This window comes from Ambystoma mexicanum, chromosome 3p (genome assembly GCF_040938575.1).
Source record: "Ambystoma mexicanum isolate Mex_15411 chromosome 3p, UKY_AmexF1_1, whole genome shotgun sequence".
In the NCBI taxonomy this organism is placed as follows: domain Eukaryota; kingdom Metazoa; phylum Chordata; class Amphibia; order Caudata; family Ambystomatidae; genus Ambystoma; species Ambystoma mexicanum.
The window spans coordinates 491,026,649-491,098,737 of NC_090925.1; positions in this window are offsets into that span (position 1 = coordinate 491,026,649).

The window sequence follows — 72,089 nt, forward strand, 5'->3', positions numbered from 1 at the left end:
CCGCACAAAGTAACTATGGGCCTACCTGGTGGATGCACAAGAGATTTATGTGTTTTTGGTAGAAAGTAGATTGTAGGTATAGTAAACCCGGATGGAACCAAAAATTTAACAAGGTCATCATCAATGAGCCCGATTTCAACCCACTTAGTACACAAATTTTTGAGTTCAGACTGGATATTGTCAAAAGGATTTTTTACAAGTTGGACATAGCACAGTCGATCTTTAAGTTGGCGATTGGCCTCCAATACATAATGAACACGATCTTGAATAACAATGTTGGAACCCTTATCAGCCGGTTTGATGACGATGTTCGGCAAGCTTTGTAGTTCACTGATGGCCGTGAGTTGAGCACAAGTAAGATTGTACTTACTCTTGATGGTACTGTTTCGTAACTTCCTGAGGTCATTGATGCATAGATCATAAAATGCTTCGATACACCCACCGACGGAGAATTGTGGATTGAATTTGGACTTGTCCTTGAGTTTAGTTCGTACATCCCAATCAGGGTCAATACCGAACTCAGTAAGACAGACATTAGTTGGATCAAAGTCGGAATCTTCAAGGCAAGCCAAGTCCATAAGAGATGGAAGATCAGAAATCAAAAGATCAGTGTGTCCACTACGAGATGTTGATGGTTTTGGCACAGTTGGATTAGAAGAGAAAAATTTCTTGAGTCTGATCTTTCGAATAAATTTATCCAGGTCAATACGTGACTGAACATAATCAAAAGTTTTTGTAGGACAGAAGTTAAGTCCAAGAGAGAGAACAGAAACTTGGGCTTGAGTAAGTATATGTGAGGATAAATTAATAATTTGGCACAACTTCATATTGTCACTAGTTATTTTTTGGTTCCAGAGCGCATTGCTCTGCTCTCTAGGCATACTTCTGGCCCGTTTCCCACGCTGGCCTCGCCGAGTAATTTTCCTCCTTGTGATTTCTGTCCCCTTCCTCTTCCTTTTCCTCTGCCTCGGCCCCTTCCCCGTTGTTTCTGATTCTTGCCATCTTGGCATAACAATCTCATCTCGTCTAAAAAATTCAACTTCACCGACGGTTCCTCATTTTCAAAGGTTGAGACGTCTGATTCGGACGAGATGGAATCAAGGTTGCCACCAGCTATTGGCTGGGCCATCGGTTTTTTCCGTAATGAGTCAAATCTTCTGGCAAACGTGAAAATCCTGCCTGTCTCATAGTCAATTTTGTCCCTGATGAACTTTCGATGCTTTCGTTGTTTAATGTCATCTTCATATGTAAGTAACGATTCGTTGATTTTACCACGGAGTTGTTTCCCCTCCTCAGACTGCGACAATTTAGTAAGTTCTGTTTCCTTTTTCGCAAGCTCTTCCAAAGCCTTCGATCTATCTGTTTTAGCATACTTGACCAGAATAGTAAGGAAGTGTACTGAACACCCCTTACTGGCATCTCCCCATTCTTGGAGCATGGCAGGGTCCTGATCCTCAAAGGACGGCATTGTCAAGATTCGTAGTCCTCGTGGTATGCGTCCAACATCCAAATAATTTTGTAAAGAGTATTCCTCCCACCATTTGGAGATTTCCCTTCTGCGTAATTTTTCTATGTCTTTGAGCAAGGTAATTTCCGGATTAAGACTAGCATTGTTCTTTTTTGTCCCCATAGATGGTACTAAAGTAGGTAACACTTGAGATTCACTAAAAAGATCCTTGGCCTGTGCAAGCCGAGCTGTTACCCAGGCGTCCTGCATGTCTGAAAGCGCTGTGTATCCCCGCACCCCAAATGATGTCCAACGAAAAAAAAGGGTATTTAAAGTTTACTTTGGGAACATCAACTTCCAAATAAATAAAAAACATTCGTCACGTGTGAGCATGAAATTGCATTCATTTAAAGTAAGATTACCACAGCATGCCTAATCCATTGTAACTAACAATATGGAATGGCAAAGAAGAAACTAGGGTGAAATGCTAGAGCTCTATAGTACCGTCATAATGACATAAAGGAAGAAATGCAGAAAACACAAGAAATACTCACCTACCGTGTGGTCACAGTCCGCGCGTCCTCCGGCACGCGTCTGATACTCACAAAGGCAGGTGTTCTCGGGCTGCACTTCCTCTGCAGTACGGCTCAGCATCAGTTTGCAGATAAATCCGCCCCTAATGGCAGCGATACCGCTTGACAAGGCGACTCTAAGCGGCAGACGCGCCGGAGAAAAGGAGAGAAAAAGTTGGTGCAGGTCCAACACGGTACGCTCCGTGTGTCAATAGCAGAGAAACTGAAGGAAGAAAGGCGGACCGCACTCAGCATGGATCCAGAAGGGTCCCACAATCCCAAAAGGGGAGAGGACCCCCAGAAAGAATGCACAATGCTCACACAATATGTGAAGAATGTAAAAATTATTTTAATAATAACAATAACCTGCACGGTGTGTGCAGAGCAAGAAAAAGGGGGGGGAGACTGGGGAAACAGCAAGACAGACAGAGGCAGGACGCCCGGTAAGCGGCCCACCCACAACGCGTTTCACGCTCAACTGAGCGCTTGATCACGTGGTGCAGAGCAGTACAGACACAAATAAATAAACAAAAGCGTGTAGTCCATCATCTATGTTGCCTGAGGTAAAAGTACCATGAAAAGCTGTTGATGCTGGCGGCCATATTGGAATAGCAGGTCAAAGATGAACCAGCATTGTAGCACACATACCGTCTTGCAATACACTAATAAAATGTATATATACTGGTACAGAGACAGAGATGCAATTCTGTACACACTGTCAATATACCATAATATAAATGCCTGATTGTAAAAAAGCAGAATTACACCATGAAAATATACATACATTCTGTACTTTTTAGAATTTCTACCGAATACATAGTCGATCTAAGGGCAGGCTAAAGTGCTAGAAGAGAAAAAAATGTCATTTATGGTCCGAATATGTCCAAGGAATCTTGGCATACATATGCATCAATGGACTTTGACCAAATAGCAAGCACTATAACTCAATAGTCTTGGTAGACGATGTATCGGGCACAGTGCCGCAGGAGGTAGCCATAGAAAAGCCACCAGAAGATCAGACAAATGAAGATATTTACAAATTAGTCAGTTTTTCAAAACATAATTGTACAGTGCAAGACAGCAATCAATGTACCGTTTCTGTTTGAGTTATGTTCAAACCCATGATGGCATAAAGTGCAAGTACAAATCAAACAGGGGCAGCATAAATAGATGTGCAACAAGGCAAGGTCATAAAAGCCAGATCGGCTTAAAGTGCAAGTGCAGATCAACCAATGGGCAGCATAAACATTATACAAGTCAGCAAGATCAAACAGACATGCCAAGATAAAAACTAGTCAACATTGACAATATGATAGTCAAATTGCAAAGCAACAATTAATATGCCATGTCAGTCTCTGGGCATAATGACATGATGACGTAAAGTGCAAGTGCCGGTTGGTCAAAAAGCAGCATATGAAGATGTGCAAAAACGCAGAATCACAATAGTGCAAATGCCGGTCGACCAGTAGATAACATACACAATGTATGGGTCAACAATTGTAATTGACAATGATTCTAAAGGTTAGCTGGCACATATTATCAGAGCTAGAATACATAGGCATTTTTATGGGGTTGACTATATACCTCAGACTAGAACATGTAAACTTGAAATCATCTGGTAAGGCCAACTTAGACAGCATCAAGATTTAAACATATATATATATATATTTAAACAAGATTTAAACATATATATATATATAGTATGGTTAACTATAGTATAGTTATGGTTAAGTTGCTAATCCCATAGGAAGAGCACTTTTTGGGTGGCGTATAATTTTGCTCTCCCTGGACGAATCCTCACCAAACTATGCAAAACAAGTATATGAGCCACTCTGATTTTTTTTGCAGGTTTTGGTGAGGCTTGATCAAGGAGGGTAAAGGGGTTGCAAAGTTATAGGGGGGTCCCAAAATGTCTTTTTTACCCATAGAGTGAATGGGGAAAAAACGTTGCTCATGCCAACAGCCCAAACCGCTGGACGGATGTTCACCAAATTTGCGGCAGGAGAAGCGGCTTGGTCCCGAAAACGTGCTTTTGTTAATTTTGTGAAAATCCCTGTTAGCTCCGTGGACAGGACACCCATTGGCTAAACGGTTTGCATAATGTCCGCGGACATGCGACGTGTTCGCTGATTGGCTGGAATGAAGCGTGAGGTGTTTCACATTGTTTTGATGCGCTCGCCATCTTGGATCTGCAGACAGCACGGCGGCGAACGGGTGCAAAATACAAATGTGGCAAGTGTGTTTGTGTGTAAGAGTGCTTGTGGAGGGTGGGGGAGTAAGAGATGGGTGAAATGCTGTGTTTGTTTAGGTGGCAGGCACCCCTAATGTGTTTGTCATGTCCGTGGACATAAAAAATGCAATGCAGTGGCCCACACAACCAGTTTAAATGTTTGATTCTATGTGTATGATCTATGGGTGTGATATGCTGCGGTGGTTGTGGCCCGGGCCTAAAGTCTTGGGTGCATGGCCAAAGCCCGTAGGCCATAGGCCATGCACCAAAGACTCTAGGCCCATGGCCACAACCACCGCAGCTTATCACACCCATAGATCACACCCATAGAATCAAACATCTATTAATTTGTAAATGTACAGTTCGTGTACTGTTTGATTTGTGTAGTTTGTATGTGAAGTTTTGGCTATGTGATGTCATTAAGATTGTAGAGTTTGGTAATAAGCACTGCAGTATAACATATCCATGTAAGTAAACATTTTGGGTCTCATCACGAGCTGGGCGGTAATGCCGGCGCTAATAGCGCTGGCGCTATCTGCCCTACCGCCAAACCTACCGGCGCTATTAGTGCCGGATCACGGGTTTGGTGGATTTGGAAATCCCCATTCCCCATTGAGCCCATTCGGGAATACCCTATTCCCCATTGGGCTCAATGGGGAAATTTTGCGCTCATACCGGCGGCGGATTTCCCACCGACAGTATGAGCGTGAATTTTTGGCGGATTTCACACCAGCTCAGAGCTAGGGAGAAATCCGCCAAAGCCCTGATTTGGTGGACCCTTAAATCCAGCGGTAACATCGCTACCGCCGGATTTAAGGGTTACCGCCAAACTCGTGATGAGGCCCTTTGTATTGTGGTGTATGGTTAGATGTTTGCTTCAATGGTTGTGTTACGGAGCAGTGTTTATGAGTTGTATTTATTGTAATATACTTACTGTTTGATTTTTTGTGATTGAATATTTTTTTCATGACTTGGTTAACTGGAGCAGATATTCTTTTTAATTTCTGTGTTAAAAGAAAAGATCATGTTAGTGTACGTAGTTTATAAAGATGTATTACATTGCATAATAGACATTTCTGCTTTATTTCGACCCTCATATTTAGTAGTTTACAAACAATTGTACTGTGCAATTTGCTCAGTTTCTGTGTTTGTTGCTTAAATCATTGGGTCTGTGGAAAAAAATCCATTTGGATTTTTTAAAAAAACTTTTTTGCTATGGTACAGTAAATTTCTTTCTTTGTTTTCAGTGTTTACTTGTTGTTTCTGGCTAATGTTCTATCTGTTTGTTTGTTGCAGATTGTTAGATACCTGTTGTTGAATTGTAACTGGTTATCATTTTTTCTTTATATTCTCAAGTTGCTAATCTATCTGTTGAGTTGTTGCAGATTCTTGGGGCAGTTAGATACTTGTTGGCATATTCTAACTGTTTATTTCTTGTTATGTTAAAGTGATATTGATTTATTTGTTTGGTTGTTGCAGAATTTTTGGGAAGTTAGATACCTGTTGGCATATTCTAACTGTTTATAGTTTTCTAATTGAAATTTTATTAATGTTTATGCACAGATTTGTTATAAGTGGTATTGATTTATTTGTTTGGTTGTTGCAAAATCTTGCGGCAGTTGGATACCTGTTGGCATATTCAAACTGTTTATTTCTTATAATTTAGTTGTATTGATTTATTTGTTTGGTTGTTGCAGAATCTTGGGGCAGTTAGATACCTGTTGGAGTATTCTAACTGTTGATAGTTTTCTAATTGAAGTTTTGTTAATGTTTATGTATAGATTAGTTATTAAATTTTGGTTTTAAGAAGATTAAATATGAGTTTATATGATTTGCTGGTAATCTCTGCTTTAGAGTAAAGGTACTATCATTACATTCGAACCATCCACAATTCTTTTTTATATATGCAGTGTAGTGACCTGCATTGGTTGTGGCTACTGCGTGGTAGATTATACCTATTGTTGTTAAGGTTTTCTTACCAAGTGTTACTAGACCATGTGTGAATCCAGTCAGTTTGTAGTTGTTTTTGGTACCATCTGCATTGTAAGGTAAAAACATTAATATTATGTATTTACTATGTGTTTGTATTTATAAGGTGGAGCGATTATCTGAATTGCAGGTAGTACATAATCTACCATGGTTTGCATTTTGTACAAGTTGCTGAAATGGATCAGATTCACAGTTAGGTATGGATACATACACAAAGCGTTTATTAGAGATTTGTTCCTGTGCCATATTGTTGCAGAGAGTGCATGTAGTTTCCACATGTATGAAATCTGGAAGATTTCATTTATAGTTATGTTTTTCAGTACTTGTGATAAGTACATTAGACATTCTTGTGGATCTTCTTGTGAGTTTATAGTGAATTTGACCATTCCAGCACAGTAGTCCAATTATTGTCTTATTCCATGAACACTATGGGCCTCATTACAAGTTTGGAGGCAGCCATGGACCCGGTAAGTCCTCCTTGCAGGAACCATTCCCCATTCCCATTTGAGCCCCAATAGGGCTCAATGGGAATGGGGAGGGAGGTAACAACGTGCACATTACAAGTGTCCCGTTGTTACCTCCCTCTTCCCCTCGCGGGACCCGGAAAAGACGTCTGGTTTTACCAGACATCTGATCGGGTCCCGCAAAGGGAACCTCGTAATCGGCCCTGACGGAATGAAGGGGGCCGGTTTCATACTGGCCCCCTTCATTCCGTCAGCGCTAGGGTCGTAATGTGGCCCAATATGTGTTGTGAGGATTGTTGCTTGCATTTTTATGAAGGACTAACATTTGCAAACACAATTGGTCTGTATTTTGTAAGTAAATGTTGTCAACAATTGGTGGCAATTGAAATAGAATATTTCTTGCTACATTTGCACAGCAATTTAAATCACTTATATTTGAAAATTTTAATGGACTAGATTTTCTGTGTCAAAGTCATTTCTTCGAAGTGTGTGTTGCTTCTTTGAAGAAGTACCTGAATTACTTTGAGTAGTAGATTCGTCTTTGGTTGTAGTAATTGATGAAGTATTACCTTCTTTTAGTCTCTTTGGAGGATTTGGAGTGCATTTCTGTTTGAAGTAGTTTTCTTTTACAACGTTTTGCTTTTTGTGGAACAGGATAGGTTTTTAGATGGGGTGTATAGTGAACGTAGTCTATTGTATTCTAAAATGCAAAGAATATCAGTGTTTACTTTACTTGCATCAAAGTTCATTAGAAATAGACCGTCAAGTGTACGTAAGTGTGATAGTGCTACGTAGTTCATGCCTTCTTTAAAGACTGTGTTCGCAATATCTATCAATGCTTTATCTAGGGTAAGACCTTGTGATTTGTGAATGGTGATTGCGTATGCTAGAGTTAGAGAATATTGTTCTCTGCGAACATACATGTCTTGAAAAGAAGGAATCGGGCTGTTGAGCGTCCTATCCTTTTTAGTTCTGATAGTTTGTCAAAGAGAATATTGACAAACTGAATGTTGTTGTCATGTGGGTACATTTGAAAGCCAACAACTGTACCAAGTGCTCCATTAACTAGTCCTTGCTCCACGTCAAGGTTACTTTTAAGCATTACTCTACAGTTTAAAGATAATTCTAATATTTTCTATAAAGCAGCTGTGTTGGAGATAGAGTTTTCTAAGGTATTTAGTCTTGTTGGGGCTTGTTGACACATGGGTAGTGTCATACCATGTACATCCAGTTTGTCTGTGGAGCAAATTTCAATTATTGGTTGCATTTCTTTTTGTTTCATTGAATTTGGAACAGCTTGCAAGAGTTGGCATCAAGGACATACAATTGACATTTTTGTGTGCTAATTGTTCCATGACATCAGTAGCACATGAGTTATGGCCATAAAGTGCATGGATGTGCCAGGTTTTTAATATTGCTTGTGCTTCTTCAGATAGTACACCAACTCTAATACTTTTTAAAATGTTGCCTTAGGTGAGGTCTGCAGACTGGCACATGTTTTCTGTTAATTCTCTGTATTGGAAATGTTGCCATAGGTTAACATTTCCTATGCTGCCAACAGTTTTATGGCAAAGTTTGTGCCCTAAAGTTTTAAAAATAGGTTCAACTTTCACTGGTGTCAATTGAAGATCTCCAAAAACAATAATGTGTTTTCCTCCAAAGAGGTCTTCGTAGTTTGTTTTGAGTACTTCTTGTAATCTGAGGTGAATCAAAGCTAACATTAGGTTGGAGACCATGCTCACTTCATCTGTTAGTAGCATATTCATTTGTTTCAAAACTCTGCGTAGTTCCATTGCAGCTTCTGTAGAAAGTTTGTAATAGTCTAATTTGTTTTGGTGTTCTACTGGAAGGAGTAGTAATAGATGTAAAGTGACACCGCCTATGTTGTAGGCAGCTAAACCTGTGGGGGCAGTTACAACAGCTGACAGTTTGTTGTTTGTCAATTGTTGAAGGAACTTGCTAATGATTTTGATTAAGAATGTTTTGCTTGAAGCAGCTTGACCACTGACGTATAGTAGTATAGGTTTGTAATTTTGGCAGGTACATTCTTTATTTTCATGTTGTACACCATGTGCAATTTCTTTTGTTACTTCTAGAAAAATGATACGCTGTTCATTGTTCAGTTTTGATTGCTGTACAGTTAAGTCTTCTGTATATTCTTCATAGAGAGACATGGTATTTTCTACTTCTGTCAGAGCTAATGGTTCTTGGCTTCCTGTTACAGAAGGTTGACTATTGTCAGGAGTTTCCTTATCTAGTTGGGCCTGGAGTTCTTCTTCGTGTTGCTCTTCATTGTTTTGTACTGTGTAAAGTTTACATCGGATATAGTGCTTTCATTTGCTTTGAAAGCGTATTCATAGGAGTCATAGATATCTAGTGACTCTTCTTCTTTTGTCCATGGTTTAAAAAGTTGTAGCAGGGATATGTAATATTGTTTTTTATGTTGAGGAGTTTTTAATGACAATTTGATATGATTAATTAAGTTTAATTTGGTAAGTTTCACTAAGCTTCCTTCAAAATTTGTCACTATGTATCTACCTTTATTTTCATCAGGTTTTATATTATTTTTGTATGTGAAGTTTTTGGCTATGTGATATAGATACATGCTTTGCAAAGTGGTACTTCTGTTTGGGTAGTACATGTCCGGTAAATTATTTTTCAAAATGTCTTGGCTGTTAGGATCATTTTTGGCTATTGTTTCTATGTCATTGTAGGATTTGAGAACTCTTTTTCTTGATTTAGCAGGACCAAGACTTAGCCATACTATATTTTCAGATTTTCCATACAAAGCAGTACCGGTTAAACAATCTACAGCTTCATAGTAGCCACATTCTCTATGAGAGAGCATTTTTATGCCTCAGCTGTACAATTTCTGAGACAGTGTTTTCTCCAATGATAGGTCATTCCAGAGGTCTTGAAGCTCTGTTTTTTATGCCTTGGTTAAGTAGGCTGTAACATATCGTGCAACTGCAGTGGAATTGTCTGCAATGTACTGCACATCTATGTTTGCATTCCATAAGAGGATAATGATTACATTTTAATCCTTGATATATTTTGCTTCTTCTGTTCTTTTTATGTAATATGTGTTCTTAGGTGATTTACCTTTAACACTATGTCTAACTGAATGCATGAAGTTGTTTACTTGACTTGTTTCTCTAACGGGTCTAGGGAAACCAAAGCAGCATTTGGTGTAGTATTTGCCTTTGTTTTTGTATTTGCAACGACAATATTTCCGACATTTGTGTCTTTGAAATTGTAAAATGTGTGCATGAAGATCACTATTTGTTGCTTTTATGGAATTTCACAAGTGACATATTTTTCGATAAACTGTAAAACAGTGGCATCACTGTCTTGACCAAATTTAGGAGCATCTTTAATCCATAAAAGCATGTGGAGAAGTGCTGCACTTCTCAGAGGGTAGGAACAGCTAATAAAGTGTAGCATAGCAATGAAGCGATGATGGAAATCTCTTGAAATATAAACAGGATCAAGAGAGCGAATTTCTCCAGGTGTTAGCATATCAATGTATGTTTTTTTTTTGTTGCTATGCGTAGGAAATCAAGTAAATCTTCCCATGCATATTCTGCACAACTTAATGTAACATACCAAGTGGGTGGGCCAAGGTTTCTTATACAACGTACATCTCTGTGATGTCGGAATCAGTACTCTTTAGTACCAAGCATGTTTGCTAACAAATTTGTAATGCTTGATTGTAAAACTTCATCTTTTTCTTTCACCTTTTGTAGTAATTGCACAGCTGCCATATTTTGAAAATGGGTACCTGATTTCAATGTGTGTGCAACTTCATAGCATAGAGTTGCTAGTTCACTTTCAAAGAGTAGGTGGAATATGTATTCCACATTTTGTCTAAATCTGGGATCTTCAGTATACATTCATAACTAGCGGTATTCTGATGCTGATATCTGAGGGGGTCTATCATCGTACCTTCCTCCTTGCCCAGTAGGAAAGAGTAGAGGAACAGCATGTGCTTCTATCATTTTTCCCATATGCTGATTCGTGATCCTTTGGTTTGTCGCATTTGGTACGTTTCTAGTGCATCATCTATGGAGTCTTTAGAGTGTAATGGATTAATTGTATAATGGTCTAAAATATTGGATACTGTAGCAGGATCTAGAAGTTCAAATTGACCAGTTTCTGGTGACTCTTGAATTATTTCAGTTTTTTTCCCTCAGGTTTTCTTCAATATTAATTTATTTGTAGTATTCATTATTGTCTTTAAGGTATTGCAAGGCTTGTCTAACTTTATGTAAGTCTACAAGTTGTTGCCATTTTTTTGTCTTTTGTAGGTACACCATTTACTAAGACAATTAAAGATTGCTTGATTGGACGTTGCATGCTTAGAGTGTGTACATTTTCTTTCAGATCTAATGTCAAATAAACTACTTTGCCACAAATGCCTTTCACTAATTCTAAGGGAGGTCATTTTGCTGTTTTTGGTTGAAGGCATACTATTGCTTGAAATGGATGCACTGTTTGAATTATGAAGCTTTAATATAAATTAACTTGCTTTAAGGGTTTTGGTAGTGGGAATAATTCCAAGTTATTTGTGATAGCACATGAAGGAGTTTGGTTGTTGTCAAGTTTTGCAGTGCAGTAACTGCAAAGTATTGAGGGGTCATTTATTTCATATTTGTTTTCTGCTTTAAGGTCGAGAGCTAATTCAAACCATTTGGAATCTTCATTGTCTTCTATTTTGTATCTTATGTCTACAGTCTTTGTGCTACTTTTATAAAAAAGTTCTGCGACAACACACACACACATGGTTTGGTACTTCAGCAGATGTACTTTTAATATTTCTTTTTTTATCTGTGTAGTAGAAGGTTGCCACTTGTAGAATTGTTCCTAATCTGTTGTAAAGTTATTGCATTTTGTAAGTGGCGTTCACTTCCAAAATGTTTTTTTTTCTGGATATGCCCTATTTCTTCGAGTAGGTCTTTGTACCATGTAGAATATTGTTAAATCGCCTAATGCTAAAGCTGGACTTTTAGCATAGTACAGTTTATGGACTAGTTTTATTATATTTAACTGGGGTTTTGGGTGGTAGAGGCTTAGGTGGAATCCCGAAAGTCTGATGACTGAAGAAAGGAATCATGCAGCATGAACAGTAAGTCATGTACACTCTAGTGAGAAGCAACATAAAAATGTAACAATTTTTCTTTTGGAACTACAGATTCTTAGTTTAAATCGCTTTGCCGCAGCGGCGCAGACGAATTAGGGTCAGGAGTAAATAAGAATGTTTTTTTTTTTTAACTTTATTGTCCCGAATTTATATGCCTAACACTAGCAGACTAGGGAACACTGATAACTAGACTTAATGCTTAACCTCTTGACAAACGCATTAGAATACTTGCTATTTTGGCATTTGTAATTTTAGATATGCTTATAGATTTTTCGTTGCATATTAACATTGTTCTTTATTGAGCTATTAAGACACAATCATCCAGCATTCAGGCACAATAGTATACAAACATGGATGAATCAAAACATGTGAAGGTTTAAACAACCGGGGATGGAATCTACATTATATGGGATCACCGCTATTGGGTCCACTACAAGATGGCCGCCATACAATACGACGCGAGTAACAGTAACAAGGGACTGAGTAGTGAGGTTGCCTTGGCAACCTACAAACATCTATGTATGCGTTAGGCACTGTCTCGAAACAGTTTGCCCGCCGACGCGAGGAATAGCAGCTGGGAGATAACGGTAAGCGAGGACAGGGGATGAGGAGATACATTCAATGTGCGCGGCCCGTAGGGGGTTTCAAGAGTAAGAATATGGCATGAAATAGGGATTAGATATGCGATATATTTTGCTCGAGCGAGGATTAAGTTAAGAAAAGGCGGGGAAATGGTTTCATCCATCCATCACAGAAAGGGAGTGGAATAGAGGTTACGCAATTAGGTTAATTTATATATATTTTTCCCAGATGCACAAACGCGGTAAATTATAACAGTGGTGTGTAAATTATACTACAATACTGCAGGTTAAGGATAATATTATGCAGGTGCACTCTGGTTGATATGATTGGTATTTTCAACAACAACATTTTTGAAATGATGTTAAAAAAGATTGCTTTAAGTTGGATTGCAATTGAATTATGAGGTTTAAACATGTGGAAATGTTTTGAAAGCGCATTTCATAGCACAATCTCTAATTTTCTTTTTTCTGTTATTTTCTCTTTTCTCTCTCCATCCTTCTCTAGTTTTTCCTTGCACTCTTTTACAAATCGTTTTTTGTGAATAACTCATTATATGTGACTATGTTTATTTGTGTGTGGTCATTTTTTTCATGATACGTACATTTGGTGTTATTTTTGTTATTTATAGAAAAGGAAGACATTCTTTTGTTACAATAACCTTGCCCTTGAGATTAATCTTTTGTTTTGAAAAAGGCCCTTGAGAGGCTGAAACATGTGTCAACAATGGTCAAATGGGCAGTTAGAGCTATCAATGAATAAATTGGCTCAAACTTTACTACAGTGTGGGAAAATTATTTTTCAAAACGACAACAGGAGGTGGCTCAGTCTCGAAGTGTGTTTAAACCCCTTCACTATTTTTATTATAGTTGAATTATGTGTTGATATTATTTTGATATGATGGAAGGTGCTTTTGCAATTAGGTCCTGAAATACAGGCTAATGAATGTCCTTGTAGTCCTGTGTGTTTGCGCAGTGGACAGGTATCCATATTTTGTAGAGGTTTCCTTTTGAATTTGTCTTTGTCTTTTACATTTTGGTTGAGGAACTGGCGTAATGATTTGAAAGATTTTTTGGTAATGTTACACATTGACGTGCACGGCCATTTGTACACTGGACGTGTTGGTTCAGTCAGATGGAGAGGTGATACTGAGTTTTCTGGGGATATTTTAGTAGGCAGCATTTCTTGTTCCTTCATGGTATTACTACTTTTTATATACCCTCGTCCACTGGTATGCATGGCAATTGTGTTTGTTTGCTTTTGTTTGTAGCTTCTTCATTGAAATATGGTTCTGTGCTCCCTCCACAGATATTTAACAAGTTATTTTTGTTGACATTCTGTTTATTGAGAAGTCTTTTTGTAATTTAGTCATTACTTTTGTTAGTGGTTTCATTCTGTTTAACACTAAAATAAATAACTTCCTTTTGAGAAGGATTGCACTGTCTATGAGATCTTCTAAGATTAATTTTCTACAGTAAGTTTTAAGGGTACTGCATGATTTCTCTCCTGTTTTTATAAGATTTTGAAGGACTCTGTAGCGGAACATTTTTTGTAAAATACTTTGTTTGGTATTGTTACTTGCCACTACATCAAGATTTATAGGAGCAGTGTTAGCAGTAGTGGTAGCTGAATTCTTCTTAATCACTTTTTGTTTCGTTTCAGATTTTGAAAGAGTAGGCAAAGTTTTTTGTACTGGAAGCCTATTTTGTTTCGCTTAATGACTCTAGTAGATCTTTTGTTTGAATTTTTTGTACAAATTCTGCTAGAGATGGATGCTTATTTTGGACACTTTTATTTTCATTTGCTTTACTTCTGCGTTGCTTTCTACGGCCTTGCTTTTTGGTAGGCATTCTTTGGGGTCTGTTGTAAAAAAAAGAAGTTATGGGCTGGGCTGTTCTGCAATGTATATGTGCTGTGTGCATGAGTGTCTGAGTATGATGGTAAGGATGTATGTGGAGGTGTGTGATTGTACAATGGGCAGCTACAACTAGTTGGGAAGGCTATTCTTGTATTTGTGTGTTAATATAATATACTGGGGTTCAGATGGCAATACAAAGTAAGCTAGTGGTGAGGAGAAGCACATATACTAAATCTAATGTTATAGAATTAAAACATTTCTTTGTTTTGCATTACTAATATTGTAGGGGCTGATTTGTGGAATGTGTGCGCTGAAAAAATGGGATTTGTGTGCCATTCGGCCCGCAAATCCCTGTTTCACAAATGGGGATTTGTTGGCAGATTGGTGCACAAATTCCAGTTTTTTGGAGCACATAGAGTGTTTGAGTAAAAGGTAGAACATTATGGTAGTATTGTTCTTACATTTTTTGTTTGGAATGAGCAGGTTTCTTCTGAGTTGTTGATTGTACTTCAGATGCTGCTGCTTTTCAGGAGAGTGGGTTCACTACAATTGTAAAAGAAAGAAGTTTGTAATTTTGTGTGTTTCTAGCACTGTTGTTAATTTAGACGTTGATTTTTATGTTTTTGTAGTAGTATTGTTGTTTGATAAGTGAACATATTGTGTGCATGCACATTCCTTTGACTATGTGCAGCCTTTATATTTTACTTACAATCTGTTAGTTCAACATGCTTTGCAAATGAGTATAAAACTAAGCGTATGAAACCCATTTGGTTTCTTACGGCTGTGTTATTGAATCTTAGGAGATAGATGAAATAAACATATACTTATTTTCTATTTTTATAGTGTAAAAGGCAGAAACTGTATAGAAAAGCATACAATGTATGTATTTGTAAAGGTGCGGGTAATAAAGTAGAAGGATGTGATATACAGGCAGTGGTGTTATTTCATCTGGGAGCTTTTTAATGATAGTGTCTATCTGTGTGAGCGTATAAAGATGCATGAACTTATACTGGCTCTGTGTAATTTTATAATACACTACTAAGTGTTCTTCTACAATTATACTGTTATTGCTCGCATCTTTTAATATTATAATTGTTTAGATTGCTGTGTGTGTAAAAAAAGAATTTAGATAGCAGACAGGTTTGGAAGTGACAGTTGATTATAGCAGATGGGAAAAATAATAGTAAGTTCATTTTATAGGTTATACAGGTTAAGTGGCAGTTATTCTGTTTATATGCATTTATAAGAGTTGTACATGTACTCTGCATAAAATATGCATACCTGTAGTTTGTATTCATGCATGTGTATATGCATGCAGCTGCAAGTAGACATCTTGGAAACTTGTACAGTAGTTTTTGTAGTAGGTGCTTTCCAATGATATGAGGCTTCTACTCAGAGTGATCAACAGTACATTTGAAGTGCTGAACTCTGATGATGCAGTTAGATGTAGAGTTCTTGGATGTGATTGGTGGATGGTTGTGTGACTGCTTAGCTGTATCCAATGAAGGAATGGCACAGAAAGTGAAGTGGAAAGGGTAGAAGGGCTGTCTAAGAGTTACACGGTCCGCGGACATCGCAGCTGTCCGCGGACAAGGTGTGCTACATCCGGGGTTTTCCAGAAAATCCAGCATGGAAAGGGGACTGTAGGGATTAGCCAATCAGGTATTGATGTTGTGCATTTGTGCTGAAAGAGTCTGTGTGTAGTGAAAATGGCAGAGGTGGAGAAAGTCAGGGTGTTGGTGGTTGGAGATATGTTTGTGCATGGTTTCCAGCAGTATGCTCAATGCAGTCATGTTGCAAACAATCTTGAGGTTAAAGGAGTGGAGGTGGTGTGGAACACTGTGTCTGATTGCAATGTACAGGGAATTGTATAAGTTTGTGAAGATATGGGCAGGATGAATAGTCCCCATGTGGTAGTTTTGCACTGTGGTGCTTTGCATTTGGGCTATGTTAGTGCCCCTACTTTGTTGCAGATTTGGAACACTTGGTTCAAGCAGTAATGAACATCCTTCCAAATACCAAAGGTATTTTTTCTGGATTAGTATATTGGGTAATATGGGACAATAGTTCTGTTTTTTGTCCTCAGCAAAACATTGCTAGGTGTGCAATCAACCGAGCAATGTGTGCTTTCATGCTTAGAGATGGTATGTTCCTCTGTAATAATGAGAATATTGATTCCAGTAATGCTGTTTATTTTAAAGAAGATGGTATTTCTTTATCTTTTATGGGGAATGCCATGCTGTTTTGGAATATAAGGCTTGCTTTGGAGAAGGTTATGTGAAGATTTTAGGTGTATAGTAAGAAAAAAATATATATAAAATAACAGCTGTCTTTCAAAATAAAAAAACAGCTCTTTCCAGAGCCAACTTCAAAGGGGAAATGGGGCACACTATTTAAATTTAAATTCACCATACTCAGATTTTCGATATGTCCGCGGTCAAGGCGGTAGTCCACGGACACTGTTTATTACATGCATGGATTTTGGGGTGGAGAGGTATGCAAATGGGAAAGAGTAGATCAAGGGATTGGTCAATAAAGTTTACTGGGTGTGTTGTGTAAGGAGAGAGTTTGTCAGAAAGTCTTTTTCCTGAGAGAAGAACAGATATCTATGGCTGTGTGTTTTAGAAAACCGATTATCTGGATTTTGGGAGACTCATGGATACATTAGTTGGAGGTGCATGCAGAACGCTGTGGAGTAGCTGCAGATCTTGTATTCCATCATGTGGAAGCACACTGGCATGCAGTGCGTGGAATTAAGTGGCTGGACTTGGTACCTCTCTGTGCTACTTTGGAGACACAGCATCATCCAAACATAATTATAATTCATTGTGGAAGGAACAGTTTAGGACATGTGTCTGGAATTTCTTTGCAATTTGCAATGAAAGAAGGACTTCAGAAGGCGATGGACATGTTTCCAAATTCCCAAGTAATTTTTTCTCGTATTCCGCAGAGACAAATGTGGTTGTGTTGTTCTTCATTTGGTCCACAAATGTAGAAAGTGAGGCGCTGTTTGTGCCTTTTTACGAGATGTTGGCATGTCCTCTTTTCACAATGAAAATATTATGTTTCATAGCACATATATTTTTCGTAGAGGTGGAGTCCATCTTACTTATGCTGGCAATCAGATTTTTCTGCGAAATATTAAAAATGCATTGCAGCCTTTTTTGTAATTACATTAATATATTTTGTAGTAGGTGTTAATCATTGAAGTTTTTGAAATACAAAAAACACCACCAAAAGGCTCTTTTCAGAGCCACTACTTCCTCCCATACAAAAGTGCAATGGTTATGATAGGGCAGCACCCCTAATCATCCAAACATAATTATAATTCATTGTGGAAGGAACAGTTTAGGACATGTGTCTGGAATTTCTTTGCAATTTGCAATGAAAGAAGGACTTCAGAAGGCGATGGACATGTTTCCAAATTCCCAAGTAATTTTTTCTCGTATTCCGCAGAGACAAATGTGGCTGTGTTGTTCTTCATTTGGTCCACAAATGTAGAAAGTGAGGCGCTGTTTGTGCCTTTTTACGAGATGTTGGCATGTCCTCTTTTCACAATGAAAATATTATGTTTCATAGCACATACATTTTTCGTAGAGGTGGAGTCCATCTTACTTATGCTGGCAATCAGATTTGTCTGCGAAATATTAAAAATGCATTGCAGCCTTTTTTGTAATTACATTAATATATTTTGTAGTAGGTGTTAATCATTGAAGTTTTTGAAATACAAAAAACACCACCAAAAGGCTCTTTTCAGAGCCACTACTTCCTCCCATACAAAAGTGCAATGGTTATGATAGGGCAGCACCCCTAAAAAAATAAATGTCTGCGGACTGTCCGCGGACTTCAAAATAAATGCACAGGTCCCTGCACTATTTATTTGTCACTTCTATTTTTAAACTGTGAAAGACAGCTCTGAAAAGAGCCTTTTTTTGTGGTTTTTGTAGTTTTATATTTTGTTTGTTTTTTTACACATGACACACAAGGAAAGGAGGGGAAAGGAGGGTAAGGAAGGGATACCAACCACGGTGATAAGAAAGGGAGGTGGAGAGAGGAAGATGTAGGGTGGGTCTTATTTAGGTAGGTAGCAGACCTTCTCGTGCTCCTTGACCGCAGTCTCGAAAGCCCTCTGAAGATTCTCCCCCTGTAGAGTACTGCGTCGCAGTACATACAAAATATTGTGACCCTCGAAAGGTAAGGGTCGACAGCATCATGAATGGCCTGTGAGGCAGCTGGAGGGTTGTGCTGACCCACAGGAGTGTCTCTTGTGGTGACAGGAGTGGAAACAGAGATTCTTGTAGAGGAACTCAACCTACTATGTTTATCACAAGGTACAACCTTGCAAATAGCCCCACTGTGGAATGACTTTAGGTGTCGCATCATTGATGTTGTACCAAAGCTGTACGAACCAGGCCTCCCACGACTCAGCACCATGTGGCACTGATTGCAGGTGACCTTATTCACATGTGCTTTTGGCACTCCACCAAGAGTGGTACACAACCGCCACACCCAAGTCTCACGGCGAGTGCTGGTAGTAGGGACTTCCACTACCTCATCCTATTCATCCTCCTCCTCTACATCCTCATGCCTGTTCCCCTCTGCAGTCCCTTGGGGAGGTGGTGGTGGTGCAGGGGGTGGGGGTGGTGCTGAGGCAAAAGTAGCACCAGCTGGAACAGCAGCAACCATGGATGCCATCAGGTTTGATATAGCAATCGCAGCAAGAGCAGCAATGGTAGCAAAAGCAGGTCAATCTTCAATAGTAGAAAGACAGAATGAAGATGCGCTCTGGGGTGTAGCCTTTTATAGGGCAGCAGGTGCGCGCTCCACGGACAGACACGCTGTCTGTGGACAGATCAAACACCCAAAAAAGGCTGAAATAGTTCCAAAAAGAATATAGAACGCCAGTGACATTGTCTGGGACATGTGCAGTGGTGATTTTCTACTGTAAAATACTTTGGATTGTCCAAAAAAGTACTTTAAAAATGTTCAGGGACCTTAACAGTGTACGCAAATCAGGACACACGCTCAGCGTGGGTGCGGTCACATGATGACATCGTGAACACCTCCGCGAATGGGAAGGGTGTCTGCAGGACACCAAATGTGCAGGAACGGTCGTGCGCATGCGCGTTGGTGTTCTACGGACAGTGTTCGGGTCCTCAAACTAATTAAAAGTGCAACACACATGAGACGGACAGTTGCAGACAGGCGCAATGTTTGTAGGACCTATGGGTGTGGTGCGCATGTGCATAGATGTTCTACGGACAGTACGGACAGAAATAGTGTCCTTAGGAAACCTCCATTTTGGTTAACTACGGACATTCTAGACACTGAGTGTGTTCTAAGAACAGTTCCATCTTGCTTGCGGACAATACAGACAGATATAGTGTCCTTAGGACACCTCCATTTTGGTTAATAGCAGACATTCCAGATACCGAGTGTGTTCTAAGAACAGTTCCATCTTGCTTGCGGACAATATGGACAGGTATAGTGTTCTTAGGACACCTCCATTTTGGTTAATTGTGGACATTCCGGACACCGAGTGTGTTCTAAGAACAGTTCCATTTTGCTTGCGGACAGTATGGAAAGGGATAGTGTCCTTAGGACACCTCCATTTTGGTTAATTGTGGACATAGCGGACATCAAATGTGTTCTAAGAACAGTTCTGTTTTGCTTGCGGACAGTACGACAGGTATAGTGTTCTTAGGACACCTCCATTTTGGTTAATTGCGGACATTCCGGACAACAAGTGTGTTCTAAGAACAGTTCCATTTTGCTTGTGGACAGTACGGACAGGGATAGTGTCCTTAGGACACCCCCATTTTTGTTTATTGTGGACATAACGGACACCTGTGCTGTCCGCGAACACCCTAACTGCCTTTTTAATAAAAATAAGACATAAGGAACTAAATTAAAAGACACATATTTGTTTTTATTATATACAGATATAACATTTATGAAAGAGATGGGGAAGCAGAAACTGACACAAATACAGGGGAATTAGGGGTTTCGAGAGGATGGATGGGAGGGGATGAAGTGATGGACGTCTCATCTTAACGTTTTCCTAGGTACTGAGGGTTTAGGGATAGTTGACTGAGACATGGAGAGGGGGAACAGGTGCATGTGGGACAATGATATTTAATTTTTTCTTTTATGTAGTCCTCCACAAAATGTTTTAAAAGATTGAAATTTTCCATAAGCATATCCATTTTTGTTCCATATGCTACAGAGTATTTTCTAATGTCTCTTTTGCTATATTATTTTCAATGTTTGTATGGTCTGTAAAAAAAATATATATGTTAAGTACACATAAAGTAATGATTAGTAATTTGCTTATATAGAGAAGTGTCTACCATTAGTATCGCTGTCTTCAGTCATTTCCTCACGTGGGACATTTTCTTCAAGCCAATTCCAAAGTACTGGACATTGCTATGTAAAAAAATATATATTATTTTAGTGTACCTAATACAGAAAGTGTAGAAATATATAAGAAAAATGAAGCTTACTTACTAGTTTCTGGTAAGTTTTGTTGTTACTGGTGTGTAGGTCTGCTGTTGCTCTTGCTGTGCAGTTTCTGTGAGGTAATTATATTGGAGGCATATCTTTTTTGTTTTGGTATTTTCCATTTTAGTACACGTGCTATTTAAATGGACCGTTGATGTGTTATATATATAGGTTCCACTTCTTATTTATTATTACCCATAATGGGCCTCATTACGAGGTGGGCAGTAACGGATTACCGGCACCGGTAAGGGCACCGGTGCCGGTAATCCCTTACCGCCCTACTACGAGTTCCCTTTGAGGGTTTTACCAGGCGTTAAGGACGGGACCCGCAAAGGGATACCGGGGTCAATAACGGTACCGCAATTTGCGGTACCGTTATTGCCACCTTCCCATTGAGCCCTATGGGGGCTCAAATGGGAATGGGGAATGGCTCTGGTGAATGGGGAATTACCGGTCCCGCTGACCTCGGAATGGACCGGTAATTGCTCCATCCAACACACCGGAGTCGGAACGATTTTGGAGGCAGCCATGGTGCTAATAGCGCCATGGCTGCCTCCAACCTCGTAATGAGGCCCAATGTGTTTATGTGCTGCTTTTTGAACTTGTTCAGTGTTTATATGGTATGATAGAACAATTTAAGATACCCCCTGAGTTATTGGGTAGTGTTGATATTGTCCGTGTCTGTCCGCGGACTTACGCATATTCCGCGGACATCAAAATCACTAGCAGGGGGTTCACTATATTCTATGTTACATTTAGATAAAGTAAGGGAATCCTAGTAAACATCTATCAAATTCACACTATGAATATGTACATTCAGTAAAAAAAACTTTGATAAAGGGAGGTTATGGTTAAGTTGCGCTACTAAAAACCTATGAAATTCAGTAAAAAAACTTAAAGGGACGTTATGGTTCCAAGTAAAACCGAAAAACCCCCTGAAATTTGCTAGTTATGGTAAGCTAAGCAACCATAACACGCGCCACCACCATGTATAGCTAAGATTAACACCCAGGACATCAAAGATGACATTACAAATGTCAATGATGACATCACTGATGAAATCACATGTGCATGTACTTTTCATGAACAGTCTGTACAAGGGATTCTTATTATAATGTTGACAAAAAAGTGTCAAGAATCATTGGAATAGATGTCATGAGCTATGTAGTGCATTAAGCAATGCATTGATATTAATAGCATTCTATTATGAAGTTCTTTACAGTATAATAATCTACTCATGTACAAACATAAGCATTGTGTGCAGCATACATGATGGAGGTGCAATATTCATAATCTTCCCATGTTGAATAGTGAAATGATAAATGCTTTCTTATTAGAGTTTTGTGTACTGTGCAACATGTAATAAGTAGCTAATGAAACCCACTTCCTATATAATGTAATTATTACATACAAAACACAAAGACACAACAACACATACAAATAAGTATATACAGGGATAGTGAAGTACGCAAAAAAGCAGCAATAGAACCAGAAAGTGTTCATAACCTACCTGATTATCTTTATGCACAGAAATGATTGTTCTGCTTCAGACCTACTACTTCCCTATGTATAACTATCACATGATGCGACTGCACCCTAAAGAAAGTAATGCAAATACAAATATGAGCATATCCAGAGAAAGTACAGTAATAAAAAAACAGCAGAACAATAAGAAACTGTTGATAACCTTACTGATTGTCTTCATACACAGAAAGCATTGCTATCTTTCAAGTGTGTATTCTCCCTATGTATATGTTTCATATGCTGTGAGTGAACCCCAAATGAATTACTGTAAGAACATATTTGAAGCATAAGTCTACAAATATCGTACTTTTAGATTTTTTTGTAACTAAGTATTACTGGCCAAGATATATGACTAAAGGAAAAAAGATGGAGCCAGACATGTGATTCATCAGTGATATCATCAATGACATTTGTGATTTCATCTTTGATGTCCTGGGTGTTAGTCTTAGCAATGCATGCTGGTGGCCCCATAGTAAGCAGTCGCCTCTCCCCCCACTTCACAAACAGATTCCTGTTGGTCTAGTGGCAAAGCTGGGCGCAGATCCAGTGCTCTGCACCTGATCTGTGCCCAGCAATGCTTCAAAAAAAGTGTTGTTGGAAAGTGGAGAGTCTCCCCTTTCCAACGACACCTCCCTCTATCTGAATGGCACAATAGTGCCGCAGAACGAGGGAGAGAAAGGTGGACACTCACCTTTCATTTTCACTGCGGCAGCTGAAAATAGCTGCCGCAGTGAAAGTTACTTTCAGTTTCATTCCGCATGCTGACTATTAACTGAAAGAGATCCAACCCCTGGCCCGTGACATAGCCCGTGGATTGGATTTCAATTTTGTGCGATCCCTGCTTTGCATGGATCGCACAAAATGAAGTGCCAAAAAGGATGAGCCATGTCGTCCTTGTCAACACCGAGGTAATGTCAAGGATGAGATAGCTCGTCCTTGCACTTAAGGGGTTAAGGAAACTATGACACTGGAATGAGAAAAGAAAAAGAACATCAGGTGAGCCAGAGGGATGACAGAGATATAAAAGATCCTCAATTATAGGATACAATCCCTCGGTACTCTGCAGTTAAACAATGAGGTGGCAGAGTACATACATCCCAGTTGTAGCTGGTAAGGGCAGTTAGTGAGGAAAATAAATCAGCCAGTTCACCACCTGCTTTATGATGCTAATGGTATCATGTAACCTTTTAATGAGGATACAATTGGTGACTGTGTGAAAGGTGGAGGAGACATGAAGAAGCGCTGTCCTCTATTGTACTACAATCAGTGAGTGTGATCAGTTGGGAGCAGTGCTCCTCTACTTTTTAAAATTAAATTTTACTTTACCCATACTTTAATTTAAAAAGAAACCGTTCAGAATGGTTTTGTTTTCATATGAATGTGTAGGAAGAAGTTGAAACTTACACAGAAAGTTCCCTTAAACAACAGGGGTATGTGTTTGGGAGTTTGTATTGTGTATTGGAGGATGATTGCGGGAGTCGGTGCAGGTATGTTACCACTACTTCTTTTCGTACACTTCGACCACTGCCTACAATAATAATTACCATGTAAACTTGAATCATATCATGCCACCATATTACCAATACTTTATACTCCCACTATATCACCTATAATTACTATCACACATTATTATTGTGGTGGGTGTGGCCATTAGGCATATTCTTGGGGGCAAAACAGCTCCATATCATCCTTGTTCCACTCCAGTACCATTTCCATACCCTCTTTCAGCAAATACCCTGAAATGTTTTTTCCAAACTGTTCAATCACAGCAATGTTTGCGCTCTACCGAGTTGTCCGCGGACTGGTCAGCACCTGCACCCACTGTTTTCACCTAGGAAAATAGCTCCCTATCATCTTTATTACAATCACCCTTTCCAGCCCCTCTTTGACCACCAAATAACTCCTAATGTGTTTTCCAGACTTTTTGTATTGTTATTACAGAAGTATACTTAAAACATAGATATTGATCCGTCACTGAGTGTAAAACATACAAAACTGTACATGCCGAGGTCAGTAGCAAGATGTGTGATGTTCATGTACTGTTAAATATTGCTAGTACATTTCTATTGTCGACACAACAAATAAGTGTTTCTGGTTCGGAAGCAGTTTGGCATAAACCTCTATTAAGGGTACACAATATGTAATGCTCCGAACTCTCTTCAGGAAACCAAAGATGTAGTTAGCAAAAGGACTTGTAAACGCAGAGGTGTAATTCATCACTAGAGGTATGGTTGCGTCTTGAGATTGGATTAGATTACAGCTGTCTCACGTGCAGGCAAAGTTTCATTTTCGGGTCCCTAGTGATTGCTGGTTAAATCCAAATTGTTGTGCATGTAAAAATGCTGTTGGCATCGCAAACAGCTAGGAGGCAAAAAGTCCTTCTAGCGTGGGTTCACACATTTTGCTACTAAGCTCACTGTGTACAGTTTTGTATGTTTTAACTCAATGACGGATCAATATCTATGTTTTATTATACTTTTGTAATAAGAATACATTTTGTTTTATCAGTTTTTTAAGTTGTTTGTGTGATCAAATGGCTAGGTTATAATATTCCCTAGCCACCTGTGGCTATTTGCCCCTCCTTTGCATCTAAGAGAGGGGTAGCCTTGACTCTTTACCTTCTGTTCTGTGGAAACAACATGGCAACCATTTCGAAAAATATGATGCACCTCACACTTTTCACCATCCAATCAGCGCTGTGTATGTTGTCTGCCGACATCACACCACCCCATGATTGGCCCAGACATGTCTGCAGACCCCGAATCAGGAAGTGAGTCTGCAGACCATACCCAGATATCACAAATGTATTTGTAACTATTTTTGGTTGTTTTTTTAAAAAAAAACTACTGGATGGATTTACACCAGATTTACAAAAGCACACTTTTGGGATGAAACCGCCACTCCTGCTGCAAATTTGGTGATAACCCAGCCATTGGTTTTGTGCTGTAGGCATGAGCAAAATTGTTTTCCATTGCCTCAAAGAGGATTTCCTCACAGTTTGGGACCCCCCCCTATAACTGTGGCCCTTCTGGACAAAACTTCACTGAATCTTTCCAAGGTGAGCATATATTTTAGTTGCAAAGATTGGTGAGGATTCATCCAGGGGGTGAAGTTAGAAGCCACCAAAAAAGTCCACTTTCTATGGGTTGAGTAACCTAACCATAACTACAGGGCCACTACCCTATAGTTAAGGTGAGTCAAACTCCCATAGGAACCACATAAAATTCTATTGTTAATAACTTTTGATTCGAGTAATTGATATTACTGAAATGTTCAAAGTGATTAAGGACTCACAGGCCCCCTAGACTGCAAATTTATTAGAAAATAATTAAACAGAGAAAGATTTTTGTTTTGCCAAGAGTGCGGCCTCTTTCCCATTTATTTTCCCATTGACAAACATGCGTTGTTTGGGGTTATTCCGTGCAGTAGTTATTTAAATATTCGATGGAGAAGGGGATGCACCCTTCTCAAAAAAGATCACTATATCTGGGAGTTTTACTCAAAACCGGGTGTTTTTAGAAATGAAACAGCCACCAGCTTGTTTTTCTCTCGATGGGAGATAACGACAGTTATAGCCGATGATAAAAGGAAAAGAAAAGTAGTTAAAAAGCTATTTGCAGGTTAAAATAATTGCAAATGAGTTTAGTCTAGAGGTGGGGTGGTTGCTGGAGGACACCAAGTTAAATGTGAGAGTTATAGGTGGTCCAGGGAGTTTGCAACAGAAAGCTTTCTGTAGGTGCGGCTATAGCCTCAAATAGTCAAATCTTAAAGCAAAGTGTGTCACAGAAACAGCTTGTGTTTTGGGGGAAAGGGAGAAGGCAGGGGAGGTGGATGGGCCAGTTGGGGAGTGGGGGAGCTGTCACAGATGAGGGGGGCATTTTGTCAGGGCCTGGGATGCAGGAAATTATTTTGTGTTTTTTTGCCATTTTCCCGAAATTTGCGTTCATGTCCGAGGCTATGAAGGACAACAATAACCATGAGTAAGAGTAGTTTTGTGCCTGCGGCTATACATTTTGGGGTGTCTGTGTTTTTATTTGTTTTTAAAAGTTAGTTTTATAGGTATAGTGAAAAAGCACTGGTCATGGCAGTGACGTGGTAGGTATTTGGGAGTCTTATCTATTTTGGCTGCATTTTTTCTGAATTTCTTTATGTGAGACTGTGGAGAAAAAACAGATTTTTTCTTTTTTTAAGAAATCTATACAAAAAGGAGCCACCCTACTCTAGTTTTAGATGCTCCATACACTGCATTGGTCGCCAGAGTTGTAATCTCCCTGTGGCACCAGGAAGTCAGGTTGCAGTAACATTTTACGAGTCCAGCGGCAACCCACGGGTCGCACCTGCAGGGTTAATGCCGGAATCGTAATGAGGCCTATTTTCTTTGTTAGTTTGTTGTTTTGTGAAACCTATTGTTTAAATTAATTAAAAATATGTTTGGTTGGTTTTGTTTTTAATTATTCACTCATAAAGAATATAGGAATGATATTAGTTGTGCAGACTCATATTATGTAAAAAAGAAATGGAATGGTTTTTCTGGTGAAAATTGCCCCAATAAATGCAAGCCCACAAATAATATGTGAAGTATGGGTTTGTTGTGCCTACTCTTTTTATGAGTTTGTTTCTGTTTTTATTTTTGTAAAATAAGGGGATAACAAAGATTGCCACTGAATTTGTTTAAATATATTTGTTGGGGCTGCAATTGCTTTGGTTTTTTAAAATAGGTATTGTGTAACTCTGTAGAGTACGATTTCACACCATGATGCAGCTGTCATATTTCAAAAACATTATTTTGCAATTGTGCAGATTGGGTATAGGTTGGATGGGACAAGGTTGGGTAGAGGTGGCTGGAACAGAGGAAGCAAAAGAAGGGGAAGAGGGTGATGCATGTGAAGTTTTCTATAGCGACCTGTGTGCAGATTGCAGGCAATGGGTTTGTAAATGTTTATGGAAATTAGCCTTCCTATAGGGTTCCTCCACATTGTTGTAATGGAACTGGATGAGGTGATGAATCAAATTAGAGTTTGCAAACGTTTGGGATGCTTTATGGAAACTTTCATCTGCAACAGCTTATAGTAGAAACACACTGAACTTCTATAATATTCTACTTGACATAGAAATACTGACAGCTGTCAGTAACTGTTTTTCCATGAAGTAAAGGTGAATATTTAGCATACCCATGCACATCTTCATAACTTTGTTTTATTGAGTTATCTAGTCTGTGCTGAGTAGGTTTCCTGGGAGGTCTGAGCAAGTGATTCACAGATTCCTCAAGAAATTGACAACATCCAATGCAAGCTGTTTTAGAAGGAATGGTATTAGTTGTGCAAACTCTAATTATGTTGAAAAGAAATAGAATGCTTTTTCTGGTGGTCATTGCCCTAATAAATACAGGCACACTATGGGCTTCAGAAATGCATTTTTGTCCACAATATGTGAAGTATGGGTTTGTTGTATCTAAGGTTTTATGAGGTTTTTTTGTTTTTAAATTTGTAAAATAAGGGGATTCAAAAAATTGCCACTGAAAACATGTACATGTATTTATATTGGCAGCAATTTCTTTGGTGTTTTACAATAGCTCTTCTGTAACCACGTAGCATGCAATCTCACACCATGATGCAGTTATCATATTTCGAGCACATTACTTTGCAGTCGTTCAGATTGGGTATAGGTAGGATAGGAGGAAGTTGGGTGCAGGTGGCTTGACAGCGGAAGCAACCAAAGTGGAACAGAGTGACACAGACATGCTTTTCTGCAGCAGATACCTGTGCACACATTTTAGGCCATGTGTTTATACATTTTGATGGAAAATAGCCTTCTATAGGGTTTCTCCACATTTTTGTAATGGTATCGGGTGAGGTGTTTAATCAAATCAGAGGTTGTTAAAGTGTGGGATGGTGTATTGGACGTTTCCATATGCAACAGTTTAAAATAGGAAACACACTGAATGTATTTAGAGGGTAATTCATAGAATTCAGCGCACAAGTGGCGCACGCGGCTGGAGCACAGTGTGCGCGTGCGAATCCCTGCGCCAGCCGTGTGCGCTAAAATACATTTCCGCGCACAGCGTATTCATGGATTATAGCCACCAAAACCAGCCGTGGCGCACAGTGGCGCAGTGACGCTGCAGCAGCGCCAGTTACACCCCCAAGAACGCCCCTTGCACAGGGAAAAGCCATCAAAATGCCCAATCCAGCGCAAAGGGCTGCGCTAACCCTGTACCAGCACGGCAAGCGGGGTACGTGTATCACTGGGGTGCGCGGGAAGATTCTCACGTGATTTCAGCTGGGTACGTGTATTACTGGGGAGCGCGGGAAGTTTCAAACACAGTTTCAGCTGGGTACGTGTATTACTGGGGTGCGCGGGAAGTTTCACACATGGTTTCAGCTGGGTACGTGTATTACTGGGGTGCGCGGGAAGTTTCACACGCAATTTCAGCTGGGTATGTGTATTACTTGGGTGCGCGGGAAGTTTCACACGCGATTGGCCCTGTGCGAACGGGGTACGTGTATTACTTGGGTGCGCGGGAAGTTTCACACGCGATTTCAGCTGGGTATGTGTATTACTAGGGTGCGCGGGAAGTTTCACACGGGATTGGCCCTGTGTGAGCGGGGTACATGTATTACTGGGGTGCGCAGGAAGTTCCACATGCGATTGGCCCTGTGCGAGCGGAGTACGTGCATTACTGGGGTGCGCGGGAAGTTTCACACGCGATTTCAGCTGGGTATGTGTATTACTGGGGTGCGCGGGAAGTTTAACACGCGATTGGCCCTGTGCGAGCGGGGTACGTGTATTACTGGGGTGCGTGGGAAGTTTCACACGCGATTGACCCTGTGCGAGCGGTGTACGTGTATTACTGGGGTGCGCGGGAAGTTTCACACGCGATTTCAGCTGGGTACGTGTATTACTGGGGTGCACGGGAAGTTTCACATGCAATTTCAGCTGGGTACGTGTATTACTGGGGTTCGGGAAATCCCACACGCAATTTGGCAGTGTGGGTCCTCCCAGGTGTTCCCTGTACACCCTCCACGGCCCCTGCAGGCAGCCCACACCACAGGGGACTACCCTGCATCCCTGGTCATGTCCCGCAGGCAGCCCACCCAACATGGCCATGCCCCCCAGCAAAGGCACATGTCTCCTTGCACTACTGAACACCAACTCATGTCCCCTTGCACCCCCACCCCCCAGCATTGCGAGGCACCTGCCAGCAGGCCCCCACTCATGTCCCAATCATGTTCCCCTGTACCCCCACCCCCCAGCATTGCAAGGCAGCTGCCAGCAGGCCCCCACTCATGTCCCAATCATGTCCCCCTGCACCCCCACCCCCCAGCATTGCGAGGCACCTGCCAGCAGGCCCCCACTCATGTCCCAATCATGTCCCCCTGCACCCCCACCCCCCAGCATCGCGAGGCACCTGCCAGCAGGCCCCCACTCATGTCCCACTCATGTCCCCCTGCATCCCCACCCCCCAGCATTGCGAGGCACCAGCCAGCAGGCCCCCACTCATGTCCCACTCATGTCCCCCTACACCCCCACCCCCCAGCATTGCGAGGCACCTGCCAGCAGGCCCCCATCCCACCCCCCAGCATTGCGAGGCACCTGCCAGCAGGCCCCCACTCATGTCCCACTCATGTCCCCCTGCACCCTCACCCCCCAGCATTGCGAGGCACCTGCCAGCAGGCCCCCACTCATGTCCCACTCATGTCCCCCTGCACCCCCACACCCCATCATTGCGAGGCACCTGCCAGCAGGCCCCCACTCATTTCCCAATCATGTCCCCCTGCACTCCCACCCCCCAGCATTGCGAGGCACCTGCCAGCAGGCCCCCACTCATGTCCCACTCATGTCCCCCTGCACCCCCACCCCCCAGCATTGCGCGGCACCTGCCAGCAGGCCCCCACTCATGTCCCACTCATGTCCCCCTACACCCCCACCCCCCAGCATTGCGAGGCACCTGCCAGCAGGCCCCCACTCATGTCCCACTCATGTCCCCCTGCACCCCCACCCCCCAGCATTGCGAGGCACCTGCCAGCAGGCCCCCACTCATGTCCCCCTGCACCCCCACCCCCCAGCATTGCGAGGCACCTGCCAGCAGGCCCCCACTCATGTCCCACTCATGTCCCCCTGCACCCCGACCCCCCAGCATTGCGAGGCACCTGCCAGCAGGCCCCCACTCATGTCCTACTCATGTCCCCCTGCACTCCCACCCCCCAGCATTGCGAGGAACCTGCCAGCTGGCCCCCTCTTATGTCCCACTCATGTCCCCCTGCACTCCCACCCCCCAGCATTGCGAGGCACCTACCAGCAGGCCCCCACTCATGTCCTACTCATGTCCCCCTGCACCCCCACCCCCCAGCATTGCGAGACACCTGCCAGCAGGCCCCCACTCATGTCCCAATCATGTCCCCCTGCACTCCCACCCCCAGCATTGCGAGGCACCTGCCAGCAGGCCCCCACTCATTTCCCACTCATGTCCCCCTGCACCCCCACCCCCCAGCATTGCGAGGCACCTGCCAGCAGGCCCCCATCCATGTCCCACTCATGTCCCCCTGCACCCCCACCCCCCAGCATTGTGGGGCACCTGCCAGCAGGCCCTGACACATGTCCCCCAGCCAATACGTCATCACAATCTAGATCCCTGGCCCTTATGGGCAGCCTCCACATGCCAAACACCCACCCAAGTATTGCATCCACCGACTCAGAATTGCCAATTACATGATACAACCCCAATGACAAGTATGTAAATGAACACATGTCCCTCACATACACACAATGGGTGTAAGTGAATGTCAAAACCCATATCATGACCTGCATGAAACCAATGATATGATACTACACATTGAAGTTTGATGAAAAAAATGTATTAAAAGCAACATAAATGGGATTAAAAATAAACAAACGACAATGGGAATTAAAAACAAAAAAGCAGCATGTCCGTAAAATAATGAAAAACCACAAATCATAATCCAAAGGAAAGGTGTCCAAAGTCACAGTTCAAAAAAGTACATCCAAGAGAAAAACAAAACCAAAAACCATTGCTCCATGGGTAAATCAAAAAAAAAAAAACATAATCCAACATTCAACTATATACAGATAAACAATCCAGGGTCCATGATCCCAACTGAGGAAATGAAACCTATCTAAAAATACTACGTAATATAAAAACTATATACAAAAATGTTGGCCATTGTCCAAAAGGTCCAAAATCAAGAAAAAAGCAAAGGAAACCTAACACTAACTACATACCTATTTACAAGGGCAGCGGGCTAGTCCAATGGCTCACTGGATGTTGTCATGGGCCAGGGCATCATCAAACTCCTGTTCAATGGCTTGGAGGCGGGCATGTTCCCTGGCCCCGAGGTCTCGCAGGGATAAAGCAGTGTCCAGCTCCAACTCCCTGCGAAGACCCTCGAGGCACTCAGCCCGCCTCATTGCCCTCCGCATGGAGTTCTCCGCCCTGACCATTGTGAGCCGTTCCTCCTCTGCCCGCTGCCGCTCCGCACCTATCTGCTTGCCCAACCGCTCCCACACGGAAGCTGCTCCCATTCCAGGGTTCTCCTGCCCTCCGGCCGATGCCTGCACCCCTGATGTTGATGGCCCCGAGCCATGATGCCTCCCACGTCGAGCCTGCCGCTGCCTCCGACGCAACTGCCTGTGCCAGCACGACGGCATCCAGGCTGATGGAATCCACCGACACTGTCGTGCACGTGCCCTGCCCGATGATGCTGTCACATCCTCCATCTGCTGGGGTCCAGTTGCTGGTGTGCCCACCCCTGCTGGACCTCCGACTCCTGTCTGTGGCAGGGATGGGATCCCCACTGAGTTGGCTGCATTGGTCGGGGCAGGTCCACAGGGGGCCCTGGTGGCATCTGGGCCGGAAGATGGCATGGAGAAGGACTGGCGCATAGCCTCCACAGAGGAGGAGAGGGTCGCCAAAGTACCCGACACATGTACGAGACCCCTGACCACGACCACTCCCAACTGGGCCACGTTGGCACGGTGCTCTTCGTGATGACGTGCGTGCTCCCCCCGGGAAGCACGCACCTCATCACGAATGACACCCGTGCGCAACATGACACCAATCAGGACCTTCTCCATACGGCCAGGGGTCCCTTTGTCCGCAGGTGGAGGGGAGTCAGATGACATGGACATCCCCCCTACCTGCGGACGGGCCTGGGATAGGGCATCCCTGCTGGTGCATGGTGATGCAGTCACAGTGTCAGGGACAGTGACATGCACAGGCACCTCCACGGCGACCTGTGCTGCCTCTTGCCCCTGGACTGCACCACTTGCACCAGCAGAGATGCCCCCACCAGGCCCCATGTGCGGCTCAGTAGCTGCCTCCTCCTCCTCTGTGGAAATCACCAACCTGGATGGCTCCACACTGTCTTCCGCCATTGCAAGCCCCTGTGGGGGCTCACCCACCCCTTCCGCTGCAGCCATGGGGCATCCCCGCCGCTTTGCTCCACATCGCCGTCTCCGCACTCTTCTTCACTTTGCGCTGTGTAGAGGGAGACATAGAACACAAGCATCAGGGTACTGTACAATGGTCCCCTAGAGAGGAAGCAATAGCAGATGAGTGGCACTGTCAAAGATCACTTCCATCATGTCCCTCCACAACACATGGGTCAGTGCAGGCAAAACACATGCAGTAACAGGCATGGCGCATGCTATGGACATGAGCAAACATGTCCAAGGGACTCTTGAAACATACAATGTTGTTTTTGAACTCACATGCATCATGGGTCATGCCTATCACATTCACACACTTCACCGTACTTTCATCCATCTGGACTCGTACACCCCATACACAGTGGATGCAAGGATAGCTAGGCTGCATCAGTGGATCTGAACATTGACACAGGTCTGCCTCTCAAGGACCTGGACGTGGAGCGCTGGGGATATACGTTCCAGGACCCTCATGTAATCTTCCGACAAGTGGCCCCGGCGCCCCTTAGCATCCGCTGCCTTCAAGAGGCGCCGGGCCTTGTTGAGGGTCCTGGACCTGAAGTCCTCCCAGCGCTTCTTGACATGATGTAATAGTCGGACTGCCACCCCCTCCGCGTTGATGGCAGTCACGATGTCTGTCCAGATCCTGGGTCGTCCATCCTTGTCGGCGCGTGATGATCCGAAGAGGGCAGCATAATGCCCCAGGACATGCTCCACCAGGACACCAACTTCCTTCTGATTGAAGCTGGTGGCCCTCTGCCCCTCTGGCTGGGGGTCGCCAGTGGTCTCGGATGGTGTTTGCCCCGACATGGTGACCCCCGAGGCAGGCGTGGGTGGGCAACTAGGTCCTGGGGCTGGGCTGTGGAGCGATGGTATCCCAGTCGGGAGTCTTCTGTTCCAGCAGGGGTGGACACAGCAACTGGACCCCTGCAGATGGCTGATGTGCAGGCACCAAATGGCAGGGCACGGTGGCAGCAGGCAGGCAGGCAGGCAGGCAGGCAGCAGCAGATGGCTCGTGGGAGGCTGCTCGGGGCTCTAAATCGGCCTTTTGGGCAGGCGAGTGGTCTTCCGCATGCTTACGCGTGGCCAGCTTGATACGGAGTGATTTGGCACGTGAAAATTCTGCACGTCAGCGTGTAATTCGAGGAAAGGCCCTTAGCGCGTAAGCACGTCTGCACGCATACGCAATTTCATTGGACAGAAGGCCCTTCAAGCGCAAGCGCCTCTGTGACGTGATGCGCGCAGGCGTGCATGGGCGTTTCTGAACGTGTGAAAAACTGCATGTCCGCGTGGGAATGCGTGTAATCCGAGGAAAGGGCCCATGCGCGTAAGTGCTGTGACGCGCGCAGGCGTTTCCCTCAGCACGGGTTAAAGGTGAGCGGGGGCAGCAGTTCACTGTATGTGCCTTTCGTGGAGACTGACGTGTGTTGCTGCTTCCTGTTGTTTCACGCGCCATCACAACTTCACAGGTATCAAGGACGTATCTCTTCGTTTGGCGGGGGTATTGGCTACGCGTGTTTTTCTGCATCGCGCTAGTCAGACGGTGAGTCGCACATGCTATTTTTCCACTGCGGGTGCCCCTGTGTATCGCACCCATTTTCGAGGTCATAGTAGCCTGCGTGTCCCACGCGTACGCGTTATGTGTGTTACTGGGTGCCACCGCGTACTGCGGGAGGTTGATTCCACGCACGTAGGCTGCAGGGTTGTGTGCACAGTTTTACTGCAGTTTTGGGGTGCCTGAGCGTTGCGTGACCCGTCACTACATCACCAGGGTCACATGCAGCCTTGCAGGTGCAGGGGGGCAGTTAACATCTTGCTTCCCACCCCCTTCACCCCAATTGCCCAGGTCAATTGTGGTGTACACCTCCCATTGGCATTACTCCATCTGTGCCGGCACTACTACATCTGTGCCATGGTTGGGAGGACACCAAAGGTGAGGGGCGCCTCAGCTGGGCGTACTCCTCGTGGCGGGCGTGGTCGGGGACATGGCCGTGGTGACCAGGGAGTAGGGGGACTCCAGGGTATCCAGGGCGAACACAGAGGGGGAAGAGGCAGGGGTGCGCCACTTGAGCACAATGTTGTGTCATGTGTCGGTGCAGTCATGCCACCACCCCCTGTGGTTCCGGGTGATGCAGCTTCTGCATCTGGCACTGGCGCCCGTGTGACCCGACAGTCCGTTCCATCGACTGCCACGGGCCCAGGGGTAGTGGTAGCTGCAGGTACAGCTGTGGACACTGCCACCCAGGCTCAGGGTCTGCCAGTGCAGGCTGCGTTGGCACTTGAGGAGCCCCTGGTAGATTTCCAACAGGCCAGCAGGGAAACCATAGGGGCGGGCAGGGCTGCTCAGACCAAGACACGTGTCCCTGGGGCAGTTATGTCATCTGCTGCCCCAAACAGCCGGGTGTTGGTAAGTGCAGGGGCAGATGCACCCAACAACACCCCGGTTGTGAGTCTGCCAACCAAGACCGTTGCGGTCAATGACCCTGCCACAGTGGATGTTGCTGCGCAGGGTCCATTAGAGGGCACCCAGATGCCACTGACACAAGTCAGGCCTTTGGTCGTCCCTGCACCTGCCACTCCCTTGGCTCAATCCATCGAACCCACTGGCCATACTGGTCAGGGCGGCATTAGCCAGCCAGGGTCTGCGCCACAGTCCAAGAGGAGGAAGGTTGCACCTGCAGCACAAGCTGGGACCCCACACACAGCCACGACCTCCTGCACGTCGAGGAAGAAGCCTTTCTGCAAGCAGGAACTGGACTTCCTCGTGCACTACATGCGGGGCCACAGCCGTGACATGCTAGTGGGTGCCAATAGTCAGACTACGGCTGCCCACCGTGACACCCACTGGAAGCATGTTGCAGAACATGTCAGTTCATTCGGCCATGAGGTGCGCACGGCGCAAGAGTGCAAAAAGCGTTGGAATGACATCAAACGCAGCACTAAGGCTAAGCGTGCCTCTAATTACAACTTGACTTTGGTGACTGGCGGTGGGCCTGCACCAGAGGAGGAAGAGCGCACTCCCCATGATGCACTCGTTGCAGAGTTCATACCACCTGAATTGGTTGAAGGAGTGGGAGAGATGCTGGACTTTGATGCCCAGTCCAGTGAGTGTTGATGCGTGTTTGTTGAGGATGTGTGTGTTTCACTTGTGGGATGTGTTGTGCATGATTGCCACTACATGTGACGTGTACATGGTTCTGATGTGTAAGTAATGCAATGCTTCCGTGATGCATGTCTGCTCTGCTGGATGGTGGACATGTGGAGCAGAAGGGGACTGTCCACATCACCACTATTGGACCCTACTGACATGCTGGTTACAAGTATGCCTCTCCGGTCCATGTTCCAGCTCACTGGCCCTTCTGCATGTGGCGTGGGGTGACCTTCCTCTCAGCCCAGGCACAATGTCATTGCATGACTGACGTGCATGTCTCCTCTGCCTGCATGCGGGGACTCCATGTAGGCATGCTCCCTTGCCCCTCCTCTGCCACTCTGCACCCCAGTTCCACCTTTGCACTGGTCTGCTTCAATCTTACCAATGTGTACTTTCCTGTTCATGCGTCCTGTATAGATGCTAACTTCCAGCGTACAATCTGCCAGACATATGCCGTGTAGGCCTTTGTACTTGATGCAGGGTATCTCACTTGTACTGTGCATAGGTCAGATGTCCCGCAGGGACATGAGTGCCCATTCATGCTCCATGTGCATTGCACACATGCCCCTATGTGTCCTTGATTGGATGATCACTGTAATACAAGTCCTGGGTGACATACATTGCATGGCATCTCATCAGCCTTCCCATGTCACCTGTGGGTCAGTACTGCGTTGCACACATGTTTAGGGTCTGACAATCTGTGTGGCTCACAGGCCTCAGCCTGTTTAATCGCCAATGACTATGTCCAACTGTTGTAGTGTCTTCTTCACACGTGGGCGGCCTCCAGAGTTTTCATCATGTGTCCTGCTTACTGTCCCATCATCATTTGCAGTGTTGTCACTTGAATCACATTAAGCTGTTGATGCCAGTCAACACTGCCTGTCAATACACAGGTCTATGGTCAGCCTTTTGATACCATGCTAGGCATCCCTGCTTTTGTGCTTGTGTGGAGGGGTGCTTGGCTTCTAGATATGCTACACATTGAATGCACAATGCACGTGATGCCTGAATTTGACCTTGCACTGCCTTCACATTTCCTGACACACACCATGGAGTCCTTGTACATGTAGGTAGTGAGTGGCGTACACATTTTCTGCACTGCATAGACCCACGTCCATGGAATCTGCCACCTTTCAACAGGTCTGATCACAGAAGCAATTCAAAGTTGACCCAGCATGCATGCCAGGTTATATGTTGTGTGTCACATGTCTGCCTGATGTGTTTGTTGTCGGTGTGTGTGTGTTGTGTGCTTCTGACATGTGTAGTGACCTTTTTTCTCTCTATTTTTCAGATGATGACGCAATGGAGCCGGAGGATGGTGTTGTCATGCCAGACACAGGGTTGTTACCACTACATCAACCCGGCACAAGTGGGGGTCGTGGGGTGGTAGGCCACGAAAACCCCCAAGTGCTACAGTCCATCTTGTCTCTGGCTGCCTATGAGTCCAGCCTTGATGACGACTCTGACGTCCATGTTGAGTTGGATGAGCATCAAGTCCATGTGTCAGGGGTGAGTGATTCTGATGTGGACACTCCTCTGTCCGCGACACCTGCACTGAGGGATCAGACAGTCTTGGTTCCTCCGCCCGTGGTGGATCGGGATGCAGGGTCACCCTCCACACCAGTCACTGATGTGCCTGGGACATCACATCGACGGGGGCATGTAGTCGTGCAGCCACGGGTGGTGCCAACACAGCGAGGACACCCGGTCCTTGGGTCCCGCAGGGGTCAAGCCCAGCAACGTGGTCGCCGCGCGCAACCGCAATATACTGAGTGGGAGCAAGACATGACTGCCAATTCAGAACGGCAGGGGGCAGCAATAGAGAACATCGCTGAGAGCATGGAGCGTGTGGCCCGAACTGTGCTCCCCCCTGCTAGGCAGGTGCTTCTCCAGCAGCAGCCGGCACGGTCCATGGCCTGCTCGCTCAGGCTGGGCATGGCGGCCTCAGACAGGGCACGCAAGGCTGAAATGTCTCTGCGTAAAGCAATTGCTGCTCACGCAGAGGCGCACATGGATGCCCTGAGGGAGGAGTATGCTTCCCTCAAATCCACTCTGGGTGTCCTTATGATGTCCCAGAGGCAGCGGGCAGAGGAGTGGTTTGCACAGCTTGAGCGTACCATCTCGGCTGAGCTACAGTACCTTATTGGTACTTTCTTGGTGTATGGCTATTGCTTGCCATGTCATGTTGTGGGTTGGGAGGGTTTGAGTGACATAACAGTGATGGTCATGGCCTGTTTTGCAGGTGTGTGTGATTCACACCTTGCATGTCAGGGTCATCCGCTTCTGAAAGCAACTAGCTGGAGGTAGATCTCTCTCCGCGGCAGGGGCCTCCCTCTGGAACAGCCTTCCTGCCTCACTGGAACTTGAGGAGAACCATCTCCGGTTCCGGAAGCACCTCAAGACCTTCCTCTTTGCTTCTGCTTTCTCTCTCCCTCTCCCTTGCTAAATTCTTCACTGGAACTGCACTGGATCTGCAACTTGGCCACTCTCACCGACCTCGGTCCCTGGCCCAGCCACTCTCCACTTGCACTGCCTCCCTGGCAACCCCTGCACTGCGGGGCTGTCTCTCTATCCCTACAGCCCCCTATTCCCAGCACTTGTCTGCACTTACCTTTGCAGTTGCCACCAGCTGGCCTATTTATTTGTTTTTTATTCTACTTACCCTGTGCTGCGCTCCCCCCTCCCCTTCCCCTTGCACTTTTCCCTTCCCCCTACCCCTGCACTTGCGCAATCTAAATTACACCTGGCCTAGCAGTATCGTTGTCTGTCTTGCCTTGTTCCCCCCTCCCTGCCTCGTCGCACCTTGAATCACTTGTGTATAGGCACGTTACAAATGCCATGTCATGTCATATGTCATATGTGTGCCTTTTGGTCACACAGGATAGCTTGTGTTTAAGTAGCTAGGGATGCAGACAATGTGGCACTTCCATGGCAACTATCTCAGGGTGGTAGGGTTGTGACAGTTGACTGTCTCTTTGTCATCATCGATTGTCACCTGGTACGTGCCAGGCCTGTGTGCACTCAGCAGGAATGGGAGTTTAGGTGAAAAATGTGGCCACAAGCTGTGTCCAGGCTTCCTCACCACGTGCCCTGTCCCCTCCCATGGGCAGTGCCTGTGCCTGTGGTTGGGGATGTGGGGGCACCACCATGTCCACCGGTACGCCCTGCCGTATTGCAACATTGTGCAGGACACATGCTGCCACAATGATCCTGCACACTACTGGGGGTGCATAGAGTAGCTGCCCGCCAGAGTGGTCAAGGGAGCGGAGACGTGACTTGAACACTCCGAATGTGCGCTCCACTATGGCCCTGGTTGCAATATGGGCGGCGTTGTATCTTACCTGGGGTGGTGTGGTGGGGTTCCGGATTGGCGTCATCATGTGGTTGCTCAGAGGGTAGGCACTGTCCCCTGGGGAGGTGTAAATGGTTGTGATTATTGGGGTTTGTGTATGTGTGTGTGTGTGACATGCATGCATGTGCAAGGGCATTTGTACTCACCTAGGAGCCAGGTGTCACCATGCTGCCCAGCTTCCAGGGCCCGGCTCAGGGCGGTCATTCTCTATATGAAACTTTCATGGGTGGAACCAGGGTAGTTTGCACAGACAAAGGTGATGATTCCCTTTGCATCGCATACCACCTGTACATTGATGGAATGCCAGTGCGGTTTCGGTAGATGTGCTCAGTGGCCCTAGGTGGACGTAGGGCCACATGGGTGCAATCTATGGCACCGAGCACTTTGGGAAAGTGTGCCACCCTGTAAAAATCCAGGACAACGGCCTGCCTTTCTGCGGGTGTTCTGGGCATGGACATGTGCCTGCGGACTGAGGGGCGCAATGTCATGATTGCCAGTACCTGGTGTAGGCAGCGTGACTGCGTGGCCTGTGAAACCCCCCCACTATGGCAGTAGTCCGCTGAAATGACCTAGTGGCCAAGAAATGCAGGACATTGAGCACCTTCTCCAAGGGGCTCAATGCTTGGGAGCAAAGGGTGGGGGATGTAAGGTCATCTTCCCACTCCCTGACCAGGTCTAGGATGATATAGGGTGGAAACCTATACCTGCCGTAGACCTGGTCATCAGGCATCCCAAAAAGGCTTGTCCGTGGTGCAAAAATGCGTGCCCTGGCTATTCTCCTCCTCCTGTGGTGTCCCACGATCAGTGCTGCGACAAATGGGGCTTTCATCGTAGCTGTATATACGTGTTTGTTGTTTGCGTGCACTTTTATACTGTGTGCGGGGACGCTTCCGCCTGTCTTCGTGTGGCAGACGCGTTGACGCCTGTGTGCGTCTTTTGCTGTGCGCGGGTTTCCCGTATTAGAATCCATGAATATGGGTTGTTCACGTGCGTGTGGGTGTTCCGGGTAGTTGCCTGCAATACTTCCCCTGTTACGCCTTTTTTTTCACACGTTGTTCTCCATTCCGCGTGTTACGCCCACTGTTCCGCCCACTTTGGTTGTGTGCGCCGCGCTATGTGCACTTTTGCTGTGCGCGTAGCGCACGCCGTGTGTGCCCGCGTGCGCCATGGCAGGATTTGGCGCACGGACAGCGGGAAACACGTGCAGCGTCTATTGAATCGCACGCGTGCGCGTGTGCTGGGTTTCTCACGCTTGCGCCACCTTGCGCCTGCTTGCGCTGGGATTTTCGGTACACGTTTGCTCCATGAATCGACCCCTTAATGTTCTTATTACTCTACTGATACTTAATACAGAAACACTGGCAGCTGTCAATGTCAGTTTTCTGGGCACACTGGATCTTCCATGGAGGTAAGGTGAATATTTAGCATACCCATGTACTCCTTCATAACATTCTTTAATTGCTTTTTTCTCTGTTTGCTGAGCAGGTCTCCTGTAAGGTTTGAGTAAGTGATATGCAAATTCCCCAAGAAAGTGATAATGTGAAATGCAACTTAGACTCATCCATGGTGTTTATTTTATTCTATGTTGAAATATGTCAGCAAGATATGTAGTCAAAGATTTCTAAGCTAGTGATATAAAAAACAGAATAAGTAACAAATGTTTATTTTTCACCAAACTGGTGTTTCTTAAATAGGGGATGGACAAAGTTTGTAAGAATGAATAAAAATGAAAACATTTTTGTTAGGATTTGCCAAATAATTTACCCTTGGCTGCTGTTGCCTTCGAAGTCGATTGCTTGCTTAATAATATGGTAAATGTATACTATGTTGGCCCATTTCCTCTCTGTTGTGATTGTACTGTTGGTATTGTGCAGTAGACATATGGCTTTTGGGGACCATTTTGTGAGAGCTCTAGGGTATATGCTTCTCCCTTTTCTCTTTTACTTTACAGCCAGGTGAAGTATCTTTGAAATTTGTCCCAACACATCTATTAATTTATCTTGGTATGATTTTCCAAGAAATAGCAAGCTATTTTTTGATGCGTTAAGTATACCTCTCCATGCCAGTGAGCATTATTTATTTTATTAGGTGTTTTAGCCATTCTTTTTGGCAGATGTGGTCTGGGACACTCTTTCTGAAGTATGTTTCTGGCTTTTTTGGCCAGTGGTCTTCTCAACCTTCTCATCAGGTTCGCCGCTATTTTTGTTGGTGGCTTCCATTCTGATGAATAGGGATGCCTAAGAGTGTCTGGGTCAAAGTTTTCTGCATTCTCCTTTTGATTGTACTCGTTTCTTCTTTTCTGTAGAGCTTTCTTGTCTTTATCTTCACTGGAAGATGACAGCGTTTCTGTCTTCTCTTCACTGGACTGCTCCTGCCAGCTGTCCTTTTCCTCGATCGAGATGGGTGAGAATATTTTCTACCATTTTCTTTCTTTTATCCTTGATCTCAGTGTTTTTTTGCCACTTTTCTGCTTCTGCGGTGTACTCGGAGGTGTGTGGCCATCACGTGCCTTCTGGGATTTCTTTCTTCACCCTTTTCTCTTCCATGGTCGTATGTACTTCTAATCTTGTCCATGCCTTGAGAGAACTTTATCTAAGTCTGCATGAGAGAACGATGCTGTGAAATATGTCTCAATCTAGAAACTAATATCTTCTGGATGGTCTGGGCCATACTAGGATGCATACTCGGATGCAGCCTTTTTTGGCTTACATGTAGTCTAACCTGTTCATTTTAGCTGTGAGCGGTGGTTGTGCAGAATCAAGCTATACCCATTAAAGGTGCTAACAGCAAAAGCCATAATCTTGAAACACCTGTAGCATTAGAGCACTCCATTCAAAGTGTCATCAGAAATGCTAGAGAGGTTCAGAGAGGAGGCTTCATGTTTTTGTGGCATTGTCATTTTAGAGTTTTCTGCTTTGTTATTTTACATTTTTCCTACCAGTTGGACATTTTAACATGTCTAATCAGGAGATCAGCAGCAGCAGTGATGATGATTCCATCTGGGTCCCCAATCGATCACCACCCTGAAAGAAAGATACAGGAATGAAAACCCTTGTAGACAGTTGGAGATATTTCAAGGTGAAAGAACAGTGCTCTAAAATGGAGGCAGAGGATGTTCGGTGCACATTGTGCAAGTAAACACTAAGACATGGGGCCTCATTACGAGAATTGCGGAATGGGTTAACAGGCTCCACTAATGGTGGCGGGCCCGTTAACACCATTCCGCAATATTATGAGGTTCCCTTGCGGGACCCGGTAATGACGCCTGGTAAAACCAGACGTCCTTACCGGGTCCCGCGAGGGGACCAGGGAGCTAACAACGGGCCGGTCGTAATTGGCCCATTGTTAGCTCCCGTTCCCATTCCCATTGAGCCCTATGGAGGCTCAAATGGGAATGGGGAAGGTCCGGGCCCGGGTTCCCTGAGGGAGGAATTACCGGGCCCTCCAAACTGCGAATGGCCCGGTAATTCCCCATTCAGGCAACCCTGACCCGGACCCGGTTTTGGAGGCAGCCATGCCCTTATTAAGGGCATGGCTACCGCCAAACCCGTAAAGAGGCACATTATCTTTCTAATGTTCCGTCACAAAGCCTGGGAACATCAATCATGATAAATCATCTGGTGCGAGTGTACTGGGATGATGAGGATGATTTGTAGCACCACACAATAAAAATGCATGGGGCTCATGTATTACATGCATGGAAATTGACATCACCTTCAGCACCTGATTCCACCAGCGTGACACCACCAGCACTGAATGAATCCTCAACTTTGTCAGTATTGTCAACTCAACATGTTTCAATTTTACCGGCTCCCAATGTCTAAGTTATGAGAGTCATCTGTGAGCTATGTCATTAATGGGTAGCTGTGGGAGGTGCTGGAACTACGGATTTGGACAAGTTAATAGCTGAATACCAGATTCATTGCCATCCTTAGCTTTCTTTTTTAATTACCAATTTTTTCTCATCTTCTTTAGGACAAAAAAAGATTATGGGCCTCATTACACGGAAGGCTGTGTGCCATGGCGCTATTAGCGCCATGGCTCATGCCGGTAAAATACCGGCACCGCCTTGGCGGAAAAGGGATTTACCGCCCCATTCCAAGGTTGGTGGGGCGGTAAATCCCCCTTCCGCCATTGCCCTTCCCCATTCCCATTTCTGCCCCATAGGGCTCTATGGGAATGGGGAAGGCGCTAATTACGGCACCGCAATTTTGCGGTGCCGTAATTAGCTCCGAGGTCCCTTAGCGGGTTGGTTTTTAACGCCTGCAAAAAGCAGGCGTTAAAGCACCAACCCGCTAAGGGACCTCGTAGTAAGGCGGTAATGGTTAACGTTCACCGTTACCATTAACGGTGGCCGTTAACCATTACCGCCTTCCGTGTAATGAGGCCCTATGTGTAAGTAGATGAAACACGTATGGCATTAGACATAATCTTATTTATAAGTTTGCTTATAAAAACATTACATTTCTTAATAAAGATGTCACACTATACACGTACTTAATCTGTTGATGATGTAAACACCTGTGGATCCTTTGTATAAGCAAATAGTAAGTGTAAGTAAATATGTACAGCTTTATTTGCAGTGGATACTCTGAGAGTGCATTTGTTGTGTTATTTAGAGCTTGCTTTATGATAAACTTTTGTTTATCGTCTTACAGATTTCTATTTCCAGATTCAAGAAGATCTATATTTAAACTCTTTTTTTTCTATGTATATTACTTTTCAACAAAAAAGAAAAACATGTAAAGAAATCAATCTAGGTTTGGGGAATTAGTGTCTTTTCAGTCTAAGTGTGTAAAATATTGCACATCTATGCTGTAGACAATTATTATTTAACAGTAAGCCCTGAGCCAGGGGGCATTAACGTGTCAGTTAATGCTCCAGGGCACATAGTTACAGGCCGGACTGAAGTAAGGGCCTTACCAAAGACCCTGGGGCATTACTTGACATTGTAATGCCCCCCTGGCTCTCGGCCTATTGCTATTAGGACTCTGGATCATTAGACTGGGGAATTAAAAGTGTCTTCATTTGGTTGCAAGACACACCAGCATTTTGCAACTGAAAAAGATGTGTCTGCCATGTAATGGGATACGAAGGCCGTTCACCCTTTCAGTGGCTGCCATTTAAAACAGGAGGAGGTCATGTGCAATTTCTGTCGTAATGTTTTTCAGAGGGGACCTTCAAACAAGCCGTTGCAAAGTTTGGGAAACTCAATAATTATTCAATATTGTCCATGTTCATTGGGATGAAGTGGATGAATCGTATCGGATGGCTCATGTGAAAAAGTAGGTGAAAGTGCATGGTGCAAGATTAATACAGCAGTATTTATCATCTATGTCATAGAGGTTCAATATGATTACTCGTTATTTTCCATTAGCAAACACCGGACCTCTGTCCATTCTGGCTGCACCCTATGTTTCAAACTTTGTGGTGAGCTGCAAAACCTGTCACAGCTTGAGACAAGTTTTTGCAGTGGGAGGTGGCATCCTAGATGCTTTGATCAAGGCTCTTTTTTGGAAGAATTGTGAATGCCAGGAATATTTTTAAGTGTCAATTTATGTTACCTCATTCTTTAGAAAACAAAGTGCAAATTAATTTACAAAATATAAAATGCGAAAACAAATACATGCTCTTTTTTTTAAATGTTGTTATATGTATGAAGTCTAGTGTTATTCCCTTCCCAGGTCCTACCTCTTTGTTCTTATCTGTGGGTATAGGCATGGGTGCCAGCTTTTGATTTTCACCATTGGGCCAAATGTAACTGCGTATGTTATTCTGGCATTTGGTCATTTTTTTACTTTTTCAATGTTGCTTAAGTGTGCTTATTTTGGTTAGTAAAATGTAGCACAACAGTCATCAAGTGATGGTCATAAATCAAGGGGCTTGTGGTATGATATTTAACCAAAGTGAGAGATCCTCAGGAAAGAAATGTAATCTCACTGTCTATTGCCTAAAAACATTGTGAAATCTCAAAGTCTGCACTATTTTATGTATAACAATACCACTGTCAAAACAGGTCAAAATGAGTGTGTGATTAATGAACATCTTCGAGTGATGGGTTGCAAGTGTTTTAATATATTGAGTGGGCATGCCCAATGGATATGGACAAAGGCCATGGCTAGTTGTCTGGTAGATCTAAAATGGACTGGGCTGTGCCACCGGATATGACGGAAGGCCATGGCTACTGGTGTGGTAGTGTTTAAAATATACTGCATGCCTGGCTGTGGGCTATGGCCAGTTGCCCTGTGTGGTAAAAACTCTATGTAATAACAAAACCCTTGAAATTTCAGAGAAAAAAAAATGTTAGTTGCAGGGACGTTAAAGTGAGCAATACATTATAAAAGAAAGTTTGCAATTCAAGGAAAGAATGTAGTTGCAGGGACATTAAGTTGAGGACTTAATGCAACAGAACCTCTGAAATTTAGCTAAAGCCACCTTCACTTCACTTCCCCTGTTACGCAGCCTATGACCACACTGATAACATCAGAGATCACATTACTGATGACATTACAAATTACATATGTATCAGAACACTGATGACATTACAAATCACATCACTGATGCCATCACTGGTGGCAAAACGAATTACATCAATAACGGAATCAGACATCATTTATGAATTAGCTCATGAAAACTTTGTTTCCTTAACAATTTAGGCCACAGACTTGGCCATGACAAAGACTGTGATCACTGGTCATCACCAAACACAATATCTAGTAGTTAGTTAGTGTTGCAAAATACTGTTTATGGTTAAAAGCCATTTCTAGTGGCCCGTCACTCTTTTAAAATATACAGTGTGTAACCTTGAAAGCTGTAGTCAGCGGTCATAGCTAAAGGCCATAGCTAGTGACCATTAATATGTTAGAATATACAGTTGGCACGGCCAAAGGATGTCGCCACTGGCTAGTATTATATTGAAGACCATGGTTAGTGGCTAGTTAGTGCACATAATATTCAGGGGGATGGCCGAAGGCCATAGATAGGGGCTGTTTAGTGTTCTATAATACACAGTGGGCACGGCCAAAGTCCATCGCTTATGGCATGTTAGTATTTTAAAATGTACAGTGGACATGGCCAAAAGATGTACAAACTGCTAGGGAGGCCCATTTATTTATTAGTATATATAGTGTGCACAGCCAAAGATTGTGGCCAATGGCCAGTATTGTGCTAAAGGTCATGGCTACTGGCTGATTAGTGTATATAATATATAGTGGACACAACTGAAAGCTGTGGCCACTGGTAAAGGCCAAAGTCGATGGTTGGTGGCATGTTAGTGTTTTAAAATATACAACGCACATAGGTGAAGACTATGGCTATGACCGTGCCTGAAGGCCATGATTAGTACCCATTCATGCGTTAACATATATTTGGTCATGTACACTGACCATGGCTGAAAGCCATTCTCAATGCCAGATACTGTTGTAATGTAATTAGTGATATTATCAGTGATGTGATTTGTGATGTCATCACTGTGGTCAGAGGCTGCGCGACAGGGGGCTCAAAGTTAAGGTGGCTTTAGCTAACTATATTGGATAATGTTTCACTCTAGAGTTTTTACAAACCTGTGGAGAACTGTGAAACTAAAATCTAGATATGTCGTACTGTGTTTTTTGCAAAAAGAAAAAAAAGTAGAAGTAATCATTAAAAAAGCTCTTTATGTGAAAAGAAAATGTTCATTTTAGTATTGAACAAACTCAAGAATTTACTTAAGCTGACTATACCATTCTATCGAAAATATAGAACAAGTTAATGTACTTACACTTAAAAATGTTGTGGCATGTTTGGTGGAGAGGTGAAACATAATTTGCATACAGAGATAATTTTTAGGAGAGTTACATTTAAGAAAAGAATGTGCTTCTTTCTATTGATGAGAATGCGCATAGCTTTGAAGTCCAAAATGGTGTGATTTCTAAAAAAAATAAGAAATGCTAAGGTCTGATTATCCAGAAATTGAAACTTTAGGTCTGTCTAGAATAAAATCTAAAAAGCAAAGTGAGGTATGACATGCAATTTTGTGTGCAATATATATACGTTTTCTTGTAGACTTAAAGTGATTTTTGCAAGGTTTCCACAACAATAATAATGTTCAAAGATAGATCAAGATGCTACATAGAATATATGACTGAGACATTCATGAAAACATATAACTTATGGTTCACGCACTAGTTTGTTTGATAAACTAGATGTAACAGTGTGTTTCATTATAAACGGATGTTGATTGCACATCATAATAATATGAGATAACTACTAGTACAACTATATATGAGTGTGAAACACTAAGCATGTGTCTTGCACTTTTAAATCAAACACTTTTGACTGGAACTGTAGAAAGTTTTGTTTGCACACTGCAAATGATGAAAAGAATGCATTTAAAAGATTATGTGTATGTAGATGAAACGCTGTGAAAATGATGATCCTATGCTTACAAAGGATCTGATTTTTGAAAACTATAAAAAAAAGTAATGCAATGATTGAGTTGACTTCGCTGACAGACCATTGTTTGTGTATCTTGTCAACACTGTTTTTACATGTCTCGAGTGTAACTAGTGTACATTGCGGAGAAAAATAAACAGTGTTGAAGATGTTTGGAAATAATTTTATCTGTATTTGTTTGTAGAAGAATGATTTGACACAAGTAACACACTTTATGTTTGTAGACACTGTGCTAGGTTTCATAATCAAACAATTATTCCTGCAAGAAAGGTTTTCAATGATATTGTAGGGCCTGATATTACTGTTGTGCTTCCAAAATGGAGCATGTTTGAAGTGATTGCATTGCAAACTGTTCATCCTTTCCAAGTTGTTGTTATATTGCAAACACAAATGTCAAACATTAGTGAAAGGTGTTAGAGCCAAAGCTGTAAATGTACCTCTCAATTTGGAAGAAAATGTCAACACTCTAGGATTGAAGTGTAACATTGCAGATTTTTTGTTTGTTTTAGTAAATGGTGTTGGCAAAAAAGATAAGAACATTTGGTAACAGCTTATAGATATTGGAAAAGGTGAGAAACACATTGGTGTTTGCATTGGAGCACACTGATTTATACAAAGGCAGTGTGACTGCACCAGACTTGTCTATGCTTGATGTTGAGTTAACAAACAAAAGCAATTTTTGTTGGTGGTTTCCATTCTGATGACCAGGGATGAATGAAAGTATCTGGGTCCATTTTCCTTCTGATTTTATTCAATCTTTCTTTTCTTGAGAGCTCTTTTGTCATTATCTTCACTGCAAAATGACCGTGTGTTTGCCTCCTCTTCACTCGAATGCTCCTGTCAGCTGCCATTTGCCTTGACCGAGCTTATTGTCTGCCATCTGCTTTCTTTCAAAGTCAACCTCAGTGCTTTTCTCTTGCTACCTTGCTCCTTCTGTGGCATACACAGAGGTGTTTGGCCATTATTTGAACTCTGGGTTTTCTTTCTTCCCTTTTTTCTCATCCAGGCTCGCCTGTACTTCTGATCCTGTGCAAACCTTTGGAGAACTTTAACAAATTCTAGATGAGGGATAGATGCTGTGAACTATGTCTCAAACTAGTATTTAACGCCTTCTGGATGTTCTGCCTCATACTGGGCGCAGCTTTTTTGAATTAGATATGATGTTATCTCTTCACTGTAGCTGTGAGTGGTGGTTGTACAGAATTAACCTCCACCCATTAAAGGTGCTGCCAGCAACAGCCAGAATCTTGAAACACCTGCAGCATTGTAGCCCTCTATTTAAAGAGTGATTAAAAATGGTAGAGAGGTTTAAAGAGGAGGCTTCATTTTTTGTGGCATTCTCTTTTTAGAGTTATCATATTTGTTATTTTGCATTTTCCTCACCGGTTGGATATTTCAACATGTCTAACCATGAGAATCGCAGCAGCAGAGATGATTTTTTACAGTAGATACCTGTGTGCATATTTAGGGGCCGATTATGGAACAAATGTGAGCCGAAAATCTTGGCGCAAGCTGGCACAAGCGTGAAAAAGCAAGCGCACGTGATTCAAAGAAGGGCCTGCGTGTGTGTTCCCCTGGATGTGTGCCAAATCCGTGCGTGGCGCACACGTCATTGCAAAATACTGAACGCTGTGCGCGACGCGCACAGGGGAAGTGCACAACGTCGGCGCACACACCAAAAAGGGGGCGGGACACGGGGCGTAACATGCGGAATGGGGAACAATGCGTGAAGAAGAAGGCGTAACTGGGAAGTACTGCAGGGAAATACACGTAACGCCCACACGCACGTGAACAACATGTATTCATTGAATCGAATACGGGAAACCCGCGCACGCTAAAAGACGCCCACAGGCGTCAACATGTCCACCACACAAAGGCAGGCGGAAGCGTCCCTGCGCAAAGTATAAAAGTGCACACAAACAACAAACACATATAAACAGCTACGATGAATGCCCCATTTGTCGCAGCACTGATCGTGGGACTCCGCAGGAGGAGGAGAATAGCCAGGGCTGCATTTTTTCCCCCTGGACTAGCCTTTTTGGGATGCCTAACGGCCGGGTCTATGGCAGGTATAGGTTTCCACCTCGTATCATCCTAGTCCTGGTCAGGGAGTGGGAAGATGACCTTACATCCCCCACCCTGTGCTCCCAAGCATTGAGCCCCTTGGAGAAGGTTCTCAATGTCCTGCCTTTTTTGCCCACTGGGTCATTTCAGCAGATAACTGCCATAGTGGGGGGGTCTCACAGGCCACCCAGTCACGCTGCCTACATCAGGTGTTGGCAATCATGACTAGAACACCGGCAGAAAGGCAGGCCGTGGTCCAGGTCTTTTACAGGGTGGCACACTTCCCCAAAGAGCTCAGTGCCATATATTACACCCATGCTACATCCACCTAGGGCCACTGAGCACATCTATCGAAACCGCAAGCACTGGCATTCCATCAACATGCAGGTCGTATGCAATGCAAAGGGTATCATCATCTCTCTCTATGCAAACTACCCTGGCTCCACCCATGACAGTTTCATATACAGAATGTCCACCCTGAGTCGGGCCCTGGAAGCTGGGCAGCAGGGCGACACATGGCTCCTAGGTGAGTACAAATGCCTGTGCACATGCATGCATGTCACACACAGACAAATACACAAACCCTAATAATCACAACCATCATCGCTTCCCCAGGGGACAGTGCCTACCCTCTGAGCAACCACATAATGATGCCAATCCGGAACCCCACCACACCACCCAGGTAAGATAGAATGCTGCCCATATTGCAACCAGGGGCATAGTGGAGCGCACATTCGGAGTGCTCAATTCACGCTTCCGCTCCCTTGACCGCTCTAGTGGGCAGCTACTATATGCACCCCCTGTAGTGTGCATGATCATTGTGGCAGCATGTGTCCTGCACAATGTTGCAACACGGCAGGGTGTACCAGTGGACATGGTGGTGCCCCCACATCCCCAACCACAGGCACAGGCACTGCCCATGGGAGGGGATAGGGCACGTGGCGAGGCAGCCCGGACCCAGCTTGTGGCCTCATTTTTCACCGAAACTCCCACCCATACAGAGTGCATACAGGCCTGGCACATACCAGGTGACAATTGATGATGACAAAGAGACAGTCAACTGTCACAACCTTACCACCCTGAGAATGTTGCCATGGAAGTGCTACATTGTGTGCATCCCTAGCTACTTAAACCTAACCAATCCTGTGTGACCAAAAGGATCTGTATCACACACTCGCCCCGCAAAACAGGCCATGGCAATCACTGGTATGTCACTCAAACCCTCCCAACCCACATCACCCTTGTCTGCCACACCATGACATGGCAAGCAATAGCAAAAGCCCAACCGTGACCAATAAGATATGAAATCACATGTGATAAATGGAAAGTGGCTCGAGACAATGACGCCTGACATGGAATCATATGAAATGACTGACCAACAACCTCCAACACATACCAAGTCATACACAAATGCTTTCCACCAGTTGTAGCATGAAAATAACAGTGAATGCCTGTTCACATGCACATTGGGCAAGGCAAAATCCCTACTCCCGAAACCGTGTGCTGTGTGTGTCTCCTGCAACACACTGCTCAGCACACAGCACAGTGAGCAGCCATTGTGTTGCAGATACACCTTGAGCATCACATGAAAAGGACTAATTAAATAAATTACCAATTGATGCATGTACAGGATCCCCAAATGGTCAGAGATCATGCGCTGCATTGACACAGCGGGCCCCAGAAGGCAATCCGTGTGCACCTATGGCCATGGAAGGGTGGTTGTACATGTGGTGGATCATTGTGCTACTGCGTGTGTCAGTAGGGACATGTACTCAATACATGCATGTGAAATCAAGTGACCCTCAGTTTCCTGTATACATCACATGTGAACATTGCCCATGTGTACACCCCAGCATGTGAAACCACACCAATCCCCTGACACCTGAAAAGTAAAGACAACACAGGAACAGGCACTGACCAGCAGAACACATCATGTACAAAGTACCCCACAATTACAATGTCAGAGTGCCAAAAACACTGTAGCCAACGCCAACTGTCCAACAACAAAATACCCTCCCTCATTTACACACCACCATGACCTACTAAACAACTGTATCTGGGGTATGTAGCCTTCTTCTTTCAAGTCTACCTGGCTACAGGATCACCCTACCCCTTGGTCTCCATGTTCCACCCTGCGTTTAAATAGGGTCCAGCCCCCTCAGAGGCCACCTTGACTGGTGAAAATACCAAATCTCAGAGAACTCCAAGGAGCCAAACCCACAAACTAGGGAAAAAGCCTGTAGGAACCAAAAAACCCTGGAAGGGTCGCCAGTAGATGACTTGAAGTAGCAGAAAATGTCCAAGCACATGTCCAAGCACAATGATAGAACAACCAAGGTAGCACAGTTCAACAATGCTCCAATAGGATGGGTACCATGTTCGGTACATAATATGCAATGATGATGCAACAACTGATGGGTAGTGTCACAGCTCCGGTGTCCAGGCACAGGAGTGGCACAAAGCAACCACCCCCTCTGTGGTCTGTGTGCCTGCAAGGTCAAACTTACACAGGCCTCTGAGACCCCGGCAGGGAAGGAGGGTCAGGGATATGTTGTTCGGACAGGCATTGGTATTCAGGATAACCGGAAAGAGGGGCAGGAGAGGGGAGTAGGATTGTCAAGGGAAAGTAGGCAAAATACAAAAAACAACTATTGACAATAACACATACTCAATCAGACAAAACATGTTCATCATGCACATTGTACCAAATGAGACAAAGAGAGACTTATCCCTGGGGTGAGTGCTGGACTCCTGCCTATGCACTCTCAGGTCCTTTAACAGGAGAAGTTCAATGCTGCAAAGAGAGTGTGAGTTACTAATCTGTGTGTGTTTACAACACACACAGACAATACCATTCATGCCCCAAAGTAAGTGACTCCTCCACAAACAAACACTCTTGGCTGCTGCTTTGTACCCATATGTTAGCTTGCCCCTGTGATGGTTCATACACTGTCAATGCAGTAAGGCAGGTGCACGTGGGCGTGCGGGAAATGGAAGACCAATGCGTCAAGAATCACACATCATACAATGGCCCCTGGGTGAGCAGCTAGATGCGTATAGGGAGGTGTGACTCCAGTACAAGTTGTGTTCTGGCATCCACAGATTTCAATAGGTAGTGCACGTGTCAATTTGCAAATGCCAATGATATGCACTGCACACAAGTATGTGCCTCGCTGGGTGTCCCTGTGCGCTGTATAAGTATCTGGCTAGGAATGCTACTGTGCTAATAACTCTGCTTCTATGGAGCGGGGGACCAGAGGATATGTGCGACAGACCCTGCGTGTGCCCCTGACAACTTGGAAAGCAACTTGCCATTTGTCCCCCAACGCATTTTAGCTCTACTGTGCGCTTAAACAACAATATCTGTCCAAGCTCCCCATCAGTGGCCGGTGGGGGGAGGCACCTAGGAGTGGAGAGGTACAGGGTGTACCTCAACACCCACATGCAATGATGTTGAGAAAAAAAGAAAACCTCCATGGGCTCAACGCCTGCACAACCCGACCTGTGTGGGAGATATCTCGTCGTCTGAGTCAGCCTCTTCTTGAAAAGGTAGACATGGCACAGGAGCCTGACCACGCCTAGGCGCAGCTTGCCCCTCATCGGCAGCAAGTCTGCTGGATGGGTGAGCCTGGTTCTGTGCGGCAACGACACATAGGCCAACATGCAGAACCTCCCGTGATACGCGTGCTTCCTCTTGCAAGGTAACACGTGTGACATGGAGCTCTTCCTGCGTGGCCTGGCTGGACAACTGATGCACCTCCCGGCAAGCACGTAGCTTAGCCGAGACGGTACACACAAGCTGCACAAACCTCTCCTCTGACCGCTCCCTATGGGACATCAAGAGCACACCCAGAGTGGATCTGAGGGATTCATACTCAACCCTCAGGGCCTTCTTGTGTGAATCTGCATGAGCAGCAATTGCTTGATGCAAAGACACCATTTCAGCCCGGCGTGCCCTGTCTGAGGCCGCCATGCCCAGCCTGAGCGAGCGGGCCATGGACTGTGCCACCCACTGCTGGAGTTCCACCTGCATAGCAGGGATAGCACAGATTGGGCCACACACTCCATGCTCTCAGCGATGTTATCAATTGCTGCCCCCTGGTGTTCTGAATTGGCAACCATGGCTTGCTCCCACTCAGTATACCTCAGTGGCGCACGGCCACTGCATTGTTTGGCTTGACACCTGTGGTTCCCAAGACACCAACGTCCTTGTTGGGTTGGCACCGCCTGCGGCTGCAGGACTACATTCCCCCGTCGACGTGATGCCCCAGGCACATCAGCGACTGGTGTGGAGGGGGACCCTGTGTCCCGATCCACCACGGGCAGAGGTCCCACCACTGTCTGGCCCCTCAGTGCAGCTTTCGCGGACAGAGGAGCATCCACATCAGAATCACCCACCCTTGATGAATGGACCCGATGCACACATGTGGGTTCTCGTGGTCTACCACCCCACAAACCCCCACTTGTGCTGGGTTGCTGGTGTGATAGCAAACCTGTGTCTGGCATAACAACAACATCCTCTGGCTCCATTGCGTCATCATCTGGAAAGTGGAGACAAATTTACATTAGTACACATGTCAGAAGCACATAACACACACACACATAGACATCACACAGCCAGCCAACACATGAAGCAGACATGTAACACACAAATGTGAACCTGGCATGCATGCCAGGTCACTTTGACATAGCATCAGGGAGTAGGCATGTAGAACGGTTTAACTCGGCTCTGAAGTGGGTTGATGCAGTGCAGAACATCTGTACGTTATCCACTATCTACATGAACAAGTACATCATGATGTGTATCAATTAACTTGAAGGCAGTGCAAGGGCAAGTTCAGGCATCACATGCAATGTGCATGCAATGTATTGCATGGCTACAAGCAAACACCCCCCCACCCCCTAAGTGAAAATGCAGGGATGCATTGTATGGCAGCAAAAGGGCGACCAGAGACCTGTGTATTGGCAGACAGTGGTGGCTAGCATCAATTGCATCATCTGAGTCAACTGACAACACAGCAGATGATGATGGGACAGAAAGCAGGACACATGATGCACCCTCAGTAGTACAGCCATGTGTGCAGAAGCCGCTACACCAGTTGAACAGAGTCAGTGGGCCTGAAATGGGGGGAGGCCTGTGCCCTGCACAGACTGTGACACCCTAAAAATGTGTGTGATGCAGGACTAAGCCAGAGTGGGCATTGAATGGATGATCAAATGCAAAGAAATGTAGGTCATCCTGAACACGTACTACAATGATCATCCAGTCAAGGACACATAGGGGCATGCTTGGAATACACATGGAGCATGAATGGGAACTCATGTCCCTGCGAAGCATCTGCCATCTGTACAGTCCAAGTGAGACACCCTGCAAGAGTGCTGAGGATGTACCCCACTGCATGTGTCTGGCAGGTTGGCTGGTGGAAGTTTGCATGTACACAGGAGTCTTGAACACGCCATTGCAGTACGCCAACATGATGCACACCTGTGCAATGTTGAAATTGGGGTGCAGGGGTGGTGGAGGGGAAAGAGAGCATGCCTACGTGGAGTACCCGCATGCATGCAGAGGACACATGCACGCCATTCATGCAATGACATAGTCCCAGTGCTGAGAGGAAACACACCCCAGGCTACATGCAGAAGGGCCATTGAGCTGGAACATGTAGGGGCAGCTGGGTGACTAGCATGTGAGTAGGGTGCAAGTGTGGTAGTGAGGACAGTCCCCGTTTGCTCTACATGTCCACTATCCTGCACAGCAGGCACGCATCAATGAAGCATTGCATGACTTGCACATGAGAACCATGTACACATGACATGAAGTGGCAGTCAAGCACAACACATCGCACAAGCAAAACACACATGTCCTTGATGAACAGGCGACAACACTCACTGGACGGGGCATCAAAGTCCCGCATCTCTCCCACTCCTTTGACCATTCCTGTTGGTATGAACTACGCAACGAGTGACTCGTGCAGAGTGAGGTCTTCCTCCTCAAGTGGTGGCCCACCGCCAGTCACCAGATTCATGTTGTAATTAGAGGCACGGTTTGCCTTAGTGCTATGTTTGAGGTCATCCAAACGCTTTTTGCACTCTTCCGGTGTGCGCACCTCATGGCCGAATGCACTCACATGATCTGCAACTTGCTTCAAGTGGGTATTACGATGGGCAGCCGTAGTTTGACAATTCGGCCCCACTAGCATGTCACGGTTGTGTTCCTGCACGTAGTCCACGAGGAAGTCCAGTTCCTGCTTGCAGAAAGGCTTCTTCCTTGACGTGCCGGAGGCCGTAGCTGTGTCTGGGGCCCAGCCTGTACTGCAAGTGCAACCTTCCTCTTCTTGGACACTGGTCCGGACCCTGGCTGGCAAATGCCACCCTGATCAGTAGGGGCAGTGGCGCTGATGGAATGAGCCGAGGGAGTGGCAGGTGGAACATGGAGTGAAGCCCTGACTTGTGTCAGTGGCTGCTGGGTGCCCTGGAATGGACCCTGCGCAACAACATCCGCTGTGCCAGGGTCATTGACCGGGACTGTCCTGGTTGGTAGACTCACACCCGGGGTGGTGTTGGCTGCATCTGCCCCTGCACTTGCCAACACCTGGCTGGTCGGGGCAGCAGATTACATTACTGCCCTAGGGACACGTGCCTCGGTCAGGGCAGCCCTGCGTGCACCTATGGTGTGCCTCCTGCTGTGTATGACCTGCAGGGGTCCAGTTGCAGTGACCACCCCTGCTGGAACAGAAGACTCCCGACTGGTGTTCCATCACTCCACAGACCCAGTTGCCCACCCACACCTGCCTCGGGGGTTGCCATGTCTGACACAACACCTTCCGGCACTAGTGGCAACCCCCAGCCAGAGAGGCAGAGGGCTGCCAGCTTCACTTCCGATGAAGTTGGCATCCTGGTGGAGCAAGTCATGGGGCAGTATGATGCCCTCTTCACACCATCGCACACCGACAAGGCCATGTATGGATGTGTGTGTGCAGGGACATCATAGTGCTGCATGTGAGACCAGTCATGCATGAACCACATAGATGGTGCATGTGTTACAATGCAACATGTGGAGCAACATGCAGAATGCACTCATGAATGCATGCCTTTCTCTGTCTCTGTTGTTGGACATGGATGGGGTGTGAGAGATGGGTGCTGCTGTCAAGGACATGTTTGGTGTACATGTCTGTGTGTCTGAGTAGCATGTGTGTGACTTGTAAATGCCATGGATGCATGACACATGTCCGTGACAATGTTCTGATTCACTGATGCAGCCTAGTCATCCTTGTCTCCACTGTGTCTGGGGTGAACGAGGCCAGATGGATGAAACTACGGTGATGTGTGTGCATGTGATCAGTATGACCCATGATGCATGTGAGTTTCAAACCACCATCGAATGTTTCAACAGTTCCTTGGACATGTATGCAAATGTTCTTCACATGTGCCATGCCTGTTTCTGCATGTGTGTTGCCTGCACTGACCCATGTGTTGTGGAGGGACATGATGGAAGTGACGTTTGACAGTGCCACTCATGTGCTATTGCTTCCTGTCTAGGGGACTATTGTACAGTACTCTGATGCTTGTGTTCTATGTCTCCCTCTACACAGCGGCGAGAGAAGAAGAGGCCAGAGAAGGTACTATGGAGCAAAGCGGCAGGGATGCCTCCACCAGCCGGCGACACAAGGCCCAGTCACCCTCCCAGTAATTACCATCATCCGGGAGCGAGGGGACTGGTGCCGCATCTGCCACTACGGCTGCAGCAGAAGGGATGGGTGAGCCCCCACAGGGGCTTGCAAAGGCGCAAGACGGTGTGGAGCCATCCAGGTTGGTGGTTCACACAGAGGAGGAGGAGGCCGCTACTGAGCCGCACATGGGACCTCGTGGGAGCTTGGGGGAGACTATGTGCCAGCCGTTCTCCTTGCCATCTTCCGGCCCAGATGCCACCAGGGCCCCCTGTGGACCTGCCCCGACCAACGCAGCCAGCTCAGTGGAGATCCCATCAACTGGAGGATGTGCCAGCATCATCGGGCAGGGCACGTGCACAATGGCGCCCGTGGATTCCATCAGTCTGGATGCCGTCGTGCTGGCAGAGGCAGTTGCGTCGGAGGCAGCGGCAGGTTCAACGTCCATCAACATCAGAGGGGGAGGCATCGGCCGGAGGGAAGGAGGACCCCGGAATGGGAGTGTCTTCCACGTGGCAGCGGTTGGGCCAGCGGATAGATGCAGAGCGGTGGCGGGCGGAGGAGGCACGGCTCACTATGTTCAGGGCGGAGAACTCCATGCGCCGAGCCCTGAGGCGGACTGAGTGCCTCGAGGGAATTCGCAGGGAGTTGGAGGTGGACATGGCGTTATCTCTGCGAGACCTCGGGGCCAGGGAACAGGCCTGCCTCCAGGACATTGAACAGGAGTTCGATGATGCCCTGGCCCGGGAAATCAACTAGTGAGCCTTAGAACTAGCCCGCCGCCATTGTATATAGTTCATTAGTGTTAGATTTGCTTTTTTTTTTTTTTGGGGAGTTCATGGACTTTGCTCCACTTTATGTACATAGTTATTTTTATAGGGTTTTTTGGTATGTTTCCTTTTGTCTGGCCATCATGGACCCTTCAAACCCTCAGTGTATATAATTCAAGACTTGTACATACTTTGGTTAATCTGTCATCACCATGGATCATTGTTTCTTTTGATTCATTCAAATATTTTATTTGGACTTTTGAAATGGACCACTTCCCTTTTTTGCTCTTGTGTTTTTTTGGTTTACATTGGATTCATCATCAATTTTTGATTTTGTCTTTCTTCATTTACTTTGATTTTTCTTTATGTTTTTATTTACGTATTTTAATACACATCATATTTCTTCATAATTGGTGTTGTGTACTCTCATTGGTTTTGGGCATTGCTCAATGAGCATTGCCTCTGTCATGTGTTGCCACTTTGTGGCTCTGTTGTACATTTATGCATGCCCATGGTGGTTCTTTTGAGTCTTGCATGTGTAATTTGTGAGTGGGGGCAGTGGATGCTTGCATGCTTCGACTGCGTGGCACGGCGGATTTTTGTAGGCATTCAGCCCATGGGTCTGTTTTGAGAGAACATGTTGTTTGGTGAGCCCGGTATCGGGGCCCTGGGGTTGGGGGTGGGAGGACATGAGTCGGGGCCTGCTGGCAGGTACCTGTCACTGGGGGTGGGGGGACATGAGTCAGAGTCTGCTGGAAGGTACCCGTCACTGGGAGTGGGGTTGGGGGGACATGAGTCAGGGCCTGCTGGCAGGTACCCGTCACTGGGGGTGGAGGTGGGTGGACATGAGTCTGGGCCTGCTGGCAGGTAACCGTCACTGGGGGTGGAGGTGAGGGGACATGAGTCAGGGCCTGCTGGCAGGTACCCGTCACTGGGGGTGGCGGTGGGGGGACATGAGTCGGAGCCTGCTGGCAGGTACCCGTCAATGGTGAGTGGGGTCGGGACATGTGTCAAGGCTCCCAGCTGCATGGTGACATGCGGGCTGCCTGCGGGGCATGCCCAAGGGTGATGGGCTGCCTGTGGGGCATGACCAGGGGTGATGGGCTGCCTGTGGGGCATGCCCAGGGTGCAGGGTGCTTTCCTGTAGTGTGGGTTGCCTGCAGGCCATGGGGAGGGGGTTAGGGACACACCAGGGAGGGCCCTCACTGCCAAAACGTGTATGGAACATTCTGCGGACCCCTCTGAATACACATACCCCTCTAACGATAGCGAAAACGCACGTAAAACTCCCTGCGCACCCCAGTAATACACGTATCCCACTCGTACAGGGCCTATCGCGTGTGAAACTTCCCGCGCACCCCCCAAATACACATACCCTGCTCGCGACTGCGAAAACATGTGTAAAACTCCCTGCACACTCCAGTAATACACATACCCCACTCACACAGGGCCTATCTTGTGTGAAACTTTCCGCGCACCCCCAAAATACACATGCCCCGCTCACGCCAGTGAAAAAGTGTGTAAAACTCCCTACGCACCCCTCTGAATACACTTATCCTGCTCGCGCCAGCGAAAACGCATGTAAAACTCCCCGTGCACCCCTCTGAATACATGTACCCCACTTGCGCCAGTGAAAACACGTGTAAAACTCCCCACGCACCCCTCTGAAGACACGGACCCTGCTCGCGCTAGCGAAAACGTGTGTAAAACTCCCTACGCACCCCAGTAATACACATACCCCGCTCACACAGGGCCTATCGTATGTGAAACTTACCGCACACCCCCCAAATACATGTACCCCACTCACACAATGCCTATCGCATGTGAAACTCCCTGCACCCCCCCAAATACACGTACCCCGCTCGCACAGGTCCTATCGCGTGTGAGACTTCCCGCGCACCCCACAAATACACGTATCCCACTCGCACAGGGCCTATCGCGTTTGAAACTTCCTGCGCACCCCCAAATAGACATACCCCACTCACACAAGGCCACTGGTGTAACAGGGGCCCCCGCAGCCCACGCAGTGCGGGGGGCCCCACCAGCACATGCCCTGGGAGGGGCCCCCACTTATAGAAAAAAAAAATCTTTTTTTTTTCTTTTTGAATTCCCTCTGCATTTATAAAGAAATGCAATTTACCTGGCGCGAACGGGGTACGTCTATTCTGGGGCATGTGCAGGAGTTTTACACGTGTTTTCGCTGGCGCGAGTGGGGTACCTGTATTCAGAGGGGTGCGCAGGTAATTTTACATGCGTTTTCGCTGGCGTGAGCGGGGTACGTGTATTCAGAGGGGTACCCGGGGAGTTTTACACACGTTTTCACTGGCGCGAGCGGGGTACGTGTATTCTGGGGCATGCACGGGGAGTTTTACACGCGTTTTCGGGTTTGGGGGCTGTATGCTGGTCCACTGGCCTTTGCGCCATGTACTGGATTTGTGCTCTGTTCATGTGCACAGGGCAGGGTTGGGGGCCTAACTGGCACTGCTGCAGGGTTGCTGCGCCACTCTGTGCCATGGCTGGTTATGGATGCTGAAATCCATGAATACGCTGTGCGCTGAAATGGGTTTTGGCGCACGCGGCTGGCGCAGACTGCTGCACTTGCACACTGTGCGCCAGCCGCGTGTGCCACTTGTGCGCTGATTTCTATGAATTACCCCCTAAAGATTATGTGTATGCACATTTTGATGTAAATTATCCTTTGTATAGGGGTCATCTATACTGTCGTAATTGGACTGGATGAGGTGCTTAATCAAATTTGAGTTTGTAAAGGTTTAGGATGTTTATTGGATACTTCCATCTCCAATAGCTTACAATAGGAAACACACTGAACATGTTTAATGACCTTCTCACTCCAATGCTACCAATGCTACTTGACACAGAAATACTTCCAGCTGTCAGCAAAGGTTTTCTGGGCAAACTGATACTTCCATGGAGTTAAGGCGAAATATTTAGCATATCCATGTACATCTTCCTAACATTCTTTCATTTTTTTTCCTCTGTGTGCTGATCAGGTTTCCTGTACGGTTTGAGCAAGTGATTCACAAATTCCACAGGGGGTGCTTCAATGTAGCATAGACATATCCCTGGTGTTTATTTTATTGATGTGCTGAAATAGGTCAGCAGGATATGTAGTCGAAGATTTTTAAGCTAGTGATTTATATAAAAGTAACAAATGCTTATTTTTCACCAAACTGGTGTTTCTTAAATAGGGGATGGACAAAGTGTGAAGGAATTAATGAAAATTAACTGTTATGGTTTTCTTTGATGAACAATTTGCTAAATAATTTGCACTTGGCTGCTGCTGCCTTTGATGTTGGTAGCTTGATTGATTGTACGTTTATCAGTATAGCGCATACACACACATGTGTTTCAAAGCGCTTCAAGGCAAGGGAGGGAGCAAGGGAAAATACGACGACATTCTTACAAGGCCTTGAGACATTAAGAATGTGAAATTAAATATTGTACTAGGCCTGACAACATTTCAGATAGTGCAAGAACTTTGACAATGATAAGGAGTGGAGGTAGGGAGGAAGACGTATGAGTTGAGATGGACAATGACTATCATACTAGGCCTGATGACATTTCTGGTAGTGCAGGGGAATGACAAAAAGTAAGTTCTTGAAATAGGATCAATTTATAGTATGATGTCCCTTTTCTGCTGAGTTGTGATTGTACTGTTGGTATTATGCAGCATGCACATAACTTTCGAGGCCCATTTTGTCATAACTGTAACGTTTATGCTCCTCCTTTTCTCTTTCACTTCATCAGCCAGGTGGAGTATTTTTTTAATTGGTCCTAGCACATCCAGTAATATATCTTGGTATGATTTCCAAGATGCATCAAGTTGTTTATTGATGATTTTAGTATACTTGCCCATGGATGTGAGCATTATTTATCTTTTTTAGGTGTTTCAGCAATTCCTTTTAGCAGATGTGGTCTGGAACACTCATTCTGTAGTTTGTTTCTGGCTTTTTCGTGAGTGGTGTTCTCAAACTTCTCATCAGGTATGGCACTATTTGTGTTAGTGGCTTCCATTTTGATGACCAGGGATAAATGAGAGTGTCTGGATCAAAGTTGTCTCCATTCTCCTTCTGATTTTACTAAGTCTTTATTTTCTTTACAGCGTTTTTGTCTTTATCTTCAGGGCAAGATGACAGGATTTCTGCCTTCTCTTCACTGGACTGCTCCTGACAGATGTTGTTTTCATCAACCACGCTGGGTGAGGATACTTACTACCATGTGCTTTCTTCCCCCTTTTTCTCTTTCATGGTCGCCTGTACTTTTGATATTGTCCATGCCTTGGGAGAACTTTATCTAAGTCGGCACGAGGGATAAATGGTGTGAACTATGTCTCTGACTAGCACCTAAAGCCTTCTGTATGTTCTGGGCCATACCGGACTGCAGCCTTTTTGGCTTACACGTGGTCTTACCTGTTAGTTGTAGCTGTAAGCGGTGGTTGCGCAGAATCAACCTTCACCCATTGAAGGTGCTGCCAGCATCATCCAGAGTGTTGAAAATCCTGTAGCATTGGAGCACTCCATTCAAACTGTCATTGGAAATGCTAGAGAGGTTCAGAGAGAAGGCCTCTTTTTGTGTGGCATTATCTTTTTAGATTTGTCATTTTTGTTATTTTACATTTTCCTTACCAGTTGGTTATTTTAACACATCTAATCATGATATCAGCAGCAGCAGCAGTGATGATACCATCTGTGTCCCCAATCCATCACCCGCCAGGAAGAAAGGCACAGGAATAAAAACCTCTTTAGACAAATGGAGATATGTCAAGGTGAAATAACTATTCTCTAAAAGGTAGACAGAGGATGATCAGTGCACATTGTGCAATAAAACACTAAGACGTGGCCTTACTAATGTTCCGTCACAAAGCCTGGGAACATCAATCATGATAAATCATCTGGTGGGAGTCCACAAAGATGATGTGTAAGATTTGTATTGGAAATTGCACAAGCACCACAAAATAAAAATGCATGGGCCTCATGAAATTAGCACCACATACAGCATCAGATTCCACCAGTAAGACAACACCAACACTCAAGGAACCCTCGACTTTGGCAGCAGTGTCAACTACACATGTTCCAGTTTTACCGCTTAATTTTTGTGAGAAGGTTTTTTGCAGGGGGCTCTTAAAAAAGCTGTCAGAAAGTTTGGGAACCTCAACTTTTATTCAACATCTTGTCTGCATACATTGGGATGAAGTGGATGAATCTTATTGGAAAGCTCACGTGAAACATAAGGTGAAAATGCATGGAGCAAGATTAGTGCATCATTACGTATCATCTGTGCCATAGCGTTCCAATACGATTACTAGTTTTGTGGTGATGTGCAAAACATTTCACAGCTTGATCGAGGTGGGAGGTGGCATGCTAGACGCTTTGGGCAAGGCTATTTTAGAACATACATCAAATTGCAAACACCAGGAATATTTTTAAGTGTCCATTTATTTTACCCCATTGTTAAGAAAACATTTATAAAAAGAATTTACAAAATTTAAAATGCAAAACAACAAATGTTATTTATTTAACCTTTTGTTATATATATGAATCCTAGTGTTTTTCCATTTCCAGTTCCTACCTCTTTTTTCCTTACGTCTAAAAATGGTCCTTTTCCAGACCAACTTTTCAGTTGTAAAAATAGACAATAATATATATATATATATATATATATATATATATATATATATATATATATATATATATATATATATATATATATATATATATATTTATGTATTTCATTGTAGCTGTGGTTATCTATTGTGGAAGCCGTGGGTAGAACTTCCCAGTTGTAGCCGCATTTAGATGCACATGCATCCTTGGTAGCCATGGCTATAAAACCATTAAAAAAAAAAAAACATGTACATATATATGTGGGCAGTAGTCTTGTAAAGATTTATTTTAGGATACATTTAGTGTAGTCTTTGTACACAGTTACTTTAATAAAATGTCTATTAATCAACAGCACATATAAATGTAAACACTTTGAAAAGCTATGTAAAAATGCAACTAAACTTAAGAACATGTTCGAGGGAATGTGGTTGCACAATTTCTTTTTTATTTCACTTCCTATACCTTAGACATCATTTTCATTAGCCTAATTGTCTGTATTATTGATGCCAATTACGTATGGACTAACAAAACCCTTGAAACTCAAGGAAACAACATTTAGTTACAGGGATGTTAAGGTGAACAATACATTCTAAAATAAACCTTGAAATTCAATGACAATCTTTATTTGCATGGACGTTAAGATGAGAACTTATGCAACAAAACCCCTGAAATTCACACCCCCTGTTGCAAAGCCTATGACCACAATGATGACATCACAGTTCACATCACGGATGACATCACTAATTCATGATTCTTTAAGCCCCAATATATGCAAGTTGTTTCTCCATTCTTGATTTTCCAAGTCATACACCTACAACAACACTCAATGTGGTAAACAGTCTCACATCATATCTCATTTCCAGCATGTACCCCTGAATCTGTTTTTTTATTTTTTTATTTAGCATTTTTAAAGCGCTCACACAGCCCACAGGCATCGAGGCGCTATTACAGGAATAGTTATTTTTAAAAAAAATATTTTCATTGTGTAATTGTTTCTTTTGTTTTCGTTGCGTTATTTATAACATGCATAAGCACGCAGGGGCTTCAAAGCGCGGACCGGGGGATCGAACCTGTGTTGCTTCATGTCGTCTTGCTTCCAAGGCGCGCACATTGTGGCTGATCTATCCTCCCGGGACAGAGCACTGCAGTGAGGGATACTCTCTGGTCAGGTATCTCCGTGACTCATGACTTCAGTACACTCAAGCCCCTTCCAGGCTCCAGCACACTTCACCATGGGAGTCGCAGTCCACACCCTGTCCTCAAACGGGGTCCCCCACGTGTGAACCGTAGCTGCTCACAGTACAACAGCAGGTTTGCGGTCCATTTGGCTAAATCTAGCCCACTCCACCGTCAATCACCAGCATCATTCAATAGGGGAGTTTCATACCTGTCTTCCTGCTATCAGACATTTCAAGTAGAAGGCATCCGCCACCGTAATATTTCCATGTTAGCAGGGCAAGAATGAAGCATCTTAGGCCACACCCTCAGGTAGCCTCTGTCTTTTATTTTTTAAATGAGTACCTAAACCTTTACTTACAAGATGTTCAGCTGTCCATTTTTCTGTAGTTTATTTGTATGATCCCATGAGAGCCTTCGCCTATCCTATGGGCCCCCTTCATCTATTTCAAAGAATTACAGGCTTTTAAATATACAATGTTTCTTTAGTCAGCTGCTGCAAATGCTGCTGTCCAAAGAATCATCATGTCTTGCTAGCCAATGCTGTATCTCATTGTTAAAACCTTTTGAGTCTGTCAATAGGTCTTTTAAATGGGCCTGATTGGACTCTGGGCATTGTTTGATATTTTCAGAAACACTGGGTAGACTATGATGTGTCCACAAAGGGGCCTTTACGGTAATGTTAATGTTAATGTTAAAGGTATTTGTACCGTACACTATCGCCACCGGAGTGGTCCCCTGGTGCTCTGACGGCTCTGACAAAAGGGAAGGGGGGTAAGTTAGTGGGAATAAGCTGGTAAAGTGCTGGGCTTGGGGTGTTTTACTGTCGATAATCGTTGTGTGCTGCTGTGCGAGTCTATGTGTGGTTTGTTTTGTTGTTGCAGTGTAGTGAAGTTTGTGCGGATTTGATGTGTTGTAGGCTTGTGGTTGTGTTTGGTTAGAGTGTGAGAGGTGTATGCAGAGGGGTGAAATTGTTAGTGGATTAGTTAATTGGCATTGCTGTCCTTTCAATCATGTCTAGGTGTGATGCTTGCTATTATTCACTATTCCATCTAAGTGTGGCACATGCTAACATTCATAATTCTATCTAGGTGTGAGGTGGGCTAAGTTAAGCATGCCATCTAAGTGTGGCGCATGCTAACATTCACATTTCTATCTGGATGCGACACAGGCTAAAGTTAAGAATTCCATCTCAGTGTGGCGCATGCAAACATTCATAATCCTATCTAGGTCTGACACGGCTACGTTAAGCATTCCATATAAGTGTGGCACATGCTAACATTCACAATCTTATCTAGGTGTGACGCGGGAAAAGTTAAGAATTCCATCCAAGTGTGGCACATGCTAACATTCACAATCCTATCTAGATGTTACGCAGGCTTAATTTAAGAATTCCATCTAAGTTTGGCGCATGTTAACATTCAACATCCTATCTCGGTGTGACGTGGGCTTGTAGTAGAAAGGGTATTTGCTCTCCCCCCAGGACCAGCCCTGATTTCACTATAACCCTCTACCACCCTTCACAAGTTCGAAACTATGCAAGGCACAATGTACGCAATCTGGAAGAAACCCACTCACAAGAAGATTTTATACTTGCATGTATTTACTGATAAGCCAACTAAATCCAAGCAGCAGTTTTCAATAAAATGGGATTAAAGTGCAAGTGTTAACAGGTTATCAGTTACAGATAAGATGCAATATTCTTACGCTCCTAGTAATCGCTGATGTTGGTGCGATCTGGTCATACCTAGGACCCACGCTGCCCTTGTGCCTGGCACCGCTCTGGGACTGGCCTAGCCCTGGCAGCCTACACAAAGATGGGATGTGACCCCAAGAGCCTCTGCCTTTCAGTGCTGGCTGGTATTCTAGGCGCAGCTTTGTGTGTGCACGGTCCAAACAGCCCAGGAAGAGTCGCTCCCCCCTTGCTCAGGTAAGGGCCTTTTATTATGGCCTGCTTGTCAATCAATGTGACGTACTACATTTTCGAGAATCTTCTCGACAGAATACTCAGTGCACAAAAACACGTTTTTGATAGGACATTTCCAAACTTCTTGATTCTCAGGCTCTCTTCACTTTGTTTTGGGAAGCTTCTCTGCATTCCAGCCTTATCAGTGCACCTAGCGAAGGTGGTGAAAGGCAGTGCTGGACTGCTAATGTCTGTGCAGAGCCTCTTGCAAGAAATAGATGTTTATGCTCTGATGTGCTTTTGCAGTTAACTCCTCACAAGCACAGACGGGCTCACTCCAACCATGTGCTAAACAGCATTTTTCTACACCCTTCGAATAAGGCAAATATATGCGCATCAAACTTTAGGCATAAAAAGCACAGTTAGCTCAGTAGGTGAACGTCAGCGTCTAGAAGCTTTCCACTACAGGGCTAACTTAAGAATTCCATCTAAGTGTGGCACATGCTAACATTCACAATCCTATCTAGATGTGACGAATGGTAAGTTAAGAATTCCATCTAAGTTTGGCGCGTGCTAACATTCACAGTCCTATCTAGATGTAGCGCAGGCTAAAGTAGAGAATTCCATCTAAGTGTGGCACACGCTAACATTCACAATCCTATCTAGATGTGACACAGGCTAAAGTTAAGAATGTTTGAGCCAGCTTACTACCTTTTTTTTTTAATTGAAGTTTATTGAATTTTTTCAGTCATATACCAGGGCGTTACATTACAATATTGTAAGAAAGAGCAGATCTTCATTATTTTTAGAGTAACATATGAGAGTCAAATATCATCTCTCCTCCCAAACTAAGACCCATGCTTTATTCAACAAAAAAAGAAAAAACGTTTTAACTTTTTAACTTTTTCTTCCCCTCCCACACCCCTCCCCCAAGCACTGTTTCCCTTTCTTCTTGAGTTCTATAACATATTTATTCAAACAAAGTGGGTTGGGGCTTGTTTGGTGCATATTTTAACATAACTAACACAAACATTGACATGGTTTGCCTGAACGTAGGGTTCTCCAAATTGTTCTCATACTTCTCAAATCCGAAGAGAACCATAAAGGGATCCGCGGATCGTGAGATTCCATCGAGGTCCTTGATCCACCCTAAGACTTCATTCAAGTATATTCTAGGGCATGCCCACCACATGTGCCACTAATCTGCTATTTCTCCACATTCACACCAGCATAGCAGGCTTTGTGATTGTAACATTCTCGAAAGTCTAAGGTGATCGTATTGCCATCTGTGCAGCAATTTGATCGCGTAAAGTTTATATTGGGCTGCTATCGATACTTTAGGGGCCACCCTGCACAACCTAGCCAACATACCCTGGTCCATCTCATCACCCAGGTCTCTTTCCCATCTATTCTTCAAGTGTAACGTGGAGCCCCCACCCGCCTCAACCAATTCCCTGTACATGGCCGATATTAGTCCCTTGATTTTGGTTCTAGAATCGAGGAGCTTCTCAAAAGGGGGGAGTTCCCTGTCTATTTTACCTTTTCATTCTGTCATTGTAAGGATGCCCTTAATCTGGAGATAGTGAAATACGGGGAGGGGGTGCAGCCCAAGATTCTTACCTAGTTCAGAGATCGTGAGGAAGGTCCCGTTCTTCCATAGCTGCCCTGCCCTCTCTAGGCCTGCTTAGAACCAGGGTTGGAATCTATCTAGGTTAGGTATATTCTCTATTATGCTCGGGCCGACAGATGGCTCAGAGGGGATGGCCATGAAGTTATCTCCTTCAACTCCCTTCCTTCTCTCCATATTTCCCAAATGATTCCCAGTATGGGGTGGTTGCTTCTCGGGACCCATAGCCACTCTGAGATGGTCGCTGGGTATAAGTAGTGGTTGTCCATCCCTACCCATTGAGAGTCTTTGCAATTTCGCAGGTGGAGAATCTATATACGGAGTTGGGCAGCTTTGTAGTATTTTTTCAGGTCTGGAATTCCCATTCCTCCCTTTTCTTTTGGCAGTGTTAAGTGTCGTAGGCCACTCTCGCCTTTTTACCATCCCACAGGAACTTTACTATAGCTCTTTTCGACTCGTCAAAGAAGGAGTTTCGGCATTCGTATGGGAAGCCTTTGGAAGGGATAGAGGAAGCGAGGGAGACACACCATTTTTATCGCATTGAGTCTACCCATCCACGATATCTTAAGTCTCTTCCATTTGGTTAGGTCAGCTCTGAACTTCTGGAGGAGGGGTGGAAAGTTGGCTTCAAAGAGTTTGATAATGTCTCTTGTTACCTGTATGCCTAGGTATTTAATCTGGACTTCTTCGAGGATAAGACCCAAAGATGAAAGTCTATCTACATGGCCTGCGTAGGTACGTGTAGGGGGAATAGAATTGATTTGGTCTCATTAATTTTAAAGCCCAATAAGTTTCCGTATTCCTTAATCAGCTGGAGTGCTCTTGGGATTGAGGTAATGGGGTTCGAGATATGCAGGAGTAGGTCATCAGCGTACAAGGCAACTTTGTATTCTGTGTATCCCAGTTTGAGTCCCTCGACCTGGGGGTCGTCTCTCAGTTTCTGTGCAAGGGTCTCCACCGATAGAGCAAATAGAATGGCCGAGAAAGGGCACCCCTGTCGCGTTCCTCTACCTAGCTCAAACCATCGGGAGGCTTCACCATTGACAAATACGGAGGCTTTAGGAGCTGTGTATACTGCCTGGATCCCTCCCCTGAGTCTCGGGCCTATCCCGACTTTGCAGAGTACTGCCTTCAGAAAGCCCCATTCTTCTCTGTCGAACACTTTTTCTGCATCTACTGAGAGGAGAGCAGGATCATTCTTCATATTTTGGGATACATTAATTAAGGGTAGGGTCTTCCTCATGGTGTCTGCCGCTTGTCTGCCCAGTATGAATCCAACTTGATCTATGTGTATCAGGCATGGCATATAGATCTCGAGTCGGGCTGCCAAAATCCTCATATATGTTTTAGCATCAATATTTAGTAGGGATATTGGGCTCTGCCTCTGTCTAGAATCTCGTTAAATAGTTGGACCAGAAAGGGGAGGAGGGAGGGCAGAAAGGTCTTATAGAATCCGGCTGAGAAGCCGTATTCTCTGGGGGATTTGCCCACTGACAATCTTTTGGTGGCATTCTTAACTTCCTCTTCTGTTATTGGGCCATCTAACATCCGACTTCCATCGTAAGATATCTGCAGAATTTTCATGGAAGACAGGTATTGCTCAGTATCAAGCGCTCCGAGGCCGGTCACTGATCTATATAGAGCCTTATAGAAAGTGGCAAAGGCCTCAGGGATGTCTGCGTTAGATACAATTTGGGAGGTGTCATGGTTGTGTATTTCTATGACCCTCCTCTCCGCCTGCTGGTCACATAGTCTGGTGGCCAGCAGGGAATCTGCCCTGTCCCCTTTCTCATAAAATGTCTGCCTTAAAAGTTGCAGCTTGCGTGCTATCATCCCATGTTCTAGGAGGCAGAGTTCTTCTCTCTTATTCTTTGCCTTCAGAATCTTGTCTGTTTTCTCGGATCCCTCTCCCCTTGCTTTCCTGTCTAGATGACAAATCTCTTTCCTAAGCTTATTCTCGATCAAATATCTTTCCCTATTCTTGCAAGCCCCCTCCCTAATCAGGACCCCTCACCAGGTCGCTATTCCCGCTTCCCAAACTGTTAGCTTGGAGACCTCCCCAGTGTTATTAGCCTTAATGTATTCCTTGATTTCAGTTTCCATTTCAGTTTTGAAAACTGGGTATTTCCATAATGTCTCGTCACACCGCCAACATTTCCCTTTCCTAGGCAAATTTTCTCATTGAATATCTGCCGTGACATGTTGTGATCTAAACAGGTGATCGGAACAATATTGGACCTTTCCACGGTGTCAAACACTTCCCCTGTTAGATATATGTAGTTGATTCTCGTAAAGGTATTATGCGGGGCAGAATAGAAGGTGAACCCTTGTTCCTCCGGTTGGAGTTGCCGCCATGTGTCTCTTAAACCATATAAATCAAACATATTTTCCACATCACTTCGCCCTCCCACCATGGGTTCTCCCATTTCCCTTTTTCTGGCTTTTCTGTCTAGTTCAGAGTTGGCCCAAATGTTGAAAGCACCTCCCAAATGAACATGTCCCATCGCTTCCAACATAATTTTGGGAACTGTGTTAGCTAGGAATCTTGCCTGTCCCGCATTGGGGACATATAGTTGTTGAGACTTGAGTGTCGTGTAGGCAGAAGAGTCCTCTGTCCCCAAATGCCACATAGAGAGAACTCAAAGTCACTCCCCGTGCGACCGTTGAGGCCACAGGTGGAGATGGTCAACCCCGGGAACCGCGAACCTCAGGGACCCCAATCCGCTGCAAGAAAATACTGATTAAGTACCAAGCAAATGACAGTAAATGACAGTGCCAAGATTACGTGAAAAAGGTCCTACCAGAGGGGTCAGGAGAAATGCAATGAACCTATGAGGTAGGGGTCCGGGACTCACGTGGCCAGGTAGACTGTAGTCCCAAATAATGGCGTGAGAACCACCTGATGACAAGAATGTGGTTTGGTAGCTGTGAAGCTTGAAAGCAAGAAGTTCCAAACAAAACCAGATGCAAAAGGGAAATCTGTGTTGCAGTCCAAAGAGCAGTCCGTATTCAAACCACAGGCAAATCCAAGGTAACAAAGCCAGTACGGTAATCCAAGCAAAGTCCAAGTAAGCAAACCGAGGTCAAAAATCCAAAAGAGTCAAGAAATCCAAACAGACGCGTAATGCCAAACAGGTTGCAAAGAACAGCTGTGAAGCAGCGAGTACACAGAGAGCCGTGTTTAAATACTCGCGCTTCTGGCATTACTTCCCATCACGTGACGTGCTGTCGCATCACGTGAGTGGATTCCCGGCTCACGTGAGCACACAGCGCTGGTCACGCGGAAGCATACTAGTGTTCCGCCGATTACCTTGGCGCCAAGGAAGATGCCAATGCAAAAAAGGACGCAACCTGGAGAGCGTTCTGTTGCGTGTGAGGCGTGCATGTGCACGCGAGTCATCAGGAGGCCCACGTGAGTGCCGGAGTGTGAAGGGGGAATAAGATGGGACAGAGGGAGCGGGGCGAGCTATAGTGATTCTAGAGTTTTGGGCAGGGGCAGGAGTGGCAGTATTGTCAGGTGTGTGTACAAGGGAGGGTGTGACAATAGGGTTGCAAATGTGATATTTACTTTC